Source organism: Corylus avellana, chromosome 8 (genome assembly GCF_965113065.1).
Source record: "Corylus avellana chromosome 8, dhCorAvel1.hap1.2, whole genome shotgun sequence".
NCBI lineage: Eukaryota > Viridiplantae > Streptophyta > Magnoliopsida > Fagales > Betulaceae > Corylus > Corylus avellana.
In genome coordinates, this window is record NC_142497.1 from 8509658 (window position 1) to 8581746 (window position 72089).

Sequence of the window (72089 nt, forward strand, 5' to 3'; positions counted from 1 at the left end):
TATGCCCATAGGACTGTGGTCCTTGAACACTTAGCTTTTTCTGAAGATACTGCTCAGTTCTGTGACTTTTAATTCAGGTCTAAGTCAATAAAAATAAGAGCTTATTATGCGACATACAAAGGATCTTTATGTATCAAAACTTCCACATAAAATTGGATAATAGAATGATAAGTTGATAATATTGCTACTGTATGATACAATTAAGCGTTCGAACTGGACGGACGCCGCATTAGATACCATGTCGGGCTGCCATGGACAATGGAATGGAGTCCAAAATACAATTTACTTGTGTATGCTGGGAATGAGAAGAGCAAATATCAGGTTGATGAAGGTATTGCCAGTTTTTTGCTATGTAAGTGAATTTCATTAACGGTGGTGATCTTAAAGAAAAACACAGTGATGCACACCAGTTTTAGTCAAATACTTGCAAAGTTTCCTCGTTTTATTTCCTTTTGTTGGTATTTTTTTTATAGAATAATTGACTTTGAAAGAACTTGACTTGTAGGCAGGGAGCGTTGGACCAGAATATTTAATCAATTTTTTATATGAAACGCCAGTTTGGATTTCTCCCTTTGTTGGCCGGTGTTTGTTTAATATAGAGGGAGATATGAAAATTGTAATCATAGATGTTTCTTGACAGGTATAATTAATCTAACATATATGTTCTTGAGTTCAATACCTGATGAATTGAGACCACAACTCATAGTACCATAGTTTTCATCGGCAAGATTTCACAGGGAATTAAGCACGTGCCATCCCACTAGTATAATAATATAAATATATATTTTATATTTTATATTAAAAATATAACATTAAAATGACGTTATTTTGGTGTTAAACATCAAAATAATGTCGTCTTAAATACGAGTTAAGGATATAATTTCATCATGTTCATTATTTGGGAAAAATATAAAAAAGCCCCCCAAACTACCAGCCGTTTGCGATTTAGCCCCCTGATGTTCCAAAACTCATAAAGTAGCCCCCCAAACTACCAAAATTTTGCATTTTGGCCACTCCGTTAGTCAAAACCGTTAGTCTGGACGGAAACCTCGAAACGACGCCGTTTTATTAGGGTTAAGTTACGAAATCGCCCTTATGGCATTTTTTTTTTTTTTTTTTTTTTTTAAAGCTGGAGCAAAACGGCGCCGTTTTGCTTAGGTTAATAGGTAACAGTTTGGCCTCCTTCTCCTTCACGCTCACGCTCACGCTCACGCATCCGTTCCCCTGGTTCACCCATCCCCCCGCCCGATTCTCGGCTTCCCCGTTCACGCAGCCCCACCGCACGGTGCGCCGCCCGATCGTAGCCATCCCCCGGTCACGCAGCCCCCCTCGCACGCGGCACCGCCCGATCGTAGCCATCCCCCGGTCACGCAGCCCCCACGCAGCCCCCCTCGCACGCTGCCGGCCGGTCGTCGCAGTCCCTTCACGCAGCCCCCCGTTCACGCATCCGGTCCCGTCATCCTGAAGGTAGCCCACTTTCCCGATTGAGTTTTTCCTATGGGTTTGGTTGTTTTGTTAAAGATATTGTGGAGAATGGGTTTGGTTTGTTTGTAGAAGATTTTTCTGGAGAATGAGTTTGGTTGTTTTGCAGAACATTTTGTGGAGAATGGGTTTGGTTGTTTTGTTAAAGATTTTGTGGAGAATGGGTTTGGTTTGTTTGTAGAAGATTTTCCTGGAGAATGGGTTTGGTTGTTTTCCTTCACATTTTGTGGAGAATGGGTTTGGTTGTTTTGTATATGTATTGATGTTCTGATTAAGTGCGAAGGAGAATTCGCTTTATAGTGTCCAAAAGTGATATGGGTCCCTATGTTTAGAATATTTTTGTCTCTATATTTTTGCCTTGTCTGCAGCAGACCCGTTGGTTTTGAATATAATTTTTTTGTTGTTAAAAATTGAAAGTTATTGGTTGCTGTGAATTTTTTTTTGGTTAAACATAGAAAGGTATTGGTTGATGTGTATATTGTTTGCTTATTGTCGGATGGGTTGGTTTAAAATTTTGCATTCTGCCTTCCCTTTGTTCTGTGGTCCCCCTTGTTGTAATGCATGTCACGCAGCTGGTCCCATCGTCAATGATGGAGAAGTTTGCTGGCGAAGATGATGCGAATGGCTGTGTACTGTCGGTGGGAAGTTCGCCGGCGAAGTCTACCTCTACGTGTACGAAATGCCTATGCGGAATAGAATCACCAGTGATGACTTCTCGCACGCAGAAAAATCTTGGTAGAAGGTTTATTGGATGCGGTAAATATAAGGTGCGAATTTAGGTTTTAAAAATTAGGGGTTTTCGATTTCTTTCTTTCTTTCTTTCTTTATGCTTTTCTCCATTTGATTCAAATCTGTACAGTGATTGCTGGTTTGGATTTGTGGGTCTATTCTAAGAGATGTGTTCCATGTTGTGTAGCCAATGTTTTTTTGTGGGTTCCATTTGATGTTTTTGATGATGACTACTTATATTAGACGTTTTTCATTTGCTTATGTGATGAGAATAGAAGACTTACACCCATTAATATGAATTTGTTTGAATAAGTAAGCTGCCAAAAAAATTAAGGAAAGAAAAAAAAAAAAGAAGAAGATATTTGATGAACATATTCATTTACTTTTGAAATGCAGGACCCCATTTTCTGAGACCCATTCATCACTTTGTATCCCAATAGCATATTCACTTTGTATCCCATTCATCACTCTGTATCCCAATAGCATAAGTTTAATTATTATCCCCTTTTGCCTTATTAATTTGGTTAATTGCTTCTTGAAGTTTAATGACATCGTTTTTATGTACATGATGAAAACATATGTCAATCTATTCCCAATAATAATAATTAATAATAACATGGTATATATTCCCATTCTATGCGACTGTTTTAGCTCTCTCTTAGAGCATACAGCAATTATTTATTGTTCTAAGCAAATAAAGATAATGTTAATTAGAAAGGTGGGTCTTTAGACTCTTTTTTTTTTTTTTTTAATTCTTATTATTATTTTATTTTTTATTAGAATTAGGGATGTAAATGTTTCACACTCCATAAATAGAAATAGTTTGAAAGCTCATAAGGTCTCCTTTTGTTGTTGTCTTATTTGTCTTCTTTTGTTTTTGACTCTCTTAAATCAAATAACATTGAAGAACTCCATTGTGAATTATATTACACTTTGTTTGTGAATTGGTTAGTAATTCTCATTTATGAAATATGCAGAGCGAAAGTGATCGGGGTTGTGATTATTTTATGTGGGTTGACGAAGAAGCTATGCTCCCTGTGTCACAGTTTGATGCCCAAATAGCTGATCAGAAGAAAGGTTTTGAAACTGAAGTGGCAAAGTTGACGTTGCAAATTGCTGCTGAAAAGTACAAAAATAATAGCATTGAAAAAAACTTAAGGATGTCATTGGCCACTTGTTTGATCTTAGCTTTTTTGTTGTTGTCTTGTTTTGTTAATGATAGGGAGAAACGTCATTGCACTGTTAGTAGGGCAATGTTGCCGTGAGAGGGAGAAACCTATGTACGTTAAGGACTATTATTTAGTATGTTGTATTAAAGTGTGAAACCTATGTTAAAGTGCGAAACCTTGTTTCAATTTCCTAATATGACAATTTGATGAGTTTCAATTGTTTGTACATTTACCTATTCCAACCGAATTGCATTGATTGTGTTCTATAAAGTAGTGTTTACACCTAGTCTTGGTGTCATTGGTGTTTTCCTCGTGCAATTGTAGTTAAGAGCCTGTTCATGATATAATTTGATAAAAATGAATTTTCTATCAAAAATATAATGGTTTCATACACAAGGTACATGTTGTAAACATAAACCAAATATATAATACACATCCAAAATAACCAAATTGTAACGGCTACAAGGTTAATGTGTCTACCATCACCTATATACATATTACACATCCAAAATAACCAAATTGTAACGGCTACAAGGTTAATGTGTCTACCATCACCTATATACGTATTACACATCCAAAATAACCAAATTGTAACGGCTACAAGGTTAATGTGTCTACCATCACCTATATACATATTACACATCCAAAATAACCAAATTGTAACGGCTACAAGGTTAATCTGTCTACCATCACCTATATACATATTACACATCCAAAATAACCAAATTGTAACGGCTACAAGGTTAATCTGTCTACCATCACCTATATACATATTACACATCCAAAATAACCAAATTGTAGCATTAACCATACATATATATATATATATATACACATCCACAACGATCAATGTGCGATGTTCGTAATCCATTTTCTTGGTGTCTAATATTTTTGCCAATCTGGCTTCTTCCTTTTTCTCTTGTTAGACTCCATGACTGCAATTGCCTTATCCACAGTCGGCACAATCGTTTTACCTCTTCTGGCAGGTGCTGATGTACATGCAGTAGTACGCCCCAAATGTTGTTGAGAATGCAGAGAAGATCCGCTTGGTAAAGGAGTCCCTTCTAGGTGCGATGTTCCATGTTCCTGCGTCGACAACTGTGGGCTCACATTTGGGGAACCAATAATAAAAAATAAAAAAATTCCCAAAATTGTAGATACGTTTAATACAAAATATATATATATATATAGAAGACAAAAGACATTAACAAACAATTCAAAACACATACACACACACGCACGTTACCAAACAATTCAAAACACATACACACACATTATCAAACAATTCAAAACACATACACACACACGTTACCAAACAATTCAAAACACATACACACACATTATCAAACAATTCAAAACACATACACACATTAACAAACAATTGCACGACTCTCATACACCAAGATATGTGCTAGGGCTACATCTTTAAAATGCACAGATCCCATAAAGAAGTTCTCATATGTTTCAGTGCACCCTGCAGCAAGGATATTATAGCATCATTAGAGCTTTTATTGCCCTAAATATCATAAACTTAGACTTGAGAAAATTACAATTCCACAAAATTTTCAAAGTCAGGATGAAAGTCAACCCTTTAGAATGAATACCTACCATGCCACTAAAAAAGCCATATACACAGTCACAAAGACCTCTATACATAGAAAGGTCTTTTGAACATAATTTCACAAAAAAAAAAAAAATCCTGCTTGTTCAGACAGGAACAGGCTCAGAAAGTAAGAAAAGCAGATTTTAAACTCTCTACACACGCTTGTGTGCACAGATACATTTTGCATATTCATTGTTTTAGGAAGTAGAATAATTAAGATGCCACATTTCATTTCCCAAAAAACCAACGTGGCCAGCCAATCTGACTAGAAATGGGCCGAGACCAATCAGTTTCCAGCATAGGTGCGATTGGTGTTGGATGGGAAAATAGGAAACGGTACATGGTGGAATCGTAGGTTGGTTGGTGAGTGTCCAAAGCCCAACTGCTACTGATCCATCCAATGGTGATGGTATAGATATGTATTTTGCCCAAGCACATCGAGTTATAGTAAACAGAAAATAGCAACAGCTAAAGAGAAATTATGATTTTGATGTCCCACCAAAGACAGCCCAAAATTATGCTAAAGAGAAAAAAAAAACCACCAAAGCAACCCAAAACAGACACGGAACCCAAAAACCACAAAGAACCCTACACCCTCTTGCCTTTTCCACATCATAAACTGTAGGAGTGGTTCATGCAGTCCAACATAGACCTAATCAAAGTAAAATTACCTTATCTTTTGATTATGGAGTAATTGCGTTTCATTTTTTTTTTTTTTTTCAATATACCATCAACGATGACATGTATATATATCATCTCTAAAATTCTCTTCATTGATATGCGGTTAATTGTTTTTAGATGCACCATCCACGACCACACCTTGTTGTCGTCGCAAATATATTGCTACGCAAATATATTGCTATTAGCGTTTCAATATATATATATATATATATATATATATATATATATATATATATATATATATATATATATATATACATACATACACCATCAAGCAAGCAACACTCTTTCTTAACAGGTATATATATATATTGTGAATCCAAGAGCACCCCAACAAATTAAAAGATTTAAGGTCAGCTACTTGATTTCTATTCCTCATTCTACTCAAGCCTTAATCATACGGAAGCCCGAACAAAGAAAGGACCAAGAAAACAAAAAACAGATGGGGCATTCACAGGAATGGTCCTCCTTTTTCATGGGTTTGGGCTATTTTATACATCACCCTCAAAAGTACTAGACACACTTTCACATGGGACTAGCAAACCAAAGAGTACATTGTTGAATAGACAAGCTATTTAATGTCACACAGCATATGTTATATGGGAAACATGAATTAATCATCATCATAAACAATGATCAAGGTAATAATTCTATAAGTTCATAAAGTCAATGGCAATCCATAACCTTTGGTTTAGATCATATATCCGTGTCCACAAAATATGAACAGACAACTGGATTCTAACATAGAAGAATAGTAGACTCTCTCTAGTAATAACAAGTTTATTTCCAAAAATACCAAAATAAACACTTAGTGTGTGAAGTACTCACATTGACACTAGAAAGGCTCTGAGATTGTGTGGACTGTGTATGAGGAGGTCCGTATAACCTTACGGTATTGACAGTACCAGTACCCTGAAACGTTGTAACATTTCACAATATTAAATATTTGAAATAACATTTTATTATGTCATCCAAATGTAATATTATAATCATGTGCTCACAGTAGAATTGCCCTGAGACTGTGGGGTTTGATGTTGAGATGGCCCATATAATCTGACGGTGTGGACTGTACCCTGAAACTAACATCTACCTCCACTCCTAGTCATAGGTCCACTAATATGCAGTCCAGTGGGCCCTCCCCTAGTTCTTGGTCCACCTCTGTGCAGCCCAGTAGGCCCTCCCCTAGTTCTTGGTCCACCTTTTTGAAGTCCAGTAGACCCTTCTGGGGTAGGTTGAAACTGACCTCTACCTCTACCCCTACCCCTACCCCTAGTACTCCTTCTACCTCTAGAAGAAGCATCAGCATCTTGCGAAATCTGCAAATATGATGTCAACTTGGTAAATCAAATGTAATGAACTAATTATAATGAGTAATGACATTTAAACAGTTTATCACTTACTATTTCAGCATCTATGGTTGGCTGGGGAGTTGGGGTCTGATCATGTACACTTCGACTACTATCATCTTGTACCTATGATAATAAGCTTGTAAATTAATAACATCATACAATATATAATGAACAGGAGAAAATCCGCTTGACAAAAATTAAAAATTAACTTTGTATGTATGTAGTAACTCACCTCATTTTGTCTTCTACTACTGCTTCCTCTTCTATAATTCACTGCCTCTGTTCTGTTTCGTGGACATGTTCTGCTATTGTGTCCAACCCCTCTACATTTGCTGCATCTCATCCTCACTCCACCCTTCCTCATACGGTATTGATTAACCGGCTCTTCTGGACCCCTTCTCCTTACTTTTCTGGGCCTCCCTGGTTGTATTCTACTTATAGGGGGGTCCACTTTGTCGCAGTTAGTCTTCACCCATTGGTCCTCTCCAGGCATTGGATACACAATTTCATCATACGCCTTTTTATACATCTCAATGCTATACCAATCATCTACGTAATCCTCAGGGTTTGCATTAAAAAACCAAATTGCAGACATTGCATGTGCACAGGGAATTCCTGTCATGTCCCACTGTCTACACCCACAAGTTTTCCTCAACAAATTCACAACATATTGTTTATTATTGTGGGTTACTTCGTATAACCCATCCCCAGCATATGTGCTGTAGCAATGCCCAGCAACTTGTCCAATTTCGTCCAATTTGGCAACAACCCTTGGACATAGCGTACCAGTCATGGTGCGGATGCCATCCCTCTTCGTTTGATATCTCTTCATCAACTTCTTCCTTATGAATTCCAGCATGGATATGATCGGCAGGTCACGCGCATTCAGGATGTAAGCATTGAAGCACTCACAGAGGTTGTTGACAAGTAGATCACACCTTGGGAATGTATTGAACCAAGCCCTGGACCATGAGCTTGGGTCAACATTTGACAAGTAGTTGTGTGCATCCTCGCTTATATGCTTCAATTCATCCATTGCCTTATAGAATTCAGCTTCAGTGTATGCAGCAGCCGCAGCCCATAACTTGTCTTTCAATGCAAGACCACGATGCCCTGCGTCTCTGAAGTTGGCATACAAATGCCTCACACAAAACCGATGGTCACCCCCGGGAAGCACCACGTCAAACGCTGGTTGTAGCCCCTACAACCACAATGAATAATAAACAACACTTTGTTATCTTTTAACAAAAACAATGAAAAACAAAAAAGGAATAAACTTAATGAACTCATAATATAGTTACCTTTTGACGATCAGAAATAAATGTCCATCCTTGTGCAGGAGGGGTGCCAAGATCTGAGAGCAATGTCTCAAGAAACCAAATCCAACTGTCTTTGGTTTCTGCCTCAACAACTGCAAGAGCCACTGGGTAAATGTTATTATTGCCATCCCTCGAAATGGCTGACAAAAGCTGTCCCTTATAAGTTCCCTTCAAAAAGCACCCATCCAACCCAATGATAGGCCTACAACCAGCTCGAAAACCTTTCTTCATGGCAGCCAATGAGAAATACAACCTTTGGAAACATGATGGGCAGTCAAGTAAAGGTCTCTCAACCTTCATCATCACACAACTACCCCGATTCGTTTGTCTAACGGTTTCACAATAATCCCACAGCTTATTGTATTGCAGCTTTACTTTGCCTTGCAGCATTTCCTTTGCAATTCTCCTAGCCCTATACAACTGACAATTATTAACATCAACACCCCATTTGTCTTTCACTTCCCCAAGAATTGCCTTCAACGGCATGTTAGGTTGCACTCTAAACTTGTCAATAAGTTTATCAGCAATCCATGCAGATTTCACAGTCGAATTCCTATGCTGTCTTGTACAAGTGTGCTTGTCTTGTATCGATATAATTTCAAATGATTCTTAATCCTTGGATTTACGGTCATAAACCCGATACCTACAACGTGGATCTCTGCATACGACAATACATTTGGCTAGGTAATTTTTTTTAAACCTTACATCCTTCCCCTTCTTCAAATTGTTCTCCCTAATTGCTTCTCTAAACACTTTGATTGAGGGAAATAGCTGCCCATTACTCAACTGTGGATTCGACATGTCAGTCGGTTGAAACTCTGTTCGCCTAGTAACAAATCTGGAAACAGATGAAACCTCATTCTCCTCGTCACTTCTAGGAGGGGATACAAGAATGTCACTTCTAGCCATGTCAGAGTTTGCCTCATCACCATCAACCTCATCACCATAGCACTGACCCCCTCCACTACCTTTTTTACCTACCCTTGCATTTGCATTTTCATTATCATCCTCCGCCGCCTCATCACTCTCCCCCTCCTCATCATTATCCTCATCCCTATCCTCATCCCCCTCCTCATCATTATCCTCATCACCATCCTCACCCTCATTACCCTCCCCATCACCCTCGTCATTACCCTCAACACCACCCTCCTCAACATTTCCTCCTGCCGTGGATGGCCCAGGTAGATTGCTATCTTCATCAAACAAGTCCGGTTCGAATACTTCTTCCCAATAAGGATCATCTCGATCAATCCTACTATTTTCACAATGTTCACCATCACCATCATCATTATCGTCATCATCTTCATCGTCATTAACTGCAGGCTCATCAAATGAAACAAGATACAACTCAATAACCGGTACCCCTTTATGTGCAGCAACCATTTCCAAGACGTTATGATCCGATGAAATTAATTTCAAACCCCCTTGAAGAGTACAACCTGGTTGTAAGTAATACACTAGATCCCCTGAATTGTATCCATAGTTTTTTACTATACCCTCAATCTCAAAAAATGACAACTTGTCCTCATCGTACGTCTCATCATGCACATCTACCTCACCCCCCACATATGTGCACGTAAACCCCCTATTAATCTTACCACCGTAATGCACCTCGAACACAAGATCTCGTATAGTCATCCTAAACAATAAAAGAAGTAAAGAAAATTAACAACTCAATAAAATATTAAAAAAAAAAAATTACTAATAGAAATTCAAGTTTATGTAAATATCAACTACTATTAAGTACAATTTAACTTTAACTAATTTAAAGTCACTTCACAGGAAAATAAAAATAATAATAATAATTAACGTTAAATTGTACAAGGCATGCAATCTAAAGTAAGGGAACATATCAGAAACAAATCTAGACACTATATGGTCATTAATTATGCACACCCAATTATAAAGGCACATGAAGCTTCATATGATCATATGAGTATTTTATATGACATTATTATATATGGCCACGTCACCCATTGCGGATGGAGGTTGGAAATAGTGATCGGATGTAGGGTTACTCGACACTATAAAATTATCATGATTGTATATGTGCGATAAAAAAATAATTCAAGAATATATATTTACGTTACTAGAGTAAAAATGAAGTAAGTGCTATACATATTCTTTCTTCCAATCTAACTTTATTTATGTTACAAAATGACCACACAATTTTGTAACTTTAACTGATTTTTTTTTTCCAATAAATAAATATGCAAGCTTCCCTTACACAAATTAAAAATTAAAAAATTTTCTGCTTATAAATAAAATGATGCATGCTACAGTTTGAGTAATTATCGTTAATAATTTACATGAAAGTTCCTCATTTGGGAACTAAATTATCGTTAATAATACATTTCCCTTTATTTATGTTACAAGTTTCTAATGAAATGAAATGAATAAACAAAGTTAAGGCCATTTTTCTATCATTGATCGAGATAAAGGGAAATGTATGAGTAATTTAGATTCTAAGGAAGTCTACCTCTAGCTTGTCTACTTTTGCTTTATGGTCATCCGGAAGCAGCAGGACTTCATCACTCAACTGGATGCACTCAGCAACATTTTCAGGGGAGACAAAGTCTAATACCACATGGACGCAAGACTGCAGATGAAAATAAATGTAATATACGAGATTATGGTGGGGCATCATAAATAATCTCTCTTTCTAAATTCAACCAAGAAACTGAAAAATATTCAAGTTTCAGATCAACTAATCAGTTATCACAATATGCCAAAGGCCTAAAAGTCGAGAATCAAAATCAGAATAAACAGACATCATTTATCAATAAGATATTTACTCAAATGTGAGACTTTAATTAAAAGACAAAACAAATATCCTGTTGAGCCAAAAAAAATTACATGAAAGTTCCTCATTTGGGAGTGCATTTTAAATAAAATGGCGTTATGTAGCATACAAAAATCATAATTCGACACCCAAGCCGTAGGTTGAAAGAAGCAAGGTGGGTGCTCTACATTTGGACAATTTCATTTCTTTTTTGTTAATTTTCGGTCACCTTATGATGTATTGCTTGTCATGGTTTGTTCAGATTTTTCTTCTTTCTCTTCCTTTATAGCAGACAATAAAGGGGATCACATGTGACATGCATTACAACAAGGGGGACCACAGAACAAAGGGAAGGCAGAATGCAAAATTTTAAACCAATAAGCAGACAATATACACAGCAACCAATAACTTTCAATTTTTAACCAAAAAAAAAATTTATACTAAAAACAACGGCTGTGCTGCAGACAAGGCAGACAAGGCAAAAATATTCTAAACATAGGGACCCATATCACTTTTGGACACTATAAAGCGAATTCTCCTTCACACTTAATCAGAACATCAATACATATACAAAACAACCAAACCCATTCTCCACAAAATGTTCTGCAAAACAACCAAACCCATTCTCCAGAAAAATCTTCCACAAACAAACCAAACCCATTCTCCACAAAATCTTCAACAAAACAACCAAACCCATAGGAAAAACTCAATCGGGAAAGTGGGCTACCTTCGGGATGACGGGACCGGATGCATGAACGGGGGGCTGCGTGAAGGGACCGCGACGACCGGCCGGAACCGTGCGCGGGGCTGGGTGGGGGCTGCGTGACCGGGGGATGGCTACGATCGGGCGGCGCAGCGTGCGAGGGGGGCTGCGTGGGGGCTGCGTGACCGGGGGATGGCTACGATCGGGCGGCGCCGCGTGCGAGGGGGGCTGCGTGACCGGGGGATGGCTACGATCGGGCGGAGCACCGTGCGGTGGGGCTGCGTGAACGGGGAAGCCGAGAATCGGGCGGGGGGATGGGTGAACCAGGGGAACGGATGCGTGAGCGTGAGCGTGAGCGTGAAGGAGAAGGAGGCCAAACTGTTACCTATTAACCTAAGAAAAACGGCGCCGTTTTGCTTAGGGTTCCCTAACCATAAGCAAAACGGCGCCGTTTTGCTCCAGCTTAAAAAAAAAAAAAAAAAAATGCCATAAGGGCGATTTCGTAACTTAACCCTAATAAAACGGCGTCGTTTCGAGGTTTCTGTCCAGACTAACGGTTTTGACTAACGGAGTGGCCAAAATGCAAAATTTTGGTAGTTTGGGGGGCTACTTTATGAGTTTTGGAACATCAGGGGGCTAAATCGCAAACGGCTGGTAGTTTGGGGGGCTTTTTTATATTTTTCCCTCATTATTTTTTAGAACACTTTGATCTAAAACTATTTGAAATAAGCCCAAAAAATAGGCTTAAAAAAGCCCAAAACACCCCAAAAAGCCCAAAAGGCTATATAAATAAAAACTATTACAAAACTGCTACTTATTGATTTGAATAATTACTAACCGCCGGTTATAAAATAATCGCTAATAGCCTAAGCGGAGCGGTTGCAGTTATTAAAATCAAATAATTGCTTTAGTGATTGCAGTTAGTAATTTTAGTCAATAACTACTAATTGCAATTGCTTGAACATCCTTAGGTTGAGCATGAACGAGAAGATTGGGTATGTAGGTTGAGCAAGAGTGTGAGAGGGGAAAATAGTTTACGGAAATAGAAAAGAGAAATCATTTTACGCCGGTCAAAGCATGTTTCCCAGTCAACCAAGAATGATTTTAGTTTGACTAAGATTTAAAAAAAAAAAAAAAAAAATTTACGTTGAAACAAACCAAGTGTTGCAGTAGATTTTTTCAAACTTTCTCAATTTGATACTTCCATTCACAGTTATATATCCTAATATAATTACATTCATTATTATTCTCTTCTTATTTTTAAAACCGAAAGAATAAAAAAAATAAAAAAATATCAAAGCTTAGGATTCTCAATGGGTTGATTACATAGGCTGTGTTTGACAATCCGAAAGTGAAATGGTACTGTAACAGATTTAATTGATATGAGAGAAAAAAGTAAGAATGAAATGAAAAAAGAGAGTGGAACGGTACTGTAACAGATTTGATTGATATGAGAGAAAAAAATAAGAATATTTTGTATAAAAAAAATGAAAAAAAAATTGTTTTTCAATAATTTTTTTATTTAAATAATAATAAAAAATAATTAATGTAATGTAAAAAATAAAATTATTAAAATTAATTTTAAATTTTTTTTTTTTTTAAGTTTTGGATCCGATCTCGTACGGCCCCTCTGCCAAACACAGCCAGAACGTGTATAAAAATTAACAAAGGTGAGGCCCAAGTCCCATCCCATATTCCCATTGTTCCATCAAATCCCTCCCTGGATTTAGGGCACATCAAATTCACATCTGCCATTTTGCACCCCCACTCACTCCACCTCACTCTCCATGATCTCATTTCCTTGCATTGCTCCTTATTTTCATTCGTAGACTTCCTTCCACTTCCACCCCGTTGAAACTCTTTTCCCCTTGCCCAAAAAAGAACACAAACCAAAACAAATACATGAAACAAACCAAACAAGTACTCAGAAAAAAAGTCTCCCTCCCCTCCCCCCTTGCCCTGATTCTCCCTCCCTTTACCAAAATTCAAAACCCTAATTTTCTCCATCTCCCAATCAAATTCTCAATTTCCTTCTCTCCCTAACATTTTTTTGGTCTCCAAACCTGCTCTCTTTTGCCGTCTAATCCTATATTTGGCTTATTTCTCACCAAAGTGTGTATTCAAACCCACTGTTTCTTCCCAAAAAATTCAACATTCTAGGGTTTCATTGAACCTAGAATCCACTCCAAGCCAAATTTTGTACCTGCTCAAATGATCTGAAAAGTCGCTGTTTGTATTGAAACAGCGAGACATACAGTAGCAATGTCGGACGACATGCTAATTCATTTCTCGTCCAACTCCTCTAACCAGTCGGACCAGTCCCTGCCCACCAAGATTGCCAAGCTCGAGGCCCGCATGGTCAGCAAGGCCTCCTCGGCCCCGCCGGCTCAACAGCAGCAGCAACAGCCGCCACCACCGCCGCCACAGCAGCAGCAGCCAGCTTGGGCCTCTGTCTCTTCGGGGGCGGCTGCCAAGTTTGGAGGAACCGAGGAGTTGGCCGAGCCTTCCAGTTCGAGTGACTCCGACTACGATGTAAGACTCTTCAAGTCCAGTTCTATTGTAATGTGTGTACTGTTGGTATTCTTTTTAGACTGATAATTGAGTGAATAGATTGAATTGTGGATTGCTTAATCAGAATTCGTATCAATGGGAATGTAAAACATACACATTTTATGATTCTGATGTTGGACAATTAGGCATTGGCATTGCAGGATTTACTTCAGATGCTATACGTATATGATAACGTGGCATACATTTCTTCATTTTCCTATGACATTTCCATAATTTGGTTGATTCTGATTGATATTTTGCATTCACAATGATGGGTGTATTGAGAAACAATCTATTTTCTTTCCAGTGACTATTTCTTCTAACAAGTTGGATCTAGGGCACTGTTTATGTCGTAATGTATGTGTGTGGATGTTGCACCAATGCATATAAAGATATAATTTGAGCTGATAGATTGAATGGCTCTTGAGTTGGAGTTTAGGTGCTGTAGGATGCATAAATTGCACGGTTGACCTGTTTGGTGGCTGCCTCGAGGGCTTTGTCCTGGTAATTTTCTAGTAAGTGTGGGATGGAGGGCTCCGCATGATCTAGGATTAGTTGAGTGCTAAAAGAGCCCCAGAAACTTCATCTACAAAAAGAAGGAAAAAAAAAGGAAAAAATATAGGGGAAAGAGAATTACCGAGTAAGGGGGTTACAGAAGAGGACAATTATAGGTAACATTGATTCTTTTAAATGTTTCAAGTATAAATGAAACATTTATGCTTAGATATTTGCATGTTTTTTGCTTATATCATGGACAACCATCTTGGTAAAACTTTGAAGAGACAAATTTTGCATGAGGATTTGAGATATATCATGCTCGTTAACATACCTTTTTTGATAAGTAATCAAGATATCATTAAAAGCGTAAGGCATCCCCAAGTACATTGGGAGTATACAAGAGACGTCACCTAACTAGGAAGAGCAAAAAGAACAAGAAACCTTAGATTATTAAATATGCTGCATGAGATTAAGTTTAATTAATGGTGACAATGATAAATTGATTATGAAATTACTGTCATGATTTCTTGACATCATGTGCATGACCACTTGCATATATGGAATTTTAATGTTGGTTCCTATACATAGTCAGGAATATGCCTGTGTATGACCTGTAAGCAAACATGTTCTCTCGCAGTTAAGAAGCTTTGATAATTAATTTTTTAAGTTATAAGTGGTTTCTTGGCAAAAACTTCGGAGTGTTAGCCACATTATTGTATCTTGTGACGTGGTTTGCCATACATAGATATACAAACATACATTCATATGCATCTACATGCACATGTGTATACTATTTTCAGTTTCTCTGACTTAGATAGCATTGTCCTATGCCAGAATGGAGGGGGGTTTCTAATACAAGCCAACCCACAGAAGCGCCAGAAACTTCAAGAAGATGACAACTCGACTGTTTTTGAACGTGTTGAGGTATGTTCTTGTTTGATGAGTTAACATGGTTGGAAATTAGGGATAGTTGACTCTGGATTACTGACTTAATTGCCTTTCTTTGGGTTATAAACTATGGGCTATACACGTTGTTGTCCATGTACAACACACGCATATATAGTGTACATTAAAATCCAGGTCTTAATGATATTTGTGTGCCAAATCCCCTTTGTTGGTGGTTTTATTAACATTGGCATAACTCATGGTGTTTAAGTATTTCCTGATGAATTTTTATTGCAATATCTTTTTCTATTCTCTTTCAAGAAAATGAATTGCCTACTAATGGTTGGGTATAAAGAGAAAACCTTTCAATCAGTCGCTGATGGATTGCAAATGGCTGTTGAAACCAGGGATAACAAGGCCACTTACGGAGATAAACATGTTATAATTATGATGTCAGAGAATATGGTACTGACAATGATAGGATTTAGACATAACGGTGTGCACAATACTTGTTTTCTTATGGAAGTTGCATAATCCTGTGAATATCAAATTATGGCTGATTCTATGCCATTCATAATGATAGATGTGTGTGGTGCGTGCTCGTGTGTTCTCTTCATATTGATATGTTAAGAGTACCACTTCCAAAATTGAAATAATATAGATACCCTAACTTCTATCAAAAATTACACCTGAAGTCTTTTTAGAATCTTGATCAAGTAATTAAAATAGTTTGAAACCTGAATTGTTTGCTAATCTTTATCTTCCTCCCAGCCGAAAGAATGATTGAAAACTTTACTCAATTAATCTGTGTCTGGAAAGTGTTTTTATTCTAAATCTTAATTTCATGATCCAGAATATGTGCTCCTCAAGCAAACTAAACACTGAGAATTTGTCTTGGGAACTTGACTTTGAGTGGTGATCTAAAAAATTCTCTAGTTTCTAGTTGTTTCTCTTTGAAAATATTTTTGCAGAAGTTGCATACGTGGATAAAGATCTGAATCCCAAGGGGTTACGTTGAGGTTCATAGATGGTCTGATCCCTTACTTGATCAGACCGCTCCTGGTGTTCGAACTAGTCATTAATGGGTGGCTTCATTGGTGCCCTTCAGTATGTGTTGCAAACCTAAACTACCAATATGGATCCCCTCAACCCCTTCTTTCATTACTCAGTATTTCCTTTGACGTTCAGGCACCTTAGGGAGCATGAATCCTACAGGGGGCTGCAAGTGCCCTTTGATTAGTTGGGTGCTAAAAGGAAAATGTCTTAGTTATAAATGCCAGATTTTTTTTGTAGAAGTTTACATGTTTGTTGCTTCCATCTTGAAAAACCGTGTTGCTAAAAGTTCAAAAAGGGAAAAAAAAAGAAAAAAAAAAGGCATTGCATGAACATTGTTGACATATCATGCTTAATAAAAATCTGGAATGGAGATCCTTGTTCTTTTCTCTTCTTCTAGTTAGGCAGTGCACTCCCTATGTACTAGGGTTGCGCCTTTCTGCGCTTTTGATATATAAACATTACTAAAAAAAAAAAAAAAAAAAAAAAAAAAAAAATCTGGAATCGAGATCTAAGTTTTGAATTTTCGCCCGATCAGCCTTGTGGGAGGGACATATAAGATTGTTGCAAAGGTCTTAGCTAACAGAATGAAGAAAGTGATGGATAGGGTCATCTCTAAACCCCAGAATGCTTTTGTTAAAGGTAGGCAAATCTTGGACTTAGTTCTTATTGCCAATGAATGCTTGGACAGCCGAATTAGATCAGGTGAACCCGGCTTGTTGTGCAAATTAGATATGGAAAAGGCCTATGATCATATGAATTGGAAGTTTCTACTTTACTTACTGAGAAGGTGTGGTTTTGGAGAGAAATGGTGTTCCTGGATTGAACATTGCATTTCGTCTGTGCGATTCTCGGTTTTGATCAACGGATCTTCTTCCGGATTCTTTGGTAGCTCAAGGGGAGTGAGGCAAGGAGACCCTCTTTCTCCTTTCTTGTTTGTTCTAGTCATGGAGGCGTTTAGTAGGATGATCAATGCCTCGATTAACAGGGGTCTCATCTCTGGTTTTTTTGTGGGAAGAAGAGAGTCGGATCGGGTTATTGTCTCTCACCTTCTCTTTGCTGATGACACTTTGGTTTTTTGTGGGGCAGACCCTAATCAAGTTAGAAACATTGACACTTTACTTGTTTGCTTTCAAGCCGTTTCTGGGTTAAAGGTGAATTTGGCAAAATCTGTCTTGGTCCCTGTTCGTAGTATGAATGATACGGGCACTCTGGCTGGCATTCTTGGTTGTGGCTCAGCTCCTTTGCCCCTAAAGTACTTGGGTCTCCCTTTGGGGGCCCCGTTCAAGGTCAAGGCCAGTTGGGAGGATTTGTTGGAGAAGTATGCCAGAAGGTTGGCTACTTGGAAACGTTTGTATTTGTCTAAGGGGGGGAGGATTACGCTCATCAAGAGCAACTTATCCAATCTTCCCACTTATTTCTTGTCCCTGTTTCCTATTCCGGCTTCCGTGGCGAAGCGTATGGAGAAGATTCAACGTGATTTCTTATGGGGTGGGATCAATGATGAGTTTAAGTTCCATCTGGTTAGTTGGAATAAGGTATGCTCTCCGATCTCTGAGGGAGGTTTAGGGATCCGGAATATGCGGTTGATGAATAAAGCTTTGTTGGGGAAATGGTTGTGGAGATTTGCTCATGAGAAAGAGGCATGGTGGAGAAAGATTCTGGTGGCAAAGTATGGTGCGGTTTGGGGTGGTTGGCGTTCTAAGGTTCCCAGTGGTTTGCATGGGGTGGGGTTATGGAAGTACATAAGTAGGGGGTGGAGGTTGTTTCATTGTCACATTAGATTGGTCCCTGGATTTGGGTCCAATATCAGGTTTTGGGAGGATATTTGGTGTGGTGACATGCTTCTCAAGGATGCTTTTCCTGGACTTTTCAATATTGCCTCCAACAAGGAAGCGTCTATTGCGGATAACAGGGAGTGTACAAATGGCTCTGTGCAATGGAATGTTTCCTTCATTCGTAGGGTTCATGATTGGGAAGTGGAGATCTTGGCCTCTTTTTACTCTTTCTTGTATTCGCACTTGATGCGTGGGGTAGGGGATGATCGGATGTGGTGGATCTCTTCTCGTAAAGGTATTTTTGAGGTTAGATCTTTTTACAGGATCCTTGCTTCTAAAGATCCATCCCCTTTCCCTTGGAAGAGTTTATGGCGCACCAAGGCTCCTTCGAAAGTGGCTTTTTTTGCTTGGACGGCCGTGCTTGGGAAGACTCTAACCTTGGATAATGTTCGGAAGAGAGGTATTGTTGTGATAAACCGTTGTTGCATGTGTGAATCGGATGGGGAGTCAGTTGACTATCTCTTTCTTCATTGTGGGGTCGCGCGTATCTTGTGGAATGCTGTTTTCTCTCGGTTTGGTTTATGCTGGGTGATGCCTGGCAGCGTTAGGGGGTTGTATGATTCTTGGTGGGCGGGTGGCAAAGCTCGCAGTGCTGTTGTGTGGAAGATGGTTCCTCTTTGCCTTATGTGGTGCATCTGGATTGAGAGAAATGCTAGATGTTTCGAGGACTTGTCTAGGAACATTGAGGATCTCACTCACTTTTTCTTGTACACCCTATTCACTTGGACTGCTGGTTGGCTAGCATCCTTAGTGATTAGTTTCCCTTATTTCCTTTTTATGTTCTCTTCTTCTTTTTCTTCCTCTTAGTCGCTCTCTTGTATACTCCCTGTGTACTAGGGTTGCGCCCCTCTGCGCTTTGATAATGCATATTTACTTATCAAAAAAAGTTTTGAATTTTCAATAATATTGGATAAGCAATGGATTTTAATATAATTAATGGTGATAGAGATAATATTTATTGTGGGATTACCATAATGGTTCTCGACTTTATGTGCATGATCATTTGCATTTATGGGAATTCTAGCTATTGTGATGGTTTCTATTCTTGGTTAGAATTTTCCCTCGTATGAACTGTGCAGATGTGCACGTCTTGCATTTTAAGAAGTTTTACTAATTACTTACCCTTTAAGTTAGAATTCATATGTATTTTCTTGGCAATAACTGCTGCAATGTTATCCATTTTGTTAGTGTTGTCACTTTTTGTTGCCAATGAGCTGAAGCTCAAATGACACTTTCTTCCACCATAAAAACTGGTAGAGAGTGAGATTATGGGTTCAAAATCCATTGGATGCTGCATGTGTTAGAAGAGTGTTTGTCACATTTAGTCTATTGAAAGATACTGTTTCTGTTAAATACTATAATTTATGACCCAGTTCACTGTACATTCATGTACATATACTTGGGTTGCGTCCCTTTGCTCTTTTTTATGAGAATGAATTACTTATATATATAAAAAAAATCATATGCATATACCTGCATAAACACATATGCACACACGTATATGTGAATGTTGTTTTCAGTTTTCTAACTTTGCCAAACTTGTCCTGCCAGAATGGAGGGGAGTTTCTAATACAAGCCAACGCTCAAAAGGGCCAGAAACCTCTAGAAGATGATAACTCGACTGCATTTGAGCATGTTGAGGTAGGTTCTTTGATGAATTAATATGGTGGGAACTTCATGATAGCTGATTTTTTCCTCTTTTTTGTCTGTTGAATACTTTGACTTGCTGCCTGTAGTTGCTTGTCTTTTGGCCTCTCTCTCAACTGTATTTGGGCATGTTGAGGTAGGTTCTTTGATGAATTAATAGGGTGGGAACTTTGTGATAGCTGATTTTTTCTCCTTTTTTTGTCTTTTGAATACGGTGACTTACTGCCTGAAGTTGCTTGTCTCTTGGCCTCTCTCTCTCTCCTTCTCTCTATACACACACACACACACATGCATGTATTTTTTTTTTTTTTTGATAAGTAAGCAACAGACTTTATTAAAAGCGTAAGGCGCCCCAAAGTACACTGGAAGTATACAAAGAGGATCACCTAACTAGAAGGGGAAAAACGTACAAGGAAATCAACTAGCTAATTGAAACCGGAAAAACAAATGCTGCAGTCCAAAGATACAGAGTATGGAAACAATAGGATAAAATGTCCTCGAAGGACCTCTCCACATCTTCGAAGCACCTATTATTTCTCTCTCCAAAGACACCAAAAAAAACAAGTAGGCACCATCTTCCAGACCGCGACACTCCCCCCCCCTTCCTGAAGACCACCACCAGGCTAACAACTCGAAAACCCGTCCAAGCATCACCCATGATAACCCAAAGCGACCAAAAAAGGCACTCCACAAAGCAGACGCCACCTCACAATGAAGAAGAAGATGATCCACCGTCTCCTCACTCTTCTTGCACATACAACATCTGTTCACCATAATCACATTTCGCTTTTTGAGGTTATCTAAGGTCAGAATTTTGCCCCAAGCCGCTGACCACGCAAAGAAAGTTGACCTTGGAGGAGCCTGTGTCCGCCACACACTCTTCCAGGGAACCTCCTCCCTTCCGAACACGCCATGGAGAAAAAGAGAGACTTGACCTTGAAAGTCCCTCTTTTGGAGGACTTCCACCATAATCTATCTTCAAACCATCGTCTCACTCTAGTAGCATGCAACACCTGGAAGAAAGAGGCAAAGGCATCCACCTCCCAATCATGAGCCTCTCTTGAAAAACTCACATTCCATTGATTGAACCCACCTAGCATCTCCACGTTATCCGCAATTGAGGCATCCTTCGCACAAGCAATACTTAAAAGAATCGGGAAAGCTATCTTCAAAGCTAAATCTCCACACCACCAATCATGCCAAAAGCTAATCCTAGATCCATCCCCCACTACAAATCTCGTAAAGCCTTTGAAAGTTTCCCACCCTTTTCTAATGTTCTTCCATAACCCCACCCCAAACGTTCCTCCAAGCTCAACAGAACACCACCCTCCCCATAAGCTTCCAAACTTCGCATCTACCACAACTCTCCACCAAGCATCTCTTTCCGACCCATAACGCCACAACCATTTCCCTAAAAGAGCGCGGTTGAAGACCAATAAATTCCTAATACCCAACCCTCCTTCCTTGATCGGGGTGCAAACCTGCGACCACTTCACTAAGTAGTACTTGAACTCTTCGCCTATCCCTCCCCATAGGAAATTGCGTTGAAGCTTCTCGATGCACTTAGCAACACTCACCGGAATAGGGAATAAAGACAAGTAATAAGTGGGCAGGTTAGTGAGAGTGCTCTTGATAAGGGTGACCCTACCCCCCTTCGACAAATACAACCTTTTTCAGCTGGCCAACCGATGTTCAATCTTCTCGATGACTCCATCCCAAATATGCTTGGACTTATAAGAGCCTCCCAACGGGAGACCAAGGTACTTCACTGGCAAAGTAACTGCCCCACACCCTAAAATACCGGCTAACGAATCCACTTGCTCCACATTCCCCGCAGGAATTAGCATTGAATTAGCCAAATTAACCTTCAAACCGGAGGCAGCTTGAAACAACAAAAACAAACTCCGCAAATAGCGTACCTGGGCAGGCCTAGCATTGCAAAAAATCAAGGTGTCATAAGCAAATAAAAGATGAGAGACTGTAGTGTTGCTGATTTTGAAGCCTTCTAACAGCCCCCCATGAACCGCCGCCGAAATCATCCTACTCAAAACCTCCATCACAAACACAAACAGCAAAGGAGAGAGGGGATCCCCTTGTCTCAAACCCTTGGAGCTTCTAAAAAACCTTTAGGAGACCCATTTACCAGAATCGAAAACCGCACCGAGGAAATGCAATGTTGAATCCAAGAACACCTATCCCTCCAAAACCACTCCTCCTTAGCAAGTACATCAAGAAACCCCAATTCACATGATCATAAGCTTTTTCCAAGTCCATTTTGTAAGTGACCCCTCAGCCTACTACCAAGGCATTCATTAGCAATCAAGATGGGATCTAGAATCTGCCTACCTTTGATGAAAGCATTTTGCGACTTGGAGATGATCTTGTCCATCACAACCTTAAATCTGTTTGCTAAAACCTTGTCAATAATTTTGTACATACCTCCCACAAGGCTAATCGGGCGGAAATCTTCGAGATTAATGGCACTGGGAATCTTCGGAATAAGCGAAATGAAAGAAGTGTTGAGGCTCTTTACAAACATCCCGCCAGCATGAAAAGCACTAAACACCCTCATAATATCCTCCCTCACCACATCCCAACAAGCTTGGAAGAAAGCCATAGAAAACCCATCGGGGCCCGATGCCTTATTGCCATTCATCTTAAACACGACCTTTTTAACCTCTTCCTCTTCAAAATCTCTCTCCAACCAGCTGGCCTTTCCCTCCGAAATGGAATCCAAGGAGATACCATCTACCAAGGGCCTCCAACTGTGCTGCTCAGCAAAGAGCTTTTGATAGAAATCAACAATGTGCTCACTAATTTCATCCTAATTTGAAGAAAGATTATCCCCAATCATAAGGGTCTCTATTGAGTTACATCTTTTGTTTGAGTTGGCTATGGAGTGAAAGAATTTAGTGCACTTGTCTCCTTCCTTCAACCAAAACACCCTAGATTTCTACCTCCGATTAAGCTCCTTCATAAGTGTACACTTATCTAACTCTTGAACAACCTCAGCCTTCCTTGTTAACTCCTCCTCATTCAAAGCCCTACTTTCTTCGTGCTCATCAAAGGCCCGAAGATCTTCAAGAAGAATCCTCTTATTCCTCTCAATGTTACCAAACACCTCCTCATTCCATGTCTTCAAATTCAGCTTCAAGGCCTTGAGTTTGTAAGCAAGAACAAAGCTCGGCGTACCTTGGAACTCATAAGAATCCCACCATTGTTTCACTAAGGCAACAAACCCTTCCGCTTTAAGCCACATATTCTCAAACATGAACGGCCTTTTCCCCTGGTATACATCCCCCAACTCAAGAATGATTGGAAAGTGATCCGAGCAAAGACGAGGAAGCCTCTTCTGCCTCACCCCTGAAAACCAGGCTTCCAACTCTAGGGAAACAAGAAACCGATCAATCCTAGACCATAGCGGAGGATCTTGAGAAACCGACCAAGTAAAAGCACCCCCCACAAGTGGAAGGTCCATAAGCCCTTGTTTAGAAATAAAATCAGAGAAACCCATCATAGCAGAATCCAGACGAGCTCCACCTGATCTTTCACTAGGGAATCGAGTAACATTGAAATCTCCCCCAATACACCACGGCAAGTTCCACCAACTAAGAATGCCAGCCAACTCATCCTAAAAGAGCCTTTTATCCCTATCAAGATTCGGACCGTACACCCCAGCAAACGCCCAAACAGAGAGATCTACCACATTCCTGAAAGACACAGCCAGAGTAAAATCCCCTACACAGACATCGATCTTCTCCACCACCCTTGTATCCCACATGATCATAATACCACCCGAGGCCCCACTAGAATCCAAACAACACCAATCCACATGATTCCGCCCCCATAAACTGCGAACAATATTTCTAGACATACCTTGAATCTTGGTTTCTTGAAGGCAAACAACATCTGCATTCCAATTCCTGAGCAAATTACTCACCCTCAAGCGTTTATCCCTCTTATTCAACCCTCTCACATTCCAAGAGAGAATGCTTATCTTCATAAAACTACTACATTCCCCCTCCCCTTCCGGCTTCCCCGGCTCGAGCTCTCACTTCTAGCATCGTAATTCACCGAGCACTCCAAATTCCTCATCTCCCTTTTACCCTTGGAGCCCCTACTTGAAGTAGTTACCATCCCATTATTTCGGCACTCCTCTTCTAGAAATGTTAACAATGCTAACAACTGCAGCTTATGACCGGCATACGAAATCCCCACGATCGGATAAATCTCATTGGCACACTGAATAACCCAATCTGAGTAGCCTGCCGCACCCTCTGAATTAGGACCATAACTGTTCAAAGGAGAAGGCCCCTCGGCTCCACAAGCCCCTGCCCTCTCATCTTCCTTACTCCTAGCATCAACAATGACTTCTCCCCTAAAACTCTTAGCTACCACCACCTGTCCAGCATCTCGAGACTCAACCATACCTGAACACTGGATTCCTAGATTTGAAGGACCACCATCCCAAGAGGGACAATAAACATGCAGCCCACCATTATACCCTTGTTCCTGCGTATGACCCAATTCCTCACTAGCCTGAATGCCAACCTGGATCACATCACCACCAGACCATGGCACCAAATCTCTACCCTCGCTTACTGTTCTTGACATCACCGGCATCCTCTGGTGCGAAGCAGCCTCCCCACTGTCCAAGACCGCCATCCCCGACGATCTGACAGCTCCAGTAACCTCTTCAGGCTCAACCCACTCTACATCCTCATCGGCGGCAACCACGAAAGGCACCTCCAGCGTTGTCTGGCTCGACAAAGTCTTCCCCCTATCCGTAATCACGACCGCCGGAGAACAGTGTCTATTTCCGGCCAGATTTGACGCACCGGCGGCAACCAAGGAAGGCACCTCCGGCGTTGTCTAGCTCGACAAAGTCTTCCCCCTGTCCGTAATCACGACCGCCGGAGAACAGCGGCTATTTCCGGCCAGATTTGACGTACTCTCACCACCGGAAAACTCTCCGGGTCCGTCCACTAGCAACAAAGGGGCGTCGGCATGAGCTTTCACGGTAGCTGGCGATCCCACCCCTGCGCGCGAACCTCCTGCCGACGACAACGACGCACCTGGGTCACCTGCCGGACCCCTTTGCCAACCCCCCTGCGAGCCGTTCGAGTTTAACGGGTAAGAGAACCCCTTGGGTCTTACCTTGTCTAGACCAGACGTGCTTGGGCTGGTCTGACCCAGACCTAGGCCCATCTTCCTATGCTTGTAAACAGCCACCACCTTCTTTTTGCCCTTAAACCCTCTCGTGGGCCGTTGGCCTTTCCCCTTAGCCCCATCCTTCCCCTCCAGATCATTGACTATCCTCTCCGCCATATTAACCTTCTTGGGCTGGGCCGCACCTTGCTTGAATAAGACCCCTCATGCATGTATTATAATACATATGCATATTATAATCCTCTCCTTAAATATTGTTTTTCTTTTTTAGTACGTTTGAGGTATTGTTGAATCTTGTGTTCTGCTGGTGTTTTTCTTGGGACTTCTTTAACTCATTGTTTTTAATTGCCTCCTTGTGCATTTATATTGCGATTTCCCTTTGCATTTTATTTCAATAAAATGGATTGCATACTAATAAAAATAAAATAAAATAAATGGATTGCATACTAATTGGTGGGGTAAAAACACTTTCAGGCAGTGGCTGATGGGCGGCAAATGGTTGTTGAAACCATGGAATCTAAGGTCATTTCTGAAGTAAGTAGGAAAAAACCAGGTCGTGGAAGGGGGCACTCTGTTTCAGGTCGGGGGCGCAATGCTAGAATTAATGATCAGATAAGATCACAAAATTCTTCAACTGTTTCACCTTCAAATGGCCAGTTTGAGAACTCATATCTTAAGGTATGCTGATTTGTATGAACTGTTTCTATGTCATTCTTTATTTCTTTATTGTGACTTTTAATCGTCCTCTTCTTCATTATGTGATAATCAATGCCATTATCTCGGTTATTTATTTATTAAATTGTAAGAACAGATTTTCTTTATGATTATTCTAATAGAAGGATGGTTAATGGAATATCACCCATGCATCTTCATAACACACACAACAGATTTTTTTTTTTTTTTTTAGGGGTTAAGAACAAAGTAAGATATGTGACATGCATAATGTGTTGCATAACGTGTATAAGTTATGTATAGCAAAATTGGGTAAGTTGAGGGGCCTGTTCTAATTAGGTCTTATAGTAAATACGGCCTAATTTCTTTTTCTTTTTCTAGTTAGGTGTTTCCGCTTGTATACTTCCAGTGTACGTAGGGGCGCCTTACGCTTTTAATAAAACTTGATTATTACTTATAAAAAAAAAGTAAATATGGCCTAATTTGTGCATTTAATAGATTTCTATTTCTTTTGTGATTTGGTAACAGATATGTATATTAGGTAAGGGTTTATTATTGTTGGATTAGTGAAAGTTGGCATTGCAGTTGTATCCGTTGTGTTGTGCATGTCATGTGTCATTTTTGGAATGGTGAATGAGGTTCTTTATTATGTATTGTGATGGCTTTATAAAATAATTTGCAAAAGTGTACCAAAAGGCACTATATAAATGACATTTATGACAATTATAATATATTTCCATAATGCTTAAAAATTGTGAAAGGACACTCATAAATCACAAATACAGTGCTATCGTAGAGAACATACCTGTACCATATCCATACTAATCTCTATGGATTTAGGTCTACTTGGTGCCGCTGTTTTACATCAATTTACGTAGTTTCTTCATGAATGATCATCTTGTTGATGTTTTGCTTCAAAGTAGGGAAGACTTTCTCAAGATATGACATATGGTTGAGTGCAATAACTGTGATGTAGAATTGGATTTTAAGATTTGAGTGAACACTATGACAATAGATATTTTCATGAGAAGACTTTGATTATGAATTTACCTATTAAAAAGTTTATTGGTGTTGCTGAAATTTGCAATTTTTTGTTCAACCATATGCAATAATTTATTGCCTTAAAGTTTGTCTGAAATTAGATGTTTGTTGTCAGATAGGTCAAAAACAGTAGGATATGTAATGTTAATATGGATGATGAAGATAACTGGATTTGATGTTACACTCGGAAAAACTCTTAGGTGGGTTGAAAAAGCTCAGGGAAGTTTTCCACATGTCTCCTCTTAGGTAGGATAATAAGAAATCTTTCCTGATCTTTCAACACCATGGTGGAACACTACGGGAAGTTTTTCTAGAGCTCTCCTCTTGGGTCTGTGGATAACAAAAAAAAGGGTGACATAGAGGGCGGGGGGTTAGGTACTGAAAAATACCAAAAGTGCCAGAATCAGTGCTTGCTAAATGTCTTTGTGATCGTTTTGGAACCTTGATATGTGCAACGAGATGAGGAGTGTCTATATGCTTATCTAAGAAGGACATGGAGAAAGTGCCAGATGTTGCTTGTAATATGGAAGGTTCTTATGTTAAGGAATGATTGGTAAAAGTAAGACTTATTTATGGCTGTTTGTTAAGCTCTTTCTCCGCTTGTTGCAGGATAGCAGGCCCAAAGAGCAGTTTCGGAATGATAGTCGCTCTCCATTAGAGGTATAGTTTTGGTGTACTTTTTTTTCATTGTTTTAGACAAATATAGTAAGAATATATTCTGCTTCTGTATAGCCAAGCATCATAAGATAAGCACAAGATTAGAAAAATTTCTATGCATACTACTTTTTCAAGTATATTTGAATCAAAGGTTCTTGTTCATAAGTACTTTTCAGAGGCAAAACAAGTTTTTGATATCTCACCCATCCTAGTATTTTTTTCAATCAAATTAAATTAGGAGGAGGTTGCATCTTTACGGGCAAAAGTTGCAGCACTAGAGGAGGACTTGCGAAAATCACGTCAAGAGGCCTCTGATTATCAAAATCTTTGCCGCCAGTTAGAAAAGGTAATTGAATTGATGCCAATAGTTGTTAAAACTATTTAATACATGTTCTGGAGCAATACGGTTTATATTTTAATCTGGTGCCAATTCTTTTACCTTTTCTTTTTTACACAATTGCTTTGTTCATTCGTGAGACTATGATAGAGCTCCTTCATTTTTTTTTTATTAAGTTTCTTTTTTCCGTTGTGATTTCTGGCAGGAACTGAAGGACCTCAAAGACTATGAACAACAAATGAAGCCTAAGGTGTGCTTCTTTAAGGACCTTGATTACCAACCGTTTCTGACTTCTGATTCTATATGATTTTTTTCTTATTTTTTATGGCCTCTCTCAATTCTTTATGGTATTTCTCATATCGATGTACAATATGGTTCATTATATTTACGACAGTAATTAAAAGATGTGCAAAAGAGACTACATGAAGAGTTTAGTGATCACAAACTATCACTAGACTCTACAGATAAGTCCCGTACTGAATGAGGTGTGAGGTACCCAGCAGTTGCACAAGGAAACTGAATAGACACAATACAAACAATATGCATATGCTCGTTCTATATGATTTTTTTTCTTATTTTATGGCCTCTCTCAATTCTTTATGGTATTTCACATATCGATGTACAATATGGTTCATTATATTTACGATAGTAATTAAAAGATGTGCAAAAGAGACTACATGAAGAGTGTAGTGATCACAAACTATCACTAGACTCTACAGATAAGTCCCGTACTGAATGAGGTGTGAGGTACCCCAACAGTTGCACAAGGAAACTGAAGAGACGCAATACAAACAATATGCATATGCATGTCCTCCAGTCCGTCCATTTAAAATTCCAGTGTACCCCCCCCCCCCCCCCCCCCTTCCCTTCTGAATGCTCCTTTAGTTGCTTAGATATGTTTTTATTTTTATTTTTTATAAGTAATCGAAAGTTCATTAGAAACACAAAGGCACAAACAATCCAGGTACACAATAAGTATACAAGAGAAATACCTAGCTATAAAGGGAAAGAACGATCAAGAAAATAATGAAAATCAAGCACATTAGGAAAGTCTAAAGCAACTGCTCAAAGGTTAAGGATATTGAAGAAGAAACTTTGGTGATAAAGATTTTTTAAGGAATGATAGTAAAGCTTGTTTAGTGGGATAAAACCTTCAGATGTTGTCATAAGCAATTTTTTTCCTTTAAAGTCAAAAACAAATTCTGCATTTTGTTTCCATAACATATTTGATTGTTTCTCTAACATATTAGAAAACAATCAAGTATGTTTTTTTTATACTTATAAAAAAAAAACATATTTGATTGTTTTCTAAAGCAAGAACTAAGCTTACATATCTTCTATGGGTTTGAGAAATAATATACTTTACAATCTTATTCGTTCTAACGTTATTTTAAGGGATGTGTTAGCCACATCTACATGACACCCCGAGATGACTAGTTACAATTGGGGCTCTTAGTAATCATTTATGTATACCAGTTTCACCTAGTATCAATCAATGTAGGATTTAGTACATGCCTACGTAGTGTCTTCACAATCTAATTCAATCCCATTCGAAGAATTATAATTTCTCCCATTCAAATTTTTGACATCCTCATTAAGGACTACATTTCGTTGTAGTGCCTTACGCCACACGACATTACTAGATTGGCTCTAATAGCATTTGTTGTGGCTCAGGGATGCGCTAACCATATATGCTCGACATCCCAAAAGGACTAGTAGAAATTGGGGCCTTCCCACAATCACTTATATTGTTTAATTCCCACTTAGTAGGCAGCCAATGTAAGACATAGGACATGTCTTTGGGGGGATGATTATTGGGTCGGGTTCTAAAGAACATGAAAGAAGTATAAACTGTAGTTGGTTTTATAGAAATATACTGAAACAATCTCCTTGATGGGGAAAAACACTGGTCTGCTTGTTCCCAATAAGCTATTATTGATTTGAACTATTGGATAATGTTTGCTTCTTATCTATTTTATATATGAGAAACTGAGAAAGGATCAGCATCAATGTAATGTTCATGACATCAGGTGTATAGTTGGCACATTGTTGTGACCATAACTAGTTTTGGTTTTCTTCTCTAATGCAGAGAACAAAAATAATATCTGATCTGTTGATAGCTGTTTCAAAAGCTGAGAGACAGGAAGCAAGGCTGAAGGTGCGGCAGGACTCTTTGAGACTTGGTAATGTGGGCGTAATCAGGTACTACACTAATTGATTTATGCTTCTAATAGTAGTACTTAGAAGAGATTTAGAATGCTTTGGTTGGTGATCACAATGAATGAGAGAGAATACAAGAGGTGACTATTTAATCTAGTAAAAGAGACAAAGAATTTAGGCAGATATTTTAGCGAACTATGTTGGCAATGTTTCACTCCTCATATAGTTATTGTTTTCTGCCACTTCTGAGGATCCTTTTGCCGAATTTTTTTAGAGATCGACTCTAATATGCATTTTTGTTGGCAAACACACAAATTACTGAGATTTTGGGTTATGTGGCCCTCTCCTACCTTTTCCAATTTACAGGTATTCAAATACAAATTGGGCTAATAGTCTGTAGCTTGTAACTATAGCTGCAATTTTAGCTCAAGACCAAAGCTTCGTGCTTTTATGTGACATACTTGGGAAAATTCTGGATTATATGCATAATTATTTTTCTAAGGATTTAGTATAAAGCTTGCAACATCATCATCATCATCTTCTTCTTCTTTGGCTCTTGAGATACAAAGAGAAGTATGATTTTCTGCCTAAAAAACTTATGTTGTTGGCTATCAACATCTGCTTTTAACCCCAAGGGGTTGGCTCAAGTGGTAAGGACATTGGTCTTGGTGGCATTCCATCAGGTCTAAGGTTTGAATCCTCTTGGGTGCAAACAATTCTTTGGGGCAAGCCTACCGGTGAAGCCAGAGTATTACCTGATCCGTGTGGAGGGGGCGTTTTACACAGGCCTGGGGTCTACCCAACAGGAGTGGGTACACGAAGTGGCCTTGCTTTGGAGGGATTCCTCGTTATTAAAAAAAAAAAAAAAAAGGTTCAACAGCTACTTTATCTCTTTACAAGACATTTGTAGAAATTGAAAAACTGTAGAACACATTAATGTATTTGCTAATTTACAACCAGCTAACTAAGAATTTATCTAATTACCTGAGAAAAAAAAAAGCGACCAAAAGGATTTCCCGGTGAATGCTGGCAAGAAAACTAAATGCCAAATTGTTATCAATATAGCATTGCCAAAAAACCAAGCATATTTTATCATTATGGGAGTCATGGAGGAGACCGGGCCAATTATGCAGTGTAGGTCTCTTCTAAATTTATGGTAGGAACATCATCCTCGTTTGCTCAAGACCAGTTTGTGTGGGTCACTCGAAGGTGGAAACTTTTAAAAGCCCGAGGGCAAGTTATAATTAATATCTTATAATCCAAGCCCCCAGAAAGACAAACACAAAACAAAAATCTCAGTAATTTATGGGAATGATCCAAAATCTTTGATGATGCTTCATGAAAACCCATGTGAAAATATGGGAAAGAATATTGTGAAGGGACAAGGTGGAGGGATAGAATAGGTTATGCTCAGGGTTAACCGTTTACAGAATTTCCACCATAGATGGCTTTGCTGTTGGAAAGTAGGGATGGAGGGTGCTTGGAGTGATTGGGGGCTTTGATGCTATGGTAAAGATTACAAAGAATGGATAAAAGTTGAGGTACAATCTCATGAGATGTCTTGTTGCTTCTCTTGAAAACAGAGTCTCCATTTTGGATTAGAAAATATTTGGTGTGTCAGGATTTTTATGATTCCATCAATTATTCATTCGCTTTTCTTTTTAGAAAGGGAGAGGTTTAGAATTCAATTATTTACGCATGGGGATTTATAAAGTAATAGTTTGTTCTAGTTTGGACATTTTAAAAAAATAAATACTAAGTTATGAAACAGAACTTCAGTTCCATTATGATAATGACTTTACCACCAGACTAGAACATTAAGGCTCCGCTTGTTTTGGCGTAAAATAATTTTTTTAATTTTTTAATTTTTTTTTTGTAAGTAATAACCAGTTTTATTAAAAGCGTAAGGCGCTCCTAAGTACACCAGAAGTATACAATAAGAATCACCTAACTAGAATGAGAAAAGCAAACAAGAAAATCGTCATAGCTAATCGACAAAGGGGATACAAACACCGCAGTCCAGAGATACAAAGTATGAAAAAAGAGGATAAAATGTCCTCTATGGACCTCCCTATGTCCTCAAAGCACCTATAGTTTCTTTCCCTCCATAAACACCAAAAGAGGCAAATAGGCACCATCCTTCGGACCGCCGTACTCCTCAATTGTCCAAAGGACCACCAACAGGCAAACAAGTCAATAACCCTTCTCGGCATGACCCAAGACATCCCAAAATGACTAAAGAGGGCACTCCATAAAGCTGACACTACCTCTCAATGAAGAAGAAGATGATCCACCGTCTCCCCATTCCTCTTGCACATGTAGCATCTGTTCATTACAATAACATGCCACTTCCTGAGATTATACAAGGTTAGGATCTTGCCCAGAGCCGCCAACCACGCAAAAAAAGTTGCCCTTGAATGTGCCTGCGTGAGGTTCGCATCATTGCGTCCGCCATACACTTTTCCAGGGAAAGCAACTACCTTCAGAGTAAGCCAAGGAGTAGGACTTGTCCTTGAAAAAACCTCTTTCAGAGGAAACTCACCATAGTTTATCTGCACACCCTTGTCTCACTATGACTGAATGCAACACCTGGAGAAATGAAGCAAAGACCTCTACCTCCAGTCATGCGCCTCTCTAGAAAAACTCATATTCTACTAATTGGATCCACCCAAAAACTTCAGATTAGCCGCCATTAAGGAATCCTTCATAAGAGCAATACCAAATAAAATTATAAATGCTTCCTTAAGAACTCCACACCACAGATCATGCCAAAAGCTAATCCTAGTCCCATCCCCCACCTCAAGTCTAGTAAAGCCTTTGAATGTCTCCCACCAGTGCCACAGAAAATAATAGTGAAGCCGAAAACATTTTTGGTTTGACCAGAAAAGCCTTTTTAATTTTCGTAAAATAGTTTTTTTTTTTTTTTTAAATCGTAAACAATTTTTCGAGTTTGAGCTTCTCCTTCTCAAATTGTTGGACTATCGCCGAACCGCCGTTGGCGGTTTATAAAAATTGCTGGCCATTTTTCGTCGTTGCTTATTTTTCGTACAAACCAAGCGCCAAAAAATATATTCAGGAAAATAATTTTTTATGTAAAATGATTTCATTGAAAATATTTTCAACGGAAAACATTTTATGCCTAAACAAACGGAGCCTAAGTGTATGTTTAGTATCAGTATAAGTATCATAAAAGTTTAGTCCATGAAGGTACCACAAAAAGTTTGTTATATTTTTTTTGGATGGACAGCCGCATTGTATAGACTTTTGACAGCTGATAATCCTAAGAAAAGGGATAAAATAACAGTGAATTAGTGTTGCATGTGCAATAACAATTGTGAGATGGTTTGTGCATGATGAAGGTTTACCATTGTTTTCAACCTTTATTCGCTAAAGGTGAAGAACGAGGCTAATTATGCTTTGTGCATCCTACAATGGCTGATGAGAAGTAGCACATATAAAGAGTGAAGCTCAAAGAAGATGTCAAGTTGGATGAGCTGCACCATAAGAAAAAGATGCATTTCTTAAAGCAAAAAGTGGGACTAATTTAGGACAAGAAAAAAATATATTGTATAAGATAGTGCATTCATCTGGAGTGAGGGTTCATGGCCGGCACGAGGAGGTGGTCCGTAGAGTCCAAAGTGTTTGAGGTGCTGATCAAAGGAGGGGTATCAGGGGTGAGGATACTAGAAAGGAGCAACAGGAAATTTAAGTCCATTTTCTTGAAGAGGGATGAGTTAGTGTGGTTGGTGCGCATAGTAGAGGATCTGGTGGCAGTGGAGACGTCTGAGGTCTTTTGGGATCAATCCAGAGCAGGGTTCCCACGGGTTATTGCACAAAAATGTTCCAACAGACATGGACGTTTTCTGACAGTAGGAGAATTTGATGGAAGGCGAAGATGTGGTTCGATTATCATTCCAGAAGGTCGTTATGGACAAGGTTGGGATCGATTTATCAAGGAGGTTCGCCTGGCAAAGGCTTCTCTTTGTGAGGACAGAGGGGTTAGGGAGGTCAGGGAGGGGGTCAAGGATAAGGGAGGGGTGGGCAGGAGGAGCTATGCGGAGGCGGTGGGGTTGTCGTTGCAGCCGGCTGGGGACTGCTTTAAGTCTTTCTCTGAACCGATCGCCAGGGTGCCAAAGTGGCTGAAAGAGGCCTCTGCAGAGTGGGATAAGAAGGAACAAGTATCTGCCAAGGTAGTGGGGGACTCAAAACAGGTTAATGATCGGGGGTGGACCGCCGGCGGTAATGGAGAGGGTACGAAGAAGATTTTCCCTATAGGTGTGGCGGGACTGCCCTGTCCAAAGGATGGGATATCCTCAGGTTGCGTCAGTTGGGTTCCGGCGAGCGATTCACGAATTCCGGCGAACAGGATCTACCCCACGGTAAGGCAGCCAGCAGCGTATCTTGGAATGAATCACGTGAAGGGACAGGAGGAGATTGGTTGCCATGATGTGCAGTCTTTCTTGCGTGTGAAGGGCGAGCTCATTAATGCCAAGGAGACGTTGTGCAGGTTAAAAAGTGAGATTGACGTGGGTATGGAGAGGCTGGAAGCAGCAATTAAATATATTGAATGTCAGTCTTCTGTTCCCAAGGTTGATGAGCCTCGTGTTTGTGGGTCGGCAAGAAGGAATGTGAACAATCTTGGGGTAGTCAAGCTAAAGAAAGCTTATGTGGTGCGGCCCAAATGGATTCGTGATAAGCCCGGGAAAGCTATTAAGACTTATTTCAGGAGAAAGGGAACTCGGCCCAATTTGGATAATGGGCTTACCAATGGTTCTGTTACTAAGGCCCTGCTCATTAAAGAGCTGAAGGCGGTGGAACTTGGGACGAGAGCAGTGGAGCTAGGAGAGAGCTCGCGCGCTGGGCCGGAGCCGGTAGGTGAGCTAGAATCGTCGGAGGGTGGTCCCAAAGCTCTGGTGGGCGTCGATGACTCAGAGCGCTCGCCCCACGCCGTCAGGGTTGTTGGCGCTGTTTCCCACTTGTTGATCGAGACCGCAGCCGCGGCAGAGGAGCCGTTGAGGGTAGCGCCGATGGGTAAGGGGCTGGCTGATTCCCACGGGCAGAGCGAGACTATGGCCACGGTAGAGGAGCCGACGAAAGTAGTTTTGGCGGACAAGGGGCTGATAACGAAGTTTCCGGCGAGGATTGGAACTCCGGATCAGGCTTTGATAGTGGACTGCACTGTTCAGGCGAGACCGAGGATGGATTTAACTCCGGGCTCTCTGGGTAAGTTGCAGCCTGTCCCCTTAGTTTCTGATACTTCTCTTTCTCTGGAGCTCGGCCAAAATGATCAGTCCTCTTTTAAGGGTGGGGCGAGTGGTTCTGACTCGGGGATTCTGGGCAAGAAACCGGGCGAGTGGATGTCACCGGCTTCCTCCTCTGGGTCTGTTGCTGGTGACTGTGAGGAGTCCGGGAGGGAAGTTTTCCTGGGGAGCAACCTTGTTGGTCAGTATCCGGGAGTTTTGGTGCTGGGTATTCTGGGTAAGGAGCCGGGGATATGCACGTCACAGGCTGTTAATTTGGGTGGAGTTCCTACAGTAGTGGAGGGTTCTCTTTCCCAGGAGTCTTTTGTTCCAGACTCGCTTCATAAGGAACCGGAGGTGGAGCATGAGAGGGACTTTATTATTAAGGCATGCAAGGAGGTTGGTTTATCTTGTGACGGGGAAGAAGGAAAATTTGAGGAGACCATTGGGTTACTTATGGATGACAACAAAGGCAATGGATCGGAAAGGGAAGAGTGTACTCCTGCAGCTAAAAAAGGTAAGAGGGAGATTTATAATTTGTAATCTTCTGTTAATTTTGTGGGGCATTCGTCAAGGGAAAGAAATAAGGGGAGGGCCAGCCGAGTTAAATCATGAAGCTCAAGATTCTTTCATGGAATGTGAGAGGATTGAATGAGAGGGATAAGCGGCTGAGGGTTAGGAATTTGCTGAGAAGCTGGAAGGCAGATATAGTTTGTTTCCAAGAGACGAAGATGAATGTTATTTCATATAACTTAGTAAGGAGTTTATGGGGCTGCCCGTATGTAGAATGGTCCTATGTTCCTTCCATTGGGGCCTCGGGGGGTATTTTGCTCATGTGGGACAAGAGGGCTGTTGAGAAGGTAGATGTAGTGTTGGGCAATTATGTGGTGGCTTGCTCTTTCAAGAATGTCGGGGATGGCTTTGCGTGGGCGTTTGCGGGGGTGTATGGCCCTAACAGAGTAAACTCTAGGCGTCTTCTTTGGGAGGAGTTGGCAGGGGTCATGAGCTGCTGGGACGTGCCGTGGTGTATAGGTGGGGACTTTAATGTTACTCTCTATCCTAGTGAAAGGTCAAGGGGAGCTCACTCTCGGTCGGCAATGAGGGACTTTGGTGAGTTCATCTCGGAGCAGGGTCTCATGGACCTTCCCTTAGTGGGGGGGATCTCTACATGGTCAAATAACATTTCTTGGTCTAGGCTTGACCGCTTTCTTGTCTCCCCGGATTGGGAAGCCCACCATCCGGACTTGCGCCAAAAAAGGTTGCTTCGGGTTTGTTCTGATCATGCTCCTATTTTTTTGGATTGCAATTCTTATTCGGGAGGCAAAAGGCCTTTCAAATTTGAGAATATGTGGCTCAAAGTGGAGGGTTTTGTGGATAAAGTGCGCAGCTGGTGGGACTCATATCATTTTCAGGGTACTCCGAGTTTCATTCTTTCTAAGAAGATGCAAGCTTTAAAGTGGCATATTAGAAGATGGAATGACCAAGATTTTGGCAATGTGGGGGTCTATATTAAGACTCATATGGAAGAACTTAAAGCTCTGGATAGGGTGGAGGAAGAGAGACGTCTAACCACAGAAGGAGGTTGAGAGGAAAAGGGTGCTTGCAAGCGTGTTAGAACTTTCCCTCCTTCAAGAAGAAATCAGTTGGAGGCAAAAATCTAGGATCCGTTGGTTGAAAGAGGGCGACAAGTGTACAAAATTCTTCCATCGGATCGCTAATGCCAACCGAAGACAGAATTATATTGAGTCTTTGAACATTAATGGCACTTCTACTTCTGATCAAGAGGCTATTAGCAATCATATCACTCGCTTTTATGAGACGCTCTTCACGGAGACTCTTGGTTGGAGACCGAGGTTGGATAATCTTCATTTCGACATGTTGGAGGTGAATGAGTCTTCTAATCTGGAAGCCCCTTTCGAGGAAAGGGAGGTGTGGGAGGCGATTAAAAAAATGGATAGGGACAAGGCGCCAGGTCCGGATGGCTTCTCTATGGCTTTCTTCCAGGATTGTTGGGAGGTGATCAAAAAGGACATCATGGCTGTTTTTGCGGAATTCTATGATCGAGGTAAATTCGAAAAAAGCCTCAATGCTACGTTTATTGCTGTTATTCCGAAGACGCATGGGGCTTCCGATCTAAAGGATTTCCGCCCCATTAGCCTTGTGGGGGGGACTTATAAGATTATTGCGAAGGTTTTAGCCAATAGAATGAGGGGAGTCATGAATCGGGTCATTTTCAATCCGCAGAACGCCTTCGTTAAAGGTAGACATATTTTGGATTCGGTGCTTATTGCCAATGAGTGTCTGGACAGCCATCTCAGATCTGGGGACCCCGGCCTCTTGTGCAAGTTGGATATGGAGAAGGCTTATGATCACATGAACTGGAAGTTTTTGCTCTACTTATTAAGAAGGTGCGGCTTTGGTGTGAAATGGTGCTCATGGATTGAACATTGCATCTCGTCGGTGCGGTTCTCGGTATTGATCAATGGCTCTCCTTCCGGCTTCTTTGAGAGTTCGCGGGGGGTAAGACAAGGTGACCCCCTTTCGCCTTTCTTGTTCATTATGGTCATGGAGGCGTTCAGCAGGATGATTGATGCCTCTATTAGTAGGGGCTTCTTTAACGGCTTCTATGTGGGTGCCAGAGAGCCTGAGCGGGTAACTGTTTCTCATCTTCTTTTTGCCGATGATACACTGATTTTTTGTGGGGCTGCTCCTGATCAAGTTAGATTTATTAAAGCACTCATTATTGGCTTCGAGGCGGTCTCAGGATTAAAAGTAAATCGAGCTAAATCTGTTTTGGTCCCAGTCGGTGGTTCGGTGGAGTCGGGTGAGTTGGCTGATATTCTAGGTTGTAGCACTAGCTCTCTGCCTTTGAAGTATTTGGGTCTTCCGTTAGGGGCTTCGTTCAAGCTGTTGGCTATTTGGGATGATATGTTGGAGAAAATTGCTAGAAGGTTGGCCCCTTGGAAGCGCTCATATTTGTCCAAGGGAGCGAGGCTCACGCTCATCAAAAGTACCTTATCCAATCTTCCCACCTATTTTTTGTCCCTCTTCCCCATTCCTGTTTCCGTGGCGAATCGCATTGAGAAGATTCAACGGGACTTCTTATGGGGGGGGGGGGGGGGGGGGGTTCAAGGAAGAGTCTAAGTTCCATTTGGTCAGTTGGAATGAGGTTTGCTCTCCGATTGTTGAGGGTGGTCTAGGGATTCGGAGCTTGCGTCTTTTTAATCAAGCTCTGTTGGGAAAATGGTTATGGAGATTCGCAAATGAGGAAGAAGCTTGGTGGAGAAACATTTTGGTGGCAAAGTATGGGGTGCATTGGGGTGGTTGGCGTTCTATATTTCCTCGTGGATCGCATGGGGTGGGGTTATGGAAACACATTTGTAGGGGTTGGAGGTCGTTTCAGTTCCATTTCAGATTGGATCCTGGCTCGGGGGGGAAAGTCAAATTTTGGGAGGACTTATGGTGTGGTGAGATGCCCCTCAAGGATGCTTCTCCAGGCTTTTTTAATATTGCTAGCAATAAGGATGCTTCCATTGCGGATGTTCGAGAGTGCATAAATGGGATGGTTCACTGGAATGTTACTTTTACTCGCAGAATTCATGATTGGGAGGAGATGGTTTTGGCCTCTTTCTTCTCATTCTTGTATTCGTTATCGATTCGTGGGGTGGGGGAGGACCGGATGTGGTGGATTCCTTCGAGAAAAGGGAAGTTTGAGGTTCGCTCTTTTTATAGGAAGCTTGCCTCCAAAGAATCCAACCACTTCCCTTGGAAAAGTATTTGGCGCACCAAGGCTCCTTCGAGAGTAGCCTTTTTTGTGTGGTCAGCCGCCCTTGGGAAATCACTCACCTTGGATAATGTTCGGAAAAGAGGTATTGTAGTGATTAATCGTTGCCATATGTGTGAATCGGATGGGGAGTCTGTGGATCATCTCTTTCTTCATTGTGGGGTTGCGCGCAAGTTGTGGGATGTTATTTTCTCCCGCTTCAATTTGTGTTGGGTTATGCCTAGAAGTGTTAAGGAGATGTTTGCTAGTTGGTGGTCGGGCGGTAGAACCCGTAGTGCCGTGGTTTGGAAGATGGTTCCCCTGTGTCTTTTATGGTGCCTTTGGAAGGAAAGGAATGCGAGATGTTTCGAGGATTTGTCGAGGAACCTTGAGGACCTTGTTCATTTCTTTTTGTACACGCTTTTCACATGGACTGCAGGCTGGCTTGCTCCTTTAGTGATTAATTTTCCTGATTTTCTCTTCTTCTTTCTCCCTTACTAGTCGCTCTCTTGTATACTCCCTGTGTACTTGGGTTGCGCCCCTCTGCGTTCTTTAATGCATTATTACTTATAAAAAAAAAACAATTGTGAGATGGTAGACCATCTCCTACATTGTGATATGGTACGTGAGGTTTAGTCATTAGTTTAACTCTGTTTAGGGTTGAATGGGTGATGCCTAGAAATCTAGTGGAGCTATTTGCAATTGGAAGGGGAGATTTTGTTGCCAAGAGGCTACATGGTTTGGGAGATAGTTCAACTTTGTTTTATGAAGACAATTTGGTGGAAGAGAATTAACTGTACATCCACATTACAGAGCTTTATGGAAACTCCTTAAAACCCATTTTTCTATGATCATTCTATGACTATATGTGGATTGCAGCTGGTTTTCATTGCGATAGTTTCTTGGACTTCATTGATGTTCTTAATTTCCGGTATGTTTTTCAGGGAATTACCCATTTTTCCCTTTTACACTAATTATCTTAATTTCTATAATTTTATATTACTTGATAAAAAAAAATGATTTGCATTGTTAAGCCATTCAAAATGAGGCATTAAATTTGAATAATTACTGGAAAGGGTTAAATGACTTAAATTAAGGGAAACTAAACAAATTTGAAATGAACTAGTACTTGGTTACTATTTTCTCTAAAGAATATTCATGGAGTTCTGTTCTGTAAATTCCTTGCATTCCTCAATCTGGATGAATTACATTTTTTTAAAAGCAAAACTTAAAGTCCTAATCTTCGAGCATCTTCCATCTTTGCTTTGTATTTTGTTGACCATGTTCTCCTGTGGATTGCAGAGCTGGAACCGTCATATCAGAGACATGGGAAGACGGACAAGTGCTAAAAGATCTCAATGTTCATCTAGTATGCTCTTTCTATATTTTCCTTTCGCTTATTGAAAATAAATATCGTTAGTTTTGAATTTTCTTAACATGCCAGTGGTTTTTGGACCCAATATATCTCATTCCCCATGTGTAAGAGTTTGAGGGTGAGGTCATGAGTTAAATCCTGTATAAGTGTGTGAGATATATTTACTTCTAAAATTTTTTTTTCTTCAAATGTTATATCCTTTGTGTTTAGCTATAGTGAACATGTTTTTCACCACCTTTATAGTCTCTTAACTTTTGTATACAATTTGACTTGTTTTTAGGCACTTAGTGAGATTTTATAATGTGTGTATCAGAACCATGGTATGTGAATCAGAAGATTATTGGTGGAATAATTTGAATCATAAGGTCCCTTTAATTAATAATTAGAGATTTGTCTTTAAGCTGTTAAACTTTGTTTGGATTCTAGTTTTCACACTTGCTTTCTACAATAGTTATACTTGTTTTTTCTTTTCTTTTCTTTTCTTTTTTTACAGACTTCAACTCTTCTCACATATTAAGCAATAACAGTGGCCTTCTTCCTCTGAATTTCATCTTAGTTTTTTGTGTGCATTTCATGCTCTCAGATGTCTTGGATTTTTGGTGTCATCAATTTCGTGATTGTATCTTGCATTCCAACCTTGTATTTGTGATTTACATCTTGTTTCGATCAGCTCAGTTTATTTCTCATGTAAATGCACTATAAACAATGCCATTGTGATAATCTTTGCAAGCTCCGAGTAAAGTCAACTTCTGAAGGTGGTTAAGCATCCCAAAATTGTCTTAATCTTGAATAACATAACCATGGGTTGTCAGAAGCTTATCTTGTTTCTTTGCTGGTCAAACATCTTCTATTGATGGTTCTGAATTATAAGTTACTGGATTTGTTATTTGCTAGTTTTCGATAAGCATCATTCATCCTTTACTCTTATTTAGGATGGATTTCTTGTAATCGTATTTTATAGTTGATAGCAGGTTAATCACATGAAATTCCCACGTGCAGTTCTTCATAAACTTTTTACTGTGTCTTTTTCATTTTCCATGATTGGGGTATTATTTTTAAATTTAAGTTTATGAGAGGGAAGGGCGAAAAAACTGACAGTTAGAATATTGTAGATTTGCTAAATCAAAGAGCTCATTTTGTCTAGGAAATTCAGATACATACAAATTTCCAGATACAATGATGTTGCATTTTACTCTTGTCAAAGTTTTGAGCATATTCCCAAGAAAGTGCTATTGATATTGCAATAGATTTGCTTTACACTAGTTATAGTCATAATACCAGTTCTGGACTATTCATGACGTGGTAGTGTGTGGATATTTTCCATAATTAATTAAATAAACCTTTAATCAGAGTATCAATATGTTTTTGTATGTAATTCAGGTTGGATGATAATTCGTGCTTATATAAAAAAGAAAATGAAGATAAGTCCTACTTCTATGCCATTCTATAAGGATGTCATCAACTATTTTAACTGCAAAAATCTTGTTAGGCTACAATTGTGTTAATTTTTAAACATAAATAGAATTTGTCTTCAAATACATTTAAATGTGTAGAAAGCTCCATTATTGTAAAGATGCTACCCAAAATTCCTTTTTTTTTTTTTTTTTTTTCATATTCATTAAAAAATAAATCCAACCTTAACAATTTGTAGACAACATGAATTCTAACATTTTTTGCCATTTACTAGAAGCAATTACTTGAAGCGAAGGAGACCGTTGAGCGGCAGCGGAAAACATTGAAGAAAAGACAGTCTGGTAAAATTTTGTCTTTTTGAGTTTTACTATTCCTACTTCCCTGTTGTTCTGGTATTACTTGTGGCAGGTTTGGATCTATGATCCAAGAATATTTCAACTGTGTTCACTGGGTCTAATTTATCATGTGGACATGTTTACTTAAGCTACGTTGGCAGATTTTTCCCTGTACCTCCTCTTCCACATAGTTTTTGTTGGCACCAAGCTGCCATGTGGCCCATGTTCATGCATATGTGCCATCTACACAGATAATTAAATTTTGCGGTTCTAGTTCTGATGTTCTTGCTACTTTTAAATCCCCCCCGCCCGCAGCTCTTAGTGATCCTGGTAGCCTTGGGCATCGATGGCTATCAGGTTATATTTTCAGACATAGATGGTTGATGTCTCGAGTGGTTGTCACTATTTGAATTGATCTACTTGTCTGCTGTCTAGGTCCTACATTTAGCTGTGTATGTCAAATACTTCTTTTTCTCTCTTTTGCCAGAAAAAAAGAAGTTTTGGCATATAGTTGAAGTTAAATTTCATCGTGATGTATTCTTACAGACACCCACACCCATGTACAGAATAGTCATTGTTTTCCTATGGCTTTGTTGTTTAGCAACTTTTTTGGTACTAATGGCACTTGGTGCTTCTTCAAGATAAGGGCGACACAGTTGATGCTGAAACAGGAGTGCAAGAAGAAGATTTTCTCATCCAAGATGAGATCTATAAATCCCGTCTAGCCAGCATTAAACGTGTAAGATCAAATGTTCTATGATACTACTGTTTGGTTGTTTCCTTGTTATGATCAAATGTTCTGTGATACTACTGCTTTGGATATTTCCTTTTGTATTCTGTAATGACTAATGATTGGAAAGATTTTGTTTAATATATATGTACATCAACTTTCATTGGGATTGGATTTTCTATAGGAGGAGGAAGTTATTATGCGTGAGAGGGATCGGTATGAACTGGAGAAGGGAAGGCTCATTCGTGAAATGAAACGCATACGAGATGAGGATGGTTCCCGTTTTAATAATTTTCAGATTCTTAACCATAGATATGCCCTTCTAAACCTTCTTGGGAAAGGAGGATTCAGTGAGGTTTACAAGGTCAGAACTTTGGTGAAGTATTATGATATTTGATAAATTTGAATATTTTCCATCACGATTTTAATGAAGCCTTGCAGTTGCTGAAACAAAAGTCTAGATTATTCCTTTGCCTATAATGGCAATCGTAAAGATATACCCTTTTGCAGTGATTTGAAGTAAGAAATTTCCAGCAGGCTTATGACTTGGTAGAGCATAGATACGTTGCATGTAAGCTTCATGGCTTGAATGCTCAGTGGAGTGAAGAGAAGAAGCAAAGTTACATACGGCATGCAATTCGGGAATACAATATTCACAAGACCTTGGTGCATCATCACATTGTTCGGCTTTGGGACACTTTTGAGATTGATCAGAATACATTCGGCACTGTCTTGGAGTACTGTAGTGGTATTTATGCTTCCTTACCATTTTATCTATATGATGGTCCTAGCTTTGGGTATGAATGAATTTATATATTCGGCCTTTCACTTTATTCCTATTTTGCTTTTTTTAATTAATTTTTTTTTCCCTCAGGGAAAGATCTTGATGCTGTTCTTAAAGCAACACCTGTATTACCTGAGAGGGAAGCAAGGATAATTATCGTACAGATATTTCAAGGCCTTGTATACTTGAACAAAAGAACGCTGAAAATTATCCATTATGATTTGAAGCCTGGAAATGTTCTAATTGATGAGTTTGGCGTTGCAAAAGTGACTGATTTTGGCCTTAGCAAGATAGTGGAAGATGACGTAGGATCCCAGGGTATGGAACTTACATCGCAGGGAGCTGGAACATATTGGTGAGTGATGTAGTTCAGCATCTATGCTTGCTTCTGATACAAGAAATGAGTTGCTCTTTTGCTTGAAGCAAAGCACATGATAACTGACAAACCTTTCTTCTTCTGTGTTCACTTCAAATATATAAACAAAATTGGGTTAGCTGGGTTTAAGAACTGCCTCTTTGACTTTCCAACTGTATTTGAGCAATTCGATACGTTAAGTATGTGTTAAAACTACCTTTTGTAATATGAACATGTTTTTAATATATGTGGACGACAATTGTTTGTAACAAATCTGATTTAATTTGGGGAAGGGTTAGAAGAGAGATTGATTTATGTGATTTTAAGCCTTGTTCTGTGTTATGAAGTGGTTTACCTCTTTCCACTACGTGAAAGTTTCCTTGCCTATTTTGGTGAGGAGCGTCATGCTTATGAATTATTCGATTTGTTACATTCAGGTATTTGCCTCCTGAATGCTTCGAGCTCAGCAAGACACCTCTCATATCATCAAAGGTGAGGGATTTTTCTGAATCCTTATTCTAATGTGTATTAAGGAGATCAAATGCCTTCCCTCCTCGCATATCAACTAAGCTCTTTACTAGTTGCCCAGTTGGCTCTCTGGAACTGTTCACCACATATTTTTTCTTCTTCATTTGGGTTGACGTCTTCTGACATGCTATCTCTTGGAAAGCAGGTTGATGTTTGGTCAGCTGGTATTCTGTTTTACCAAATGCTTTTTGGCAGACGTCCTTTTGGGCACGACCAGACCCAAGAGCGAATACTGCGTGAAGACACAATTATCAAAGCACGCAAGGTTGACTTTCCTTCTAGACCTGCTGTCTCAAATGAGGCAAAGGTGAGTTATGCCCATTGATGTAGTCTGTCAAGTAATAATCTTAGTTAGTGCTGGGGGAAGAAAAGAAACAACCTATTTGCTCAAGCATTTAAGGACAGAACTCATATAGTGTTGGATCTTTCTTTGAAAAAAGTTTAGTTCTTTGTTTTCATACAAGAGTAATGCTATTTAATAGACTGCTATACGATGGATTTACAACTAAAATGATGTAGTAGTAAAAATTAGCCCTGAATTTTTTTTTCTTACAAGTGCTGATGAAAGGACTAATTTTCACTCACATTATCACGTTGTATGACAGTTGTATAACAATAAATTAAATAGTATTTCTCTTCATACAAATAGCAGGATGCTACAGTATCGCATTTCTAGCAACATCCCATCACAGATTACTGACTATCTGAATTTTGTCCACATTTCATTCTTCCCATGTGCACAAGGAGTTCTAGTCTATGCACGATGGGTCGAAACTCTGTTTCTAGCTTCACTTCTTATGGTTTGGCTCCAAAACTTGGCTGTAAACACTAGAAACTTTTTGTTGCAATCCTCCCAAGATAGTTTGAGGTTGAATCTCTTGACTTTATAAACCTAGTGAAGTATTTTTGCATATCCATGTTTGCAGGAACTAATTCGGCGATGTCTAACATATAACCAAGCAGAGAGGCCAGACGTTTTAACTATTGCTCAAGACCCATATCTTACATACTCAAAGAAGTAATAATGTACAGACAACTAAAGGAGTCAACAGGGCAGGAAGTCAGTCTCCTTTGTTCAACATTGAATGGAGAAATTTACGGCAATACCTGTTTGGAATTTTGTATAGTTTGTAAAGGTTGTCGTTACTGGTTACCGGCTTTGTAGCAGGGCGTGTCTCCCGTGATCCAGGTGAAGTGTCCGGGGTTTTGATTACTGTTGTAATTTTCCCTGCTCTTTTCTTACATATAAGTCTTTTTCTGTTTGTTTTTTTTTTGATAAGTAATGATGATATAAAAAGTGCAAAGGAGTGCAACCCACATACACGGGAAGTATAAACAAAGAGTGCCTAAGAGGGAGAGAAATGAAAAAGAAAATCAGAGAAACTAATCACTAAAGGAGCTAGCCAAGCGGCTGTTCAAGAGTAAAGAGTAAAGAAGAAAAAATGAGTCAATCCCTCTATGGTCCTAGTCAATTCCTTTTTTTCTGTTTGTATCCTGCTAGGTTGATTGACTTTCTGCTTTCTGGAAAAAAAGAAAAAGAAACCACCTCCCCCCACCCCCCCCCCCCAAAAAAAAAAGGAAATGTAGGTTTAAGTTAATTAAATGGGGATTTTTTTTTTCTTGGCAAGCAACATTTATTTTGCTCTCACGGTTCAGCTTCCAAATGGAAATCAATATATAGTGGATCATTTGCCTGCTCATTTTTTAAAAACGTAAAATAGAAAGCAGGTAGGAATAAATCTTTTGTGAATGATAGACAGAAAATGGGTGCTTAGGTTCTTCCTACAAGTGGTGTGGCTAATAGAGAAGCGTTTAAAGAGAAGGAAAAGAAAGTAAGGTGTGATCGTATAGGAGGGACGTGGTTTGTTATGGTCCTATGGATTTGGCTTACGCGTTGTTATTTTACGAGCCGTTGAAAAAATAACAGCACATCTCTTGTTAATAAAATAGGTGGTCAAGATTTAACAATGTAAATTTTTACTCGAGACTCAAAATGCAGTTTGCATCGTTATCTTTTGGACTTATTGCCTCACTTTCTCTCGATGTTTCGATAAACGCTCATTTAACTAAAACTTTGCGTTTCTCTTTGTATACTTTTTTTTTTTTTTTTTTTTTTTTTTGGTTTTTGAATAAATTGATCGCACCACGAGGGAGAGGGAGAGAGGATGATGATGCTTCAATTTAACCCAATTCAGGTATGGATGTACAAGAGCGGCGTGGATGGGGATGAAGCTCGGAAGAGGGAGGATAATTTGGTTGAGAACAAGAAAAGAGAAGGCCTCCATCTGTCTCAACAATCCAATGAACTCTTAGGGCTTGTTTGGCAAATCAATTTTTGTTTTTGTTTCTGAAAACTATTTTCGAGAATAAAAACAAATTATTGTAGTTTTTTCTTCGCTAAAAGGGTGTTTGGCAAATTGTTTTCGAGAACATTTTTTGAAAACAATTTTTGAAAATTTGCAACAACTCCATTTCACCGATACCCAAAAATGGGTTGAATTTGAGATATATATAAAGAAAAATTATTATAGAAGTGAACCAAGTATGGCTGTAAAGAACATAACTATTCATGAATATACTTGAGCTTGGCTCAATTAGGCTCATCTCAATTGTTAAACGGGATGTTCGTGAACACAAAACTACCTGCCAATGTTTATGGGATAAAAAAAATGGCTCTCATTCTCCTCTTTCTGTCATTCAATCTCAATGAAGCTTACCAGTTATGTTTCTGTGCGCAATGGGCTTTTTGATTCTAGGCTTGATTTTCTTTTGAAGGAGAAATAGAAATGGAGAATAAAATATTTAATTCTTGAGAATGGATCTTCAAAACAACTTAGGAACAAAGTAAGATAATGAAAGAGGAAAAGAAAAAAAGAAAAAAAAAAATAATGATGTATCATTAGGAGAATGGCTCTCACGAGTGGAAGGTTAATTGGATATTATCATCATTCAAACAAAATTTGGAAGATAAGGAAACAAACAGCATTTGTCCCACGTCCCTTGATTAAAAATTATCATTATTAAATCTTTGCCGCCCATTTTATTATGAGCGTTCACAATGAGCTCAATACCTTTAACTTTTCTCTAAAAATTTAAGAAAGCTCATAAAAAGTCCCATTTAACAAACTTCCTATGTTACTTTAAATTTATTTTTAGTTAGATTCACTCCCTACATTCCAAGAGCCAAAAAACAAAAGTTATATAATATTTTATTCTTATTTTTTACTCTTATCTCTCTTATTGGTTTAAAACTAACAAAAAATTATATTTAACTAAAGTAGAGAGAAATAGGGAGTTTGATGTAGCGTCATTGGATTCGTGTTGCACTGGAGGATAAGCTGTTGAAATCCATACTGATGACAATGGGTCAGATATGATGGCAAAACGGTTGTCTATGCAAAAGCTTGAAATTTACAAAAGCGCGGCTGGCTTGGTGGAGCCCCTCACATAGTCGGGAGGGGGAGATTTGTTGGGGTGGTCCCCTCTCTATGTGGGGACCAACCCATGTGGCAAGCAACAAAGGGTTTCTACCCTTTGTGTGCGGTATAAAAGAAAAGCGCAATTGCGCATTCGTGAAGAGTGAGACAAAAGAAAAAAAAAAAAAGAAGAAGAAAAGGAGTGTGGTGCCATAAGGGAGAGAGAAAAGAAAAAGGTTCTCCTCACACATTGGGCCATGGGTTGGAGCAACGACAACCCGTTTCTCCCGTGGACTGTTGGGCCGAGACTAGTTGGTTGAACCTGGGCTCTGATACCAGTGTTGGGTGGTATCAAAGCCCAGGTTCAACTAACAAGTCTCGGCCCAACAGTCCATGGGAGAAACAAGTTTTTGTTGCTCCCACCCATGGCCCGATGTGTGAGGTGGAGAAAAAAAAAAAAAAAAAAAAAAAACTCCATCAGAGAATTTCTTCATAAATACACTATGATCTGATGTAGTTCTGTCATACCCATGATCAACCATAAAGGAATCAAACTTCTTATACCACTGTCTTGGTGCCCACTTGAGTCCGTACTGACCGTACAAGCTCTTTTTCAACTGACACACTTAATGTTCTTTGCCTTTAGCTGTGAACCCCTCTAGTTGCTTCATATAAATTTCCTCTTCCAAGTCACCATGAAGGAAAGCAATCTTCACATCAAGCTGATCGATCTCTAAATTCATTTTGGCAGCCAAACCCGAAACAACTCTGATAGAAGACATCTTTACTACAGGTGAGAAAATTTTATCAAAATCAATGCCCTTCTTTTGACCAAACCCTTTTACAACAAATTGTGCCTTGTACCTTGGTTGTGATCTGTTTGGTTCAATCTTGTATCTGAACACCCATTTATTCTTGAGGGCTCTCTTGCCCTTAGGCAGTTCCACCAAATCATATTGTGTGATTCTCATGCAAGGATTTCATCTCGTCTTGCATGGCTTCTAACCAGTGATTTTTCTGGTCATGTAGCATAACCTCTTGATAACTTTCTGTCTCTCCCCCATCAAAAAGTAACACATATTCATTAACTGAATACGTTATGGAAGGCTGTCGGTCTTTGGTAGATCTCCTCAACTGAATCTCAGCGGATGGTTTTGAAGAAGCTTGCTCTAGGTGTTCTTTTGACTCCACATTATCAATTGTAGGCTCACCATTTTCACCGACTGTATCAACCTATTCTTCTTGTACATCTGTGACGTCACACATTGCCTGGGTATGGAAAAGATTATGTGTTTATATGGAATATACTCTCTCTAAATGGTATGAGGCCTTTTGGGGGTAAACCCAATAATAAAACCGTGTGAGTTTGGCCCAAAGCGGACAATATCATACCACTTAGAGTAGGGGTGTTACAACATCTCCTATGTGTTCATCATGCATCACACAAGGAGGAATATCTAGATCCAAATAAACACGGTATTCACTGAGAGACTTTGCCTTTCTCTGATCCAAGTCTTCAATGGTTTGATCTTCAAAGAATACGACATCTTTGCTTCGTATGATTTTCTTATTAACTGTCCCACAATCTGTAACCAAACTCCTCGTGCCCATAACCCATGAAGATACATTGTTTGACTTTGCTATCAAGCTTTTGATAAGTGCCAAAATATTCATATTTTAACCCTTAAACTTATATTTTTTAATTCCTTAGTTTTGTTAGTTTGTGCTATTTTAGTTCTTTTATGTGTTTTCTGTGTTTTTGTAGGCTTTTGGAACAAAAGAAAGCATTTTTGAAAGTTTGAAGCTTAAAGAGCAAATTTATGAAAAGTTAAAGGTTTTGATAGTGCGATCGATCGCAGGGCACCTGCGATCGAGCGCACTACTAGAGAGCATGAAGAAACGAGCGCAAGGCATGCGCTCATGCTCACAAGAAGCAGTATCAATCGCATCTACAATTGAGCGCCCAACACACACGATCGATCGCAGACCTGTGATCGAGCGCACACGGGTTGCGATCGAGCGCACCCATGCGTGAAGAGCAAGGCAGCAGCGCCCTATTCCGGAAAGTCTTTTTTTTCGCCCCTTCAAAACCCTAGGCGAACTAGAACGTAAAAGCTACAATTTTTAGGGCTTCTAGAGTGTTCTTAATGCCTATAAATAAACCCTTAAGCCTATAGAATAGACACACAATTCCAAGGAGAAGAATTAGAGGTTCTTCAATCTCAAGTTTTCGGTTTATTCTTTTCCTTTCTATTTTATTTTATGAAGATGTTTAACATCAAACTCATGTGTAACTAAACTCTTTAATAGGGCTAGATTGAAGCCCTAATTATGTTTATTTAATATTTCAATATTGGCGCCTTTGTGATAATCATATTGTGATGCTTAACTTGATTAATTTCTGTTTTATTGAATTCCTCATATGTGTTTGCCTGATCAACAAATGTATGTGGTATGGATTAATTAATTAAATCAATTTGGATGATTGAGTCCTGGGTTTAATAGAGTAACAAAAGAATTCCTCACGGGTTCTTGGGTTAATCAACATGAAAAACCGGGAGTATACACCCATGCCCTAGGTTCCGTGTGTTTGTCAATTTTCATAGATTTATGCTTTCTTAAAAAACAACTTAGTATACACCCTTGCTAAATCCTTTAAGAAAGAAAAGAGTTAGAGTATACATCCATGCCTAATTCGTTGTTTAGGAAAATCTATAGCTTAAGGAGTATACACTCATGCCTTTAGGTTGGCAAACATTAGGTATTCATAATATGATTAAAGCATTAGAATATTGTTATATTATTAGCATGATTAGTGGTGGATATCAAAGCCCTACCTTTATCTTTATTAACTCAAAAATCACTCTTTGTTTTGTTTTAATTACGGAATTTATCTTAAACATAATTTACGGCAATCCTCATGGGAATGATCTCGTACTTGCACCATATACTACTATATTGATCTTGTGCACTTGCGAGTTAAACGTACATTTATTTGCCTATTAATTTAGGTGGATATTTGCACAACAACATTGACCTCTCATCTCTAGGAATATGGACGAATGCCCTGCAGCCAAACACTCTTAAGTGCTCAAAAGAAATATATTTCCCTGTCCAAACCCTTTGAGGAATGTCACCATCCAAAGGAACTGAAGGAGAAAGATTTATCAAGTCAATTGCTGTCCTCATTGCCTCACCCCAAAAATGTTTAGGCAATTTTGCATGAGAGAGCATACACCTGATTCTCTCATAGATGGTTCTGTTCATTCTCTCTGCTACGCCATTATGCTGCGGAGTCTTGGGCACAGTTTTCTCATGCCTAATGCCATGGCTTTTGCAATACTCTTTAAACGGTCCTCTGTATTCACCACCATTGTCTGCACGGACGCATTTTAATTGCCTTCCAGTTTCTCTTTCAACCTTCATATGAAAGACTTTGAACACACCCAGTACATGATCTTTGGTTTTCAAAGACAAAAACCCACACCTTTCTAGAATGGTCATCAATAAAAGTCACATAATAAAGTGCATCACCTAGAGTTTTAGTGTTCATAGTGTAGACATCAGTGTGAACTAAATCAAGAATAGTAGACTTTCTTGATGAAGAGGATTTTTGAAATGAAACTCTTTTTTTGTTTTCCAACAAGACAATGAGCACAGGGTGTTAGTAACATACATTTATTATTAGGTAGGAGCTGTTCTTTGTGGAGAATCTGAAGTCCTTTCTCACTCATGTAACCAAGCTTCTTGTGCCATAGCTCAGTGGAGTTTTCATTCTTGACAACAATCACATCTCCCTTGACTAGTCTTGTATTTGTCTTGTAAAGAGTGTTAATCTTCTTTCCCCTGGCTAAGATAAGAGAACCCTTACTCAGTTTTCACTGTCTACCTCCAAGATAATTGTTGTAGCCTTACTATCAATTTTCCCAATAGAAATCAAGTTGAAGCGCATTCTAGGAACATGTCTGACATCCTTGAGAATCAATTTGCACCAAATGCTGGTTTCTAACTGTATATCTCCCATGCCCACACCTTTACACTTTGCTTCATTTCCCTTCCTGACCCAACCAAAATGGCCACTAGTGTAGGAAAAGAAGAAATCTCTATGTGGAGTAGTATGAAAAGATGCTGCTGTATCAACTACCCACGTAGATTCATCACATGCGAGATTAGCGTAAGCTTCATCAAAAGTAAATACTACATCACCATCAGATGCAACTACTGCAGTGTCTTTTCCTTTAAACTGTTCCCTTTTAAACTTTCTGTAATCTCTTCTTATATGCCCAGGCTTGCCACAGTGAAAAAATTTTATGTCTATTTTTGAGTAGGACTTTCCTCTTGACTTGTCATGACTATCATACCTGTGAGGTTTTCTGCTTTTACTTCTCCCTCGCCTTTCAATAACAAGTGCCTCTGAATGAGAAGAAATGCCTTGCTCTTTTTTTCTTGCCTCTTTATTGAACATGCTGTCTTTTACCATACCCATAGTTATCACATCATTGGGAGCCGAATTATTGAATGACACCACCAAGGTTTCCCAAATGTCTGGCAAAGAACTCAACAAAAGTAATGCTTGCACCTCATCATCTAGTGCAAGTTTCATGGTAGACAACTCATTCAATAATCCCTAGAAATTTACTCAGATGCTCTGTAACACTATGCTCATCTTTGTACTTCAAATTCACAAGCCTTCTTATCACAAAGGCTTTGTTTTGAGCAGTCTTTAGTTCATAAAGACTCTCCAACTTTTGCCAAAGACTCTAACCATCAACTTCTTTGGCTACATGATGAAAGACACTTTGATCAACCCACTGCCTGATATACCCAACGTCTTTCCTATTCAATTTCTTCCAATCATCGTTGGTTACAACAACTGGTTTGACACATTTCAACTCAATGGGGTCAAACAACTCGCAATACAAAATATCTTCCATCCTAGTCTTCCAAATTGAATAATTGGAAGTTGTGAGTTTAACCATGCTGTTAGATGACTCTTCTATTTAATTCACACAAGAACTCTACACGAACAATGAACCAAAGGCTCTGATACTAGTGTTGGGAGATTTTGGGCCTATCTTAACCCCAAAAGCTAGCTCAAGAGGTGAGGCTTTCCCTCACACTTTATAAACTGACCACCAGCCCCTTACACAACCGATGTGGGATAACCCCAACAGCTTTTGATGACTGCGGCCCATTATGATGGATAAAACCATCGGGAGTACATGAACCCCTATAAACTTAGATCTAATCTGAGTTCCAAAGAAGACGAATAGACTAAGGGATGACAACCTAGATCTAATCCAGCTTCCAAGGAAATCGAATAAACTAAGAAGAGCAAAAATAGCGAAAATGGGATCTCCAACACAAACAAAGAGTTTGAAGCCCAAATAGTTCCGGTTAGCGTGTGAACAACAAAAATACAAAAATAACTCAGAAAATAGTAGCTTCGGTGGAGGGCGAGGCGGAGGGGAGCCTTGTAAGGTTGCTGTTTGGCACGTGAGGACGCGCCGGCACATGTGGTCCATGCTCCGGTGCGTGGATGTTGGGGAGAGGCGCGGATGATGGTACCAGGAAGTTGGGACACCTGTGTAGGTGGTGGCATGGCGTGTTGCAGGTTAGAACTGGCAAAGTAAAGAAGATCTAATTTTGAAAAAACCAATATTCAAAAATGAGAGATTCGGCCGAGAAACGCGGTGGAGAAGGCGACTGGCGAGGAGGGAGACGGTGGCAGTGTTTTTTGGAGGGTCGGGGATAGATTGTCAAAGACAATAGATAAAGTCTCGAAAGAGACTAGAGGATCTAGAGAAAAAAAAAACTCTAGAGAGAAAGGAGTTCTCTCAAAAAAGAGAAACTCAAAAAAGGGAAAAGGAAAGAGATGTAGGGGGAGGAGGAGGGGGAAACCAGAACTGGTTTTCCCTCCTCCTCCGGTGGCTTTAGGTTTTTGGCTTTTTCTCTGTTTTCAGGAGAGAGAAGAGAGCTTTTGCATCCTAATCATATGCGAAACTCTCAGTTCGTGTATTATTGTTATGTACACATTCTTCTTTACTTGTGTATTATTGTTTTAGAACAGCAGATAGCCATAGTAATGTGCTTACCGAAGGGTGGAACTGCTATGTTTTAGACAAGTAGACTTTAATGCTATAGTTTTTCCCTCTTTGCAACCTCTTTATTTATTTATGTATATATTTATCTCTTTCATTGCACTCTGATATAATTTTTTTCAAAATTTATTGATCTAGTAGATATATAAGGTTATTAACTTGGCATGTAGTTTATAAAGAACAAAAAAAAAAAAAAAAAAAAAACCACTAATTAATGCATGCGATTTGACGTATTACACAGTTAAAAATATGATAGAAAACAAATAATAGTTTCAAGTGACACAACATTCAATTTAATTTATGATGATTAAAAGGTAAAGAGAAATATTATTTAGTAGGCCATTATATTATGGACAAAGTTTTCCTCCAAATTAGGTTGGAGGAAATTCCTCCAACCTAGTCTCTAAAGTTGACATGTGTCTTCAAACATGTGAAAATGTTTTTTTTAATACCCTAATTTTCACAAACCACCGTTAACTCCACCGTTATTTTCTCTTCCTCATGTCTCCACCTCTTTCTCACCAACTGCACCGATATTTTCTCTCTCTCTCTCTCTCACATTCTCTCTCTCTCTCCTTCCCCTCCCGCATAAGTCCAAGCTCTGTCTTTCCAACCCAAAAAATTTCTCCATGGAAAGTTTCAAGGCAACAGAAGAGCACGACACTCCTTCATCAAGCCTCACGTCCTCAAAGCCTTTGATGGTGGGAGTTTTCTAAGCTTTAGAATTTTTCTCTATTTTTTGTTTTCTCTAATTTTCTGGGTTTGTTATGTAATATTGGAGTTCGGCTAAATCAATTTTATAACAGAAGATTTTTTTTTTTTTTTAGTTGCTTTGTCTATAATTTCATCTTATGATATTTATGGCTTTAGAATCAATCTTTTATGATTTTTATTTTTTTTTTGTCGTAATGTTGTTTGGATGCTTTAATTTCTTTGTCACCTCTTCCACAAAGAAGAAAGAGGTGAGAGTAATGTCCTATTCCAATATCAACGAATGTATATAGCCGATTACAAAGAAGAAGTAAAACTATATGTGAACTCTAATTACAGACATGAACTCTAACTACTCTAGCTATCTAACACGTTCTCTTGAGGAGTCTTGGGCTAATAAGACTTAGAGCAAAATAGTTATTCTTGACCTCTATTTACTTGAGTTGGAATAGAGGAGTTTGTGTGGAACTCCTCTTTTGTTGAGGTCAGTTCTTCTGGGACTCTGTTGTTGAGGTGTTTGAGCCTGAACCGAATTGTGGTCGGGCTACGCAACTGTCTGCACCGGATACTTGTGAATGCAATCTTCCCGTGGACTATTAGGGGTAGGTTTTACATTTCAGCAAGCAATTGATAATAATAACTATACTATGCATTTTAGCAAGCAATTGATGTGCAAAAAAAAAAAAAAAAAAAAAAAAAAAAAATTCTTTTAAAATTTGACCAATCTGAAAGAGGAATCGACGTCAACTCATCTCTCATATATGGTTTCTGTGATCAATTTTTGAGATTCTATGACTAGATCTAGATGGAGATTCGCCACCATGACAAAGCAAGAACTAGAATCATGGTTGCAGGGGAAGTGTGGGAATGATTTTATACAATTGTTGTTTGTATTGAGAGAAATTTATCGGAAGAGGACTTGAGAGAGAAATTTTTTTTTTTTTTAACAAAAAAATGTTATATGAACGTGTTTGTTGAAATGCATGAATGGCAGTTAAAGTTGCTTGCTAAGAATTTTTTTTTGCACATCAATTACTTGCTAAAATGCACAGTAGAGTTATTATTATCAATTGCTTGCTGAAATGTAAAACCTGCCCCTAATAGTCCACAGGAAGATTGCATTCACAAGTATCCGGTGCAGATAGTTGCATAGCCCGATCGCAATTCGGTTCAGGCTCAAACACCTCAACAACCGAGCCCCATAAGAACTGTCCTCAACAAAAGAGGAGTTCCACACAGACTCTCCTCTGTTCCAACTCAAGTAAATAGAGGTCAAGAATAACTACTTTGCTCTAAGTCTTATCAGCCTAAGACTCCTCAAGAGAACGTGATAGATAGCTAGAGTAGTTAGAGTTCATGTCTGTCATTAGAGTTCATGTATAGTTTTACTTCTTCTTTGTAATTGGCTATATACATTCGTTGATATTGGAATAGGACATTACTCACCTTTTTCTTCTTTGTGGAAGAGGTGTCAAAGAAATTAAAGCATCCAAACAAACATTACGACAAAAAAAATATCATAAAAGATTGATTCTAAAACCATAAATATCATAAGGTGAAATTATAGACAAAGCAACTAGAAAAAAAAAAAAATTTGTTATAAAATTGATTTAGCCGAACTCCAATATTACATGACAAACCCAAAAAATTAGAGAAAACAAAAAAATAGAGAAAAATTCTAAAGCTTAGAAAACTCCCACCATCAAGGGCTTTGAGGACGTGAGGCTTGATGAAGGAGTGTCATGCTCTTCTGTTGCCTTGAAATTCTCCATGGAGAGATTTTTTGGGTTGGAAAGACAGCTTGGACTTGTGCAGGAGAGAGAGAGAGAGAGGGAGAGAGAGAGAGAGAGAATATCGGTGCAGTAGGTGAAAGAGAGGTGGAGATGTGAGGGAGATAAAATAACGGTGGAGTTAACAGTGATTTGTGAAAATTAGGGTATTAAAAAAAACATGTGAGAAGCACATGTTTGAGGACACATGTCAACTTTAGAAACTAGGTTGGAGAAATTTCCTCCAACCTAGTGTGGAGGAAAAATTATCAGTGATTTTTTAAAAGCAATTAAAGAGATAGGGGGATCAGCCACCTTTGAACTGGCCATTGGAATGGGTTAAACCACCACTTTGAATGGTTCGCCACTCCAATAGTCACTCCTTGCAATACAAGCCACCATTCTCTCTCTCTCTCCCTCCTTCTTCTTTTTTTTTTTTTTTTTTTTTTTTTTTTTTTGCGGGGGAACTTTACAAAAACCCTCCTAAACTTTCATGTGTTTTGAAATTATCTCCCTAATATTCAAAAACTCTTAATTGAGGGTATCAAATTTTTAATTTTTTGTAATGTCCCAACCCCATTAGGATTTTCCATTCTTGTCAAAACTTCAAAAATACCATCTTTTTTTGTTATATATAAAAAAAAAAATACAAAGATTTAAGCGTAAGTATTTTTGGCAATCGGTCACCCATGAACCACAAATGTGGGTTTGCTGACCCACGACTGAGTCGCGGCTAGACCCATGGTTGGGTCACACCTTGACCCACGCTAGGTCACCTTGTGACTGAGCATGACCCACGACTGGGTCACTTCCAAACCCGCCGTGTGTCACTTTTTTTTTTTAATGACATTGATTTTTTTTTTTTTTTTTTTGAAATTAAGCGTTGTTAGTATTTTTGTTAGCTTAATCTGTTCCAAAATGCAGAGGCTACTGTCCACGGGTTGAACACTAACATAGAATGCTCAGAATCCAATCTCCATCGTTCACAGTGAGGATTCACGTGTCATGAACATCCCTACAAAGTTTCAACTCAATCCGACTACAAACGCTCATCGATCGCAGCTGTTGATCAAGGTCGGACAACATTTCCAAAATGCAGATTTCACCCATTGCATGCCCTGTCCGGACATCAGTACCAGAAACTCAGTTTCTTTCCTCCACAAGGCCCTGTCCAGACAGCCCACTAACCTGTCCGGACACCCCATAAGTGTTACGCCCCAAAACGTGATTTTAAGTGTGTCGGTGTCAAGGGTTTTGGTGTGCGATATATATACATCTCATTTAAGAGAGAGATGCATAAAATCGGTGGCTAGATTTCGTGAGAGGCTGAGCTTAAAGAGAAAATCTGTGTAAGCCTGATTATTCCTCTTAGATGATTTTTGTTAGTTTCATTGTGCTTTGATTGAGAAGTCTATCGGAAATGTCCGGTAAAGGAGAATCACATTGAAGAAGATTGTGAGCAAGGAGACGAATTGTAGGCTTGTCGATCTTACAGAGTCAAGGTCTTGCAAAGGGTTGTAAGTGTTCCTAGTGTTTGTAATTTTTGGATAATCTTTTGATAGTGATTTTCTAGGTTTGGCTGCCCCAAATAGGTTTTACTTTAGAGCGTTTTCTAAAAGGTTTTCTCTTTATCACCAAAATATTTGTATCTGAATGATTTACTGTTTTATATATTTTGGTGATTGAATTGTATATTGCTTCATATTATTAATTCCTCATAAATTGTGATAAACAAGTTTTTGGAGTCGTTAAGCGTTTTTCAATTGGTATCAGAATGGGTTCACTCTGTTTGGATTAAATTCCTGAGTGAAATCTTTTGACTCTTTGTTTGCTATGAATACTTCTCAAAGGCAATATGAACTTATAAACTCTTTCAACAATTTGTTGGAAAAATTCACGTTTTTGAGACATAAATACTCAAATTGTTTGGAAGGTTTTCAAGATCATGAACATGTGAAAGAATCTTTAGTAACTCAATTGTCTGCATCACATGTCTTAATTGATTCTTTAAGATATGAAAATCATGTTCTAGTTTCTAAAGTTGATTTGTTAGAGAATAAATTAAAAGAGTCAGAAACTCAATTGGAACAATTCTCTAGCAATTCCCTTGGGAAAATAATGCATACTCAGAATTCTGATGGTGATAATTCTGGGATTTCTATGCTTGCTGATAATGTTGGTAGCTCTACTTCACATGCTTCTAAATCTGACAGAAATACCTTGTTTGTTAAGCCTGTGAATGTTAAAGAGGTCAAGGATAATATAATCTGTTTGGATAAGGGCAAAACTTCTTGTTTGAAAAATTGTGTGAAGCCCAAATCCAAGACTTCTTCTAAGAAACAAACTCAAGCTAAGTTTGTTCCTACCTGCCACCATTGTGGGATTATTGGTCACATCAGACCAAACTGTTTTCAGTTTAAATCCCAAAGACTTTGGAATAACTCGGCTTCTCCTAAGAAAGAAAAATATGATATAGAGTCGTGTTTATGTAGATCAAAGTCTAAATATATCCCTCCTCATAAAAGACAACATTCTCAAAGGTTTGTTCTCATCTGTCATCATTGTGGCAAAGTTGGTCATATTCGACCAAATTGTTTTAAATTGAAACCTCATGTGCATATAAATGAAAATTCATATTCTAGGAAAGAAAGTGAGGGTGTGGTCATAATGACGAGAGAAATGCTATCTAGGCTAAATAAGTTTGAGCAAAGTCATAAGTCTAGACCTAAGATTTCTCAAGTGTGGGTTAGGAAGGGTGATACCATTCACCCCTTGAGGGGGAGTGGTGGTGTTCTCATCTTATATTAGGTGAGTCACCCACATGCCTAGGATCGATAGTCAAGAATTCTTATGAATATCCTAGAGCATGTTGTTTTCTTTTGATTTGTTTTGTTATTTTTAGTTTTTTAGTTTTTTAGATTTTTTTTGCATTGATTTTTTTTTTGTTTTTGTGGATTTCGTTTTTTTAAAAAAAAAAAATTCAAAAAGGCAAAAATATTTTTCTTTGATTGTTTTCTTTTCTTTCTTTTGTCTTATGCACCTTGATAATCCATTAATTTCTCATGTTTGCTTTCATGGATTTAATTCCTTGCATCTTAGAATGTTCTTAATATGCATGAGATAAAATTTGTTTCAATGACCTTGTTTTTGTGGTTACCTAAAGCCTAAGCTTATGTGGTATATTTTGCTTATGCTTACACTCTTGTGCACTTTTAAGCTTAATTTGAGGCTATTTCTAAACTTTAAATGTGAGGTATGTTAGGTAACTATATGAGGTTTTTGATAGTTGTATTTTTCAAATTGACTATACGCTAGTTGAACCTAAGGCTTAAAAATTCCAGCATTTCTCTTTTGTGATAAGCATAAATTGTTTAAGGACACTTTCTCAAAGAGAAAAAGAAAAATATAGTAAAACAAAAATCAAAAGATCACTTTCCATATGGAATTTATTTCACTGTGTCAAACTGTGCAAAAAATAATTTTTTAGAAGAAGAATGTATTGGATGAGAGTGACTAGGCCTTAGTATGATAGTGTTTGACTTTTGATTTGATTTTCTTGTCCAAACCTTCTATTGGTGAAACTTTCTCCTCATTTTGTAAGTTGATAGTTTTTTCTCAATGAATGGCTTACACACACACAACACACAAGCATGGGTTAAATGGAACATTTTTCTTTGCTTGGGTTAAGCAATATGAGTTTCTTGCAATTTCTAGTCTTATGTATATTTTGCATATTTGGAGCATGTTTGGGATATTCATTGTGAAATACATGAGTTGTTGATGTATGTACCATGTGTGTTCATTTGACTTTTGAGGGGGAGAACCATGTTTTTTTTTCTTCTTTTCTAGTTTCTTGTTGATAAATGAGTCATGTGATAAGTGCTAGAATATTCATATTTTCAGCCCTTAACTTGCATGTTTTAATCCTTTAGTTTTGGTTAATTAGGCCATTTTACTTCCTTTTTGTATTTTCTTTGTTTTATAGGCTTTTGGAAGAAAATAAAGCGTTTCTGGAAAAATTCCAAGCTTAAAGGGCAAATTGGGAAGATCTAGAAGATATGGTTAAGCTTAACCAATCATGGTTAAAGTTTAATCAAATAAAGGAAAGGATTAATTCGGAATTTCTCAATTTGAAGTCAAATCGGATTGGATGCAAAATTGGATTCTGAATACGTCTCGGTATTTTGGCCATAACTTTCAGTTCAGATATCCGATTGAGGTGATTCAAGCGTCATTGGAAAGATAACTCAAACTTATACAATTCATTGTGAAATACCATTTTCCCAATTCGGAGCGCCGCAAGGCCAAAATCATGCCGCAAGATAGGATCGCAATTCTGGGCGAATCCTATTCCAATTTGGGCTTAGGTTTTCTTTAACCTAATTGGGCTTGGACTTAAATCTCCGAAATTCCTAGGATTACTAGGGCTTCTAGGACTCTCCTAAGCCCTATAAATATACCTCAAAGCCTCACAATTGAGGGGATCAGACGAAGACGCGCCGGGGGCGCCGTTCTTGGTCGCTTTCCGTGTTTTCTGGGTTTTTGTAGCTTGGAACTCGAATTCTTTTGTAAGTTTTTAATTTTAATGAAGTAATTTAGTTTCTTTATGATTTCTTTTGTCATGAGAGGCTAATTCTTCAACTAAGGTTGAAGATGAAGCCTCACCATTGATTAGTTTTATATTTTTATATTTCGTTCGTACAAATCCGTCGTTTAATGTAATGTATGTTCGTTTCAGTTTAATTGTGTGACAAAATTGTGATTGATTGTTGTTTATAAATCGTGAAAATGTTGGATATTCGTTGTGTTTCATCCAACGGATACATCGAATGATTTGATTGAGACTTATATCCATTGTGATTTACGGATACAATGGATGATTTGATCTCAATTGGATATTCGTTGTGATTTGTAATAGAGATGGATTCATCGAATGATTCAATTGGTTTATAAAAAAACAATAGAACATATATATGGGGTTTAATTGTTTGTCGGATGCATGAATGAAAACATAAGAATGTATGCTTTGATTTGGTGAGGTGAATTCTAAACCCTTAGTCGTTTATTTTTTGATTATTTTTATTTTATTTAGTTTATGTTAGTTTATTTTCAAAATCAAAATCATTCGGAACTAGGTTAAGATATAATTGATTTAGATAGAAATTAAATTTCACAAACACAATTCCCTGTGGATCGACCTCGCACTTGCACACACACTATATTGCACACGACTCGTGCGCTTGTGAGTACAATTAAATTTGTACATCATCATACATTTAGGGGGAGTTTGTGTTGATGTGCCTCAATGATCTGCATTAAACTTCATGCATTTTTTTCGTTTTTATGTGATCATGAGTTTTTCTTGTGTTATTCCTGTTCTACATATGCCTTGATGTATTTTGTGGAATGTTTCAGGAAACATAAAGACCTTTTGTCATTCTGTAACAAAAAGGGGGAGTAAATATGGGGAGTTGATGGGATATCTCGGCTTATTGGTTTTGTCACTGAATTGCCAAAGGGGGAGTTTGTTAGTATTTTTGTTGGCTTAATTCGTTTCCAAAATGCAGAGGCTACTGTCCACGGGATCAAACACTGATATAGAATACTTAGAATCCAATCTCCACCGTTCACAATGAGGATTCACGTGTCATGAACAACCCTACAAAGTTTTAGCTCAATCAGACGCCAAACTCTCATCGATCGGAGCTGTTGATCAAGGCCGGACAATATTTCCAGAACGCAGGTTTCACCCACTGCATGCCTTGTCGGGATAGGCCCTCCCTCCCCTTGTTCGGACAACAATTCCAGAAACTCAGTTTCTGTCCTCCGCAAGGCCCTGTCCGAACATCCCGTAAGTGTTACACCCCAAAACGTGATTTTAAGTGTGTCGGTGTCTAGGGTTTTGGTGTGAGATATATATAAATCTCATTTAAGAAAGAGATGCACGAAATCGGAGGCTAGGTTTTGTGAGAGGCTGAGCTTAGAGTGAAAATCTGTGTAAGCATGATCATTTCACTTAGAGGATTTTTGTTAGTTTCATTGTGCTTTGATTGAGAAGTCTATCGGAAGGGTCCAGTAAAGTAGAATCACGTTGAAGAAGATTGTGAGCAAGGAGACGAGTTGTAGGCTTGTCGATCTTACAGAGTCAAGGTCTTGCAAAGGGTTGTAAGTGTTCCTAGTGTCTGTAAAATCTAGATATTCTTTTGATAGTAATTTCATGAGTTTGGCTGCCCTGAAGAGTTTTTACTTTTAGAGCGTTTTCTAAAAGGTTTCATTTTCGTCACCAAAATACCTGTGTGTGCATGATTTACTATTTTATATATTTTGGGGATTGAATTGTATATTGCTTCATCTTATTAATTCAGCATAAATTGTGATAAACAAGTTTTTGGTGTCATTAAGAGTTTTTCAAGGGTAAATTTATAATTTTCTAAATGTTTCATGGGTATAAAAGGTAATTTCATCACTTTTACCGTATGTTTTAACACCAAACCCTAACGAATGGGAAATATTGGATCAAATTAGAAGTTCGGGGGTTGCAATTGATAATGTTTGAACTTTGGGGGGTCATGTCAAAATGTGTAGAAGCTCAGGGGTACTTTGTGAAGTTTCTCCTTATTTTTTTATAAATTAAATCTTTGCAATTCCTTGGTAGTTAAAGGAATTATACATATTTTTAATTGTCCAACTGAAAACTATGTCTCATAATATTCTTTATTCGTTATTCATTGTGGTTGACCTAAATTACTAATAGCTCTATGTGGTATAAAAAATAATTTATAGGTCTTTGTAGGTAGCCTAAATTACAAATAACTCCCTATGGTATAAAAAATAATTTATAAGTCCTCAAGGTATGACAAAATAACAGTTCACTCACTGAGATTACTTTCTATTAAGTAACTCGACAAAATCTATATACCACTTAGCCATGTCATACGCAATAAAAACGCGACAGATGTTATTATTGATTTTTGACTTTCAAAAATGACAATTAGGATTTTTTACAACATTTTATGATGCGAGTTAAGTTTACACATCAGCCCCCATTCCACGCCATATGGTTACAGTAAATGAACCTAATTTTTATCTCTCCAAAATTTTATCTTGTGCGTAACCCTTCATCATCTTCGTCAACCGCTTCATAAAATGCGACTGTCAAATTCTCACAAAATGCTCCCAAATCGTGGCGAGTAAGATGAAAATGAGGAAGGGTTACGAACGAAGTAAAATTTTGGGAATAGAAGAGATTAGGCTAATTTACAATAGCAGTATGATGTGACAAAGTAACGGATTCTATTAAGTTACTTAATGTAAATTGATTTTAGGGAGTAAACTATTATTTTGATCTACCTTGAGACCTATATATATATATATATATATATATTCCAATGGGAGTTATTTATAATTTAGGTCAACTACAAGGTCCTATAAATTATTTGTTATACCACATGGAGTGATTTGTAATTTAGGCCAACAATAGGGACCAATTTTGCATTTATCCCTTAAAATTTTTTATTCCCTTTGTTTTTAAATGAAGTAATTTTTTTTTTTTTTAAAAAAAGTTTAGTGTCTTTTAAGTTGTAAACGACTTTCAGTGTGATGTCGTTTTACGTTATTTGTTATGGCAAATGACACAAAAACCCTGTATAAGTTAATTTGAATAGCTGAACTTGCAGTACCCCTACCCCGCGCACTCCTCTCTCTCTCTCTCTCTCTCTCTCTCTCAGCAGCCCAACTTTTTTTTTCAACTTGCAGTAAAACCCTCTCATTTCTTCGATTATACACCATAAAACCCCACAAAATATTTTCTGGACCGTACGTACAGGTTTAAACCAGTCGAGTCGAGGCTCTGAAAACTGCCCTCGAAGGCTCACCTCCAATGACTCTAGACAAAAGTTGCAAGATTGTGCTGTCTCTCTTCTCTCTAATTAGATTTTTCTTTTTTGTTTTTAATACTGTTTGGTTCCCGAGAAAATTGTGGAAGAAAAATAAAAAAGGAATGAATGGGAAATGGAATTTTTCTTGTTTCTCCTTATAGGAACCACAAAAAAAGAAAATAATGTTGTGTTTGTGCCTAGTGTATAGTTCCCACAAGATTTCTGTTGGAGTAGTAATGACTTTGTAAAATTGGAAAGGAGGCCTGTTTAATGATCCGTTCAATAAGTTAATCTTCACTTATTCAATTTTTTGTGAACATAATCAAATTGCAGGTGAATCACATTTATTTTTGTACTGATCTTTGTGTTGTAATTGTGTCTTACAAGCACTTGTTTTCAACTCACTATTTTCTTTGACTTTAAGATTAAATTTCTTGTTGACCGTTTGCAATCTCTTAAAACTTTTTACAATTTGATCATGTGTTTTAATGAAGGAAAAAAATTAGCTTTACGGTTTTGACCAATGAGATTAATTGTCAAGTATTATGACATTTTATTAATAAGTTTTATGTTTCTACCGTTAGTCATTAATAAGTTTTATTCTTATTCTTAAAATGTTTTGACCGTTTGGGATCATAAACTACATTAACTAATGTCCAATAAAAACTTTATTAAATCCTTAAAACTTTATTAATTGTTAAACTGCCTAAAAAATATCCTTTATAATGTCGAATAAAAAATTCTCTGTCCAAGTCCAAGCTTAGGTAATGTACCTTTATAATTTATATGATATTCACGTATCATTCTTTATCCAAAGCGATCTCCTCGTTCTTCCTCTTGAGATCCTCCACCTCAGCATTAACATTGTTCTTGTTATGCCTTGTGCCATGAGATCTCTCATGATGAGATCTCTCTTGATGAGATCTCTCACGATAAGATCTCTCATCGTGAGACCTCTCACGGCGCTCTTCGTTCTACACAGTCGTATGATGACTTCCATGAACCGAGCTTGCATCATCTTCATGATTTTGAGGTCACTTCCCACTGCGGATCCCGTTCACGCCTTTCTCTTTCACGCCTCTCTTCACACTCTTGGTCCCTCCCGCTATTACGGCCTTCAGCAACCATGAGTCGTGTGGCAAGATATTCATTTTGTTTCCTTAGTGCTTCCATGGATTCGGTCATCGACCTCATGAACTCCACAACGCTTTGACTACTAGGTGCCCCATCCGCCCCGGCGATGGCAGCTTGAGTCCCCGGCGGAGGGTGTGAATGTGTTTGCATCATCTCGGATTGTAGATGTTAAGAACTGATGAAAATTGGGTTCCCACATACGGCGCCAAACTGTAGGTGATAGTTTTCGAGTGATGACATGGCACAATCACATTGTCCGAGGAGTCGTCGGGCTACAAATAATAAACAATAGGATGAAAGCTACTGGTGGTGCTCCAGCGGAGATGCTCCGATGCCTAGGTCAGTATTTGAGTGAAGAGAATAAATGCAATAAAAAGCTTAAGAGCAAGAGTTGCGATTAACCTTTAGGTTGAGTTATGACTTGTATTTTATAGGCACAAAGCAGTTGTTGTTTCCTGTAATTGTTGGTCTCTATATCCCTTTGTATTTGCTATGCAATTACTCACGAAGGATATGGGTTGTTAGCCACTTTGTGATCTTAGAAGCTTGAGATCGTGGAACTGGTGGTTTTGTGTTGTTGGCATCCGACACGGATGCCAGAGTGATCCTTGAGTATGCGTGTATCAGCTGGGCGTTGACAGTTGGTCCATGTTCTGTTGAACGTAGGTAGTTGTTCGGATGCTGGATAGATCCTTACACTTATCTTGGGATCATAGATTAACCTCATGTGTAATGACCGATCTATCCTCGTCAATAGACTGTTATGCCCTTTTAAGCTGACCATGCGTCGGGTTAAACCAGTTAAGTTTTGGCTTTGGGCTTAGCCTTAATGATTTTATACAATAGGCTGGGCTTAGAGGCATGCTGGGCCTTATGTGGCCGATCCATTACCCAACAGGTAATCACCCAAAATCTAAACACCATACCTGAATTTTCAATCAACCAGCAACTAATTTCTTCCCTCTAAAAAAAAATGTAAATCATCTCAAAGTTCAAACCATAATTTGTCAAAAACCCAACTACAAATAGAACTTTTCTTAATCAAAATCATATGTAATGAAATACCCACAACCATATGACAATTTCATGATGTAATCTTCTATTTCCTCTTGTCCAAGACTTACGTGACACAAAGAAAAAGAAAAAAGAAAAAGAAAAAGCAAAGAAAGAAGTAGATTGCAACAAAGAAAACATTTACAAACAAAAAAAGAATGCATATGATAACATGCAAGAAAGAAAACGTTTACAAGAAAAAGATAGTAAAAATACCTGATGAACTCCTTGTGGGAGAAGCTTTGAAGAAGAAGAACTGGCAGAGAGCTAGAAACCACACGCAGGAATGTGAGAGCTTAGAACTCTTTGGGCAGGGAGGAAACCACATGAAGGAATGCGAGAGCTTAGAACTCTTTGGGTAGGGAGGAAACCACACGCAGGAATGCGAGAGCTTAGAACTCTTTGGGCAAGGGAGGAAACCACACGCATGAATGCGAGAGCTTAGAACTCTTTGGGTTAGGGAGGAATGTGAGAATTTCAAGCAAGAATTTATATATATATATATATATATATATATATATATATATATATATATGGAAATGTGATTATGTATATAACCACCCACTAACCGCTAACCATTTTTGTGTATATTATATTTTTATATATAAAAATACATGAAATGGTATCGTTTTTTACCTTTAAATATATTCAATAAGTGCGATTTTAAAAATTGCGTTTTTGAAATCGCTACTTTCCAAAACCGCAAAGGTGTTTAGTAAAACATGTTACAAATTTTTTTTTTTTAATCAAATATTTGTTATGCGAAATAGTGATTTGGTTTAAATTCGTGCTTTTTCAAATAAGCATCCTTCAGCCTGCTTATAAAAATCGCATTTTTTTTTCTTTCCTATTTTAAATTAAATGTTTTTTAAATCGCAATGCTAAACGCCTTACGTTTTGCGATATCTTTTAAAAATGCAGATTATTTTTGCGAAATCACAATCCCAAACACACCCCCTAAGTCCTAGTCCTCACCATCAAAATAAGAGGGTTTTTTTTTTTTTTTTTTTTTTTTTTTTTTTTTTTAATTTTTTAATTTTTTTTATTAATTTAATTTAATTTAATTTAATTTAATTATTATTATTTTTTTAGGGTTTAGGGGGTCGCTCGCCACCCTCAATCCAGCCGTTTAGGGGTAGCCGAGCCACCCCATTTGGTCATTTGGGGGTGGCTCGGTCACCCCCAGAGGGTTTGGGGGTGGTTTCAGCCACTCTCATTTGGCCTCTTAGGGTGCTTGGCCACCCCCCCATGGCCCCCATGGGTGCGCCACTCCAATCCGGCCGTTTGGGGGTGGTTGAGGGCACCCCCATTTGGCTCCTTGGGGGTGGTCGGCCAGCCCCAATCTAGCCATAAGCCACCCCCAATTTTTTTTTTTTTTTTGGTTTTTATTTATTGGGAAAAATTCACTTTACTCCCTTGAAGTTTCAGGAGTTTTTCAATTTAAACCCCAAAGTTTAAAAATTGGCAATGTACCCCCATAATGTTTCAAAAATTTTCAATTTAAACCATCCGTTAATAATTTCCCTCAAATTGGACGAAAATTCATGAAATTACGTAATTACCCTTAGGCTTTTTTAAAAAAAATTTCATCCAATTTAACGGAAACTAGTAGCGGAAGGTTTAAATTGAAATTTTTTGAAACATTAGGGGGGTACATTACCAATTTTTAAACTTTGGGGTTCAAATTGAAAAACTCCTGAAACTTCAGGGGGTAAAGTGAATTTTCCCCTTATTTATTTTTTAAAATTATAGGGGTGATTAAGTATTTTTCATCATTTCTGTAAAATAAATAGAAATTATTAAAGGATGATCACATTGCAAATTTTTGATACTTTGTTGGGATACATTTCAAATTTAAAAAAATTAGAGGTCAAATTGCAAATCGAGTGAAACTTTGGAAGGTAAAGTATAATTTTTCCTTTTTTTATGTATCTTGTATGTAAACTATTCTTTTTTGTTTTCATAGGGGGTCAAATTGTCACAAAGGCATGTAAACTATTGTTTTTTTGTTTTTTTTTTTCAAGTGGTCAATGTTGGAAAATTATACAACAAGGAAAAATTATGAAGGCAAAAAATATGAAAAATTAGCAATCAAAACTCAATCGCAACAATGATAATTTTTTTAACTTATTTTGTCCAATTTATAAAGTGCTAAAGGGTTTTTGACAAAAATGTTCCCGAGATACCATGACTACACTTGGAATAAAGAGATCCATACAGATGTTCAGGTAGTTTAAAACTTATTTAAACAAGTAGACTTTAATGCTACAGTTTTTCCCTCTTTGCAGCCTCTTTTATTTATTTATGTATATATTTATCTCTTTCATTGCACTCTGATATAATTTTTTCAAAATTTATTGATCTAGTAGATATATAAGGTTATTAAATTGGCATGTAGTTTAGAAAGAAAAAAAAAAAAAAAAAAAACCACTAATTAATGACATGCGATTTGAAGCATTACACAGTTAAAAATATGATAGAAAACAAATAATAGTTTCAAGTGACACAACATTCAATTTAATTTATGGTGATTAAAAAGTAAAGAGAAATATTTATTAGTAGGCCATTATATTATACAACTAAATTGATGTGCTAATGAAAGTCAACACTTAATTCTTTTTTTTTTGTTAGAAGCCCTTATTATTCTACAAACTAATTTTTACTACAACGTCATTCCAATTGTATGACAGTTGTATAACAGTCTTCTAAATAACATTTAAGAAAAATAAAAATAACATTGCTCAAAGTGACATTAGCAGTAGTAGATAACGATTAAAAAAAAAAAATTACAACCAACAAGAAGCACAAAGAAATAAGGGTGAAAATGCAGTTACAGTTAGTGGCTAAAATCATTAACCGTAACTGCCTAGGCAGTTAGTAAAATCCGCTAACAGCCTCCGCTACCCACCTAGGTAGTTAACAGGTGGTTAGTGGGTGATAACTACTAATCGCTTTTTAAAAGAATTTAAAAAAAAAAAAAAAAAAAAAAAAACCCAAAATGACGTCGTTTCACACACACACCAAAAAAAAAAAAAAAAAACGAAAATGAACTCACACACACAAACACCACACACACACAGATAACATTGCTCAAAGTGACATTAGCGGTAGTAGATAACGATTATAAAAAAAAAAAAAAAAGATTACAACCAACAAGAAGCACAAAGAAATAAGGGTGAAAAGGCGGTTACGGTTAGTGGCTAAAATCGCTAACTGTAACTACCTGGGCAGTTAGTAAAATTCGCTAATAGCCTCCGCTACCCACCTAGGCAGTTCACCGGTGGTAAGTGGGTAATAACCGCTAACCGCTTTTTTTTAAAAAAATTAAAAAAAAAAACCCAAAATGACGTCACACACACACACACACACACACACACACACACACATATATATATATATATATATATATATATATATATATGCGGTTAGCGGGCAGTTAAAGTGTACTTCATGGGAGTCAAGTGTCAATGTCAGATACTTTGGGAGGTAAAGTGCCACTTTTTAAACATTGGGGTTAAAAATGCAAATGGGTGGATAGTTCAGGGGGTAAAGTGTATTTTCCCCATAATTCTAATAACCTAAAAAAAACTCAAATCTATTATATTGGTTAAAACTAAAGATAAACTATTTGAACAAGATGTTGAGAATAATTAAGAAGCGTTGATTTACAATCTAAGTAGAAACGAATAACGGAGTAGTAGGGGTGTACAAGCGGTTGTGGTTGTGGTTAGATGCCAATAACCGCTAACCACAACCGCCTAAGGCGGTTATCGGATTTTAGTAACCGCAATCGCTCCGCTTAGGTTGTTAGCGGTTATTTTATAACCAGCGATTAAAGGTTATTCAAACCAATGACCAGCAGTTTTATAACCGCTTTTTTTTTATATGGACTTTTGGGGGTTTTTTTTAGGTGTTTTGGGCCTTAATTGTGCCTATTTTTTGGGCTTATTTTAAGTAGTTTTGGGTCAAAGTATTTCAAAAAAATAATGAATACGATGAAACCCTATCTTTAACTTGTATTTAAAACAACGCCGTTTTGATGAAAATTTTTACATTTATGGTTTTGGACCCGTTTACGCTTCGTTGTAATATGTGAAAATTGAAGCTTTAATGATGTGAAATCTTGATATTGAAAGCGGTTCATATCAGCTTGTGTGATTTTGTTTGGGTTTGGTGAGAATTCGGCTCCGTTTTAAATCTTGATGGAAGTTGTACACACTACTTCCATCAATAAAGCTAATAAGCCTGCAATTGTATTCTTGCCACTTGTTCCATTAGATATAGAAGAGGTTCTTCGGGTACCTATGAGAGAGAGAGAATGGAATGCCGTTAGATAATGATCCACCACATACACTAATCAAGCTCGCATAAAAAAGAAGAAAAAAGAATAGAAAAAGAAAGATACGTATCCTTCTCAACCTGATCTTGATATTGAAATCTCAATCAGAACCATATGTCTGACTATTTAAAAGTGCATCCGTGGATAGCAGAAAGAATTCTTCAAACTATGAAAGTTTACCTTATTTATCAATAGCAAATTTATGACATATATAATATCTGGTTTTTGTTATGATATTAAATTTAACTCTTTCTATTCACTTAAGCTTTTGCGACAATTAATGATTTAACATGGTATCAGAGTCAAAGATCTTGAGTTCGAACCTTGACTCTGTCATTCACCTTCCATTTCAATTAAATATCCTATATGTTGGACTCACTAATTAAGGGTGAGTTTGAGCTCACACGTGAGGGGGAGAGTGTTAGAATATAAATTATTAAATTTATCTCATTCTATCAGGGACAAGTGGTAATTTAACAATTTTAACGTAATTATCTTCAGTGTGAAGAAAGTACTGAACGAACCATAACCCTCAACTAAAGATGGCCGGTTGGGTTTGGTCCGTCGTCGGAGCTGGTGGTTAGAGATCAGATAGGCGATTTTTGAGATGGAGATGATGGAGATTTTCCCTAACCTCTAGGTTTTTTTTCACTACCACTCCCTTGGATTGAGCTTCTAAAGACACTGCATTAAACACAAAGGACCCTAACTCCATATTTTCAAAGCATTATGGTTTCCTAAAGATAACATAACCTAAGTGCAAACTAAATAATACGTAAACTTGCTGACACAAAAAAAAAAAAAAAAAAAAAAAAAAAAAAAATGATACTACAAGGGAAGAG

At 38.3% G+C, this 72089-nt stretch overlaps 1 protein-coding gene and 1 pseudogene across 2 annotated transcripts; one reads left to right on the top strand and one right to left on the bottom strand.

The window, feature by feature from the left end:
* Window positions 1-6499: 6499 nt before the first annotated feature.
* LOC148584076 (uncharacterized) lies at window positions 6500-9970 on the bottom strand (annotated as a pseudogene).
* A 3553-nt stretch (window positions 9971-13523) lies between these two features.
* TSL (Protein kinase superfamily protein) lies at window positions 13524-46112 on the top strand. 2 transcript variants are annotated; one of them, XM_088519226.1, is made up of 17 exons: window positions 13524-14349; window positions 15700-15789; window positions 20193-20282; window positions 25932-26135; window positions 27780-27830; window positions 28066-28173; window positions 28370-28414; window positions 30254-30366; window positions 40630-40696; window positions 42390-42456; window positions 43092-43189; window positions 43365-43544; window positions 43715-43928; window positions 44055-44319; window positions 44757-44811; window positions 44993-45154; window positions 45774-46112. In XM_088519226.1, the coding sequence occupies exons 1-17, from the start codon at window positions 14080-14082 to the stop codon at window positions 45867-45869; spliced, it is 2175 nt and encodes a 724-aa protein (XP_088375352.1). In that variant the 5' UTR covers window positions 13524-14079; the 3' UTR covers window positions 45870-46112. The 2 variants fall into 2 exon arrangements, with proteins under 2 accessions (XP_088375352.1, XP_059430669.2); XM_059574686.2 differs by having other exon boundaries at window positions 43718-43928.
* The last annotated feature ends 25977 nt before the right edge of the window (window positions 46113-72089 follow it).

Excerpts from the sequence above, each read along its gene's own strand:
- TSL (XM_088519226.1), top strand. The coding sequence starts at position 14,080 with ATGTCGGACGACATGCTAATTCATTTCTCGTCCAACTCCTCTAACCAG. Across the intron at positions 26,136-27,779 it reads TTGAGAACTCATATCTTAAG|GATAGCAGGCCCAAAGAGCA; the intron begins GTATGCTGATTT and ends CGCTTGTTGCAG. Across the intron at positions 45,155-45,773 it reads CTGTCTCAAATGAGGCAAAG|GAACTAATTCGGCGATGTCT; the intron begins GTGAGTTATGCC and ends CCATGTTTGCAG.